The 72,089-nt window shown below is 40.1% G+C and overlaps 1 protein-coding gene and 3 long non-coding RNA genes across 12 annotated transcripts in view; 3 read left to right on the forward strand and 1 right to left on the reverse strand.

The window, feature by feature from the left end:
• Nucleotides 1-16,494: 16,494 nt before the first annotated feature.
• LOC109195113 (N-lysine methyltransferase KMT5A-A) lies at nucleotides 16,495-18,285 on the forward strand. Its single transcript, XM_019346598.2, has 5 exons — nucleotides 16,495-16,557; nucleotides 17,076-17,193; nucleotides 17,290-17,452; nucleotides 17,628-17,820; nucleotides 17,932-18,285. Exons 2-5 carry the CDS (start codon nucleotides 17,085-17,087, stop codon nucleotides 18,139-18,141), a joined length of 675 nt encoding a protein of 224 aa, XP_019202143.1. The 5' UTR covers nucleotides 16,495-16,557; nucleotides 17,076-17,084; the 3' UTR covers nucleotides 18,142-18,285.
• A 17,935-nt stretch (nucleotides 18,286-36,220) lies between these two features.
• Nucleotides 36,221-40,757, forward strand: LOC109195081 (uncharacterized). Of its 2 annotated transcripts, none has more exons than XR_002056757.2 (6): nucleotides 36,221-36,275; nucleotides 37,711-37,776; nucleotides 38,067-38,152; nucleotides 38,234-38,361; nucleotides 38,860-38,927; nucleotides 39,683-40,757. It is a non-coding gene; the product is annotated as an uncharacterized LOC109195081 (long non-coding RNA). The 2 variants fall into 2 exon arrangements; XR_002056758.2 differs by lacking the exon at nucleotides 36,221-36,275 and adding an exon at nucleotides 37,324-37,405.
• On the reverse strand, nucleotides 39,617-41,797 carry LOC109195082 (uncharacterized). 2 transcript variants are annotated; one of them, XR_002056759.2, is made up of 5 exons: nucleotides 41,688-41,797; nucleotides 40,833-40,857; nucleotides 40,416-40,484; nucleotides 40,139-40,208; nucleotides 39,617-39,760 (listed from the first exon to the last, which is right to left on the reverse strand). It is a non-coding gene; the product is annotated as an uncharacterized LOC109195082 (long non-coding RNA). The 2 variants fall into 2 exon arrangements; XR_003214664.1 differs by having other exon boundaries at nucleotides 40,139-40,484.
• Nucleotides 41,798-54,791: 12,994 nt separating this feature from the next.
• Nucleotides 54,792-72,089, forward strand: part of LOC106096844 (retrovirus-related Pol polyprotein from transposon 17.6) — a 19,052-nt gene continuing 1,754 nt past the window's right edge. For 2 of the 7 annotated variants that reach the window (XR_002056932.2, XR_002056933.2), the window contains exons 1-2: nucleotides 68,813-70,162; nucleotides 70,389-71,397. This is a non-coding gene — a long non-coding RNA (retrovirus-related Pol polyprotein from transposon 17.6). Of the gene's footprint in view, nucleotides 55,599-68,812; nucleotides 70,163-70,388; nucleotides 71,398-72,089 lie in introns of those variants that run through there. The other 5 variants (XR_003214597.1, XR_003214598.1, XR_002056935.2 and 2 more) reach the window with 5 other exon arrangements.

Below are 72,089 nucleotides of genomic sequence, written 5' to 3' on the forward strand. Positions count from 1 at the left end.
CTAACCCTACATGCATATACACAATAAATGATACTCATGAAGACCAGACAGCATCTTAAGCATGAGATTCTGTTTGTCATCTTGTCCAAGTCACTAGTACGATGAAAGTGATACATAGACTAGTGGACTGAATATTATAGGAGGAGAGATGACTGCATCATAGAGGAAAACAGAATGCTGATGAGGGGTTTTAACTGAGTGAGCTGATTGTGAGTTTCTGGTGTATGAAGAAGTTTTACCACGGCAAACATTTTTTTGGTTACATGAGAAGAAACTTATTATGTGATGAGACAACAGGGTTATGCTGTATGTTGTGTGTGTGACTGATTGGATGAATGTTTGAGATTGATCTAGCTGTTGATTTGTCTTTTGTTACTAAGTTGAGCCTGCCAAATGGGTTGTTACGATTTATCCCCCTGGCATGAAGAACACGTGTCATGACTTAACAAGGTCTTTCTTTCCTTTGCTTTCCTTTATTTTCTTTCTTTCTTTCTTTTTATTTTGTTACTTTCATGGTGCACTGAAAGTTTCGGTTGATGATCTCTGTTTGAGCAGGCATGCACGATTAGAACAGAAGCGCTATACGACTCGTCGTCGAGAAAACTGTTGCAAAAGTGAGTTTCTCCAAAAGATTAAAATGGGCTCGGGAGAAAGCCACTTATTTGGGACAATCAGAAAACAAGTCCCTGCCAAAAAGGATTCAGAGAGGGAATCCAATTTGGAGTTTTTCTTTTTCCTTTTGAAATGACGTTATTTTGCTGTGGGTGAAAATGAAAATGCGACGATAAAATTCCACAATCAGCAAAAAGAAAGAATGGATGACTGTGTGAATGAGTGAGAATTTTAAAATAAATGGGGAACTAACTAACTGACTGACAAAAGCTGACAAGACTGACTGACAACACCATTGTGTGAAGTTAACCCCCACCTGACAAAGGTGTGGATGTATCTCTGTGTGTGTCTCTGTTGCAGGAACAGAAGGAGACCACAGGAGGAAACTTGGGTCACATGACTATGTGAACTCTGCAAATTTAACCTTTTGGTTTAAAATTTTCTGTGTCTGTGAATTCACCATGGGTGTGTTATTAACTACTTTGTGTTGCTCACAGAGATCACTGTGAGAAAGAGTGTATACACCTGCGCAGCGCTAACATTAACATTTCTTTTTACAGCAGATGGTTAATCATGTGATTTGATCATGTGATTTATAGCAGGACACAACTTAATGTGTTTTTTCTACCACAGGATTACTGAGATTTTGTGTGAAGAAAACTGTGGTTACAGGCTGTGTGTTGATGATGAAATTACACTGTGTTGTGGAGAAAATATGAATGTTACAGGGGAGAAGTGAATACAGTTTGAGACATACTGTGATGAAACCATTGTTACTTTTTCCACAGCGAGTGTTAACTTTATGACTTTTCACAGCTTCTCTGGAATCTGAATGGCCGACACCTGATAACCAGGATGAACTGTTTTTGGCTAATGTTTGTTTTTCTTTAAGAGTGCTTGTAAAGGATTCAGCACAGACAGACAAGTGACAATTGAACAAATGTGCAGTGGTTACAGAATAGTTGAATATGGGCTCATTAGCTGGCCACTACTGAGCTCACAGTGATAAAATGAGTGGAGTGACGTTGCTTAAGGAAAGTCACCGATTAAATTGTGGAATAAATTGGGATGATTCATGATTTGGGACAAATTATGATAATAATAGTGATTTAATGACTGGAGAAAACCTGCAAATGATATTTGTCTTTTATGCTGAATACTTTATTACTCTTATGATCTATAGTCGGTTGAAAATGTGAAGTTTGATTTAACAGATTTGTCTTCCAGGATATAGGCTCCAGGTGGAGCTGAGAGTTAGACAAGCTAAACATTTAATTGCTGACTGATGTTTTTACACAGGGTTACAGGTTGGAGTGAAGCTGCTCCAAGGGACAAACCCTGGAGATTGTTTTAGGGAGACTGTGCAACATTCTTGTACATGTCTCATTGGGGAGTTGACACATGGCGGAAGCCATGTGCCGAGAGGAGTGTCATTTTAATTTGTAGATGTCGTGAGATGCCATGACAAGAGAAGTGACTGAGAGGATCGTCCACAAGACGGAAGCTGAGGCCAGGAGAGAGGCTTCAGAAAGATCGGAGATCACCTTCAGCACAGAGAACTGTGCTACTGGGCTTCCAGGAGATCGTCATGAGGAGACTTTTGCACAGAAAAGTCTTAAATAAGATGAAAGAGTTTCGACGTTGACGTTGAGGAAGACAACTAAGGTGTACGACGTGCTCTGCCTTTAAAATCTTCAGCAACGTTGAATCATGAGGATTTGAGGGAGCGTGCCAGGCTCCATAAGTGACAGCGCAGAGGAGGTCCAGCGATGGACTTGTGGTTCTGTGAACAGCATAAATGCCAGGTGACTGTGATATAACTAACAGCACTTTTTTTTCCACAAGTGAAGCCAGTAACTTACTATCCTAAAAGATTAGCTCTAGTTGCTTGTGCTTTGCCTCCATGCGTGAGATCAGTATGTGCAGCAGCCTAAGCTGTACAATGTTTCAGGAAATAGTTTATTTCACCTTTTGACATTGTTAGTTTCACACGAGGTAGATGTCTACTACTGCAGACTAAAATTACATTTCCGTCACCTACAAGACACTTGTCTTTAATGTTACTGTTACTCTCACAACCACATATAACCATAAAGTGATGCACAATTCTGAATCCGTCAAACCTTTTGCCAACGAAGGAAGAGGGCACTTCTCATGAGTGTAGACAGCGCGTAGAGAGGAGTATAAGCCGAGGGATGACTTAATAGATGTGCCACTTGGTGAGGGAAAGGTTTGGTTTGTTGATGGTTGAGTTTTACAACAGTAGAGGGACAGACTAAAACAGGTTTTACTGTAGTAGATAATGGGAAAGTTATCTGTGTAGGACAACTAGCATGTTTCATATTTGCTTGAGCAGCAGAGATGCTAGCTTTAACGGAAGCGTGTAAAGCTGCAGAGAAACAGGATGTGACAATATACACTGATAGCCAGTATGCATTTGCTACATTACATTTCTTTATGATGCAGTGGGCAAGACGAGGTGTGACAGCCTCTACAGGGAAACCTGTAGAAGACGCCAAACTCTTGCAAAATCTGCTGGAGGCAGTGTTATTACCCAGTAGAATTGGTGTTTGCAAATGTGTAGCACACATGTGAGGGAAAGATCCAGTTGCATTAGAGAATGCTTTTGCAGATAAGATCGCGAAAGAAGCAACTTTAGGAGAACATGTTGTTAACGTTTTAGCAGTGCAATGCCAGCAGACATTGGCTATTATGCGGGATGCACTGGTAGACATGCAGGGCCACTCACCTACTGCAGGAAAACAGTTGTGACTTACAGTAGGAGCGAGCTTGCAGGATGGTGTTTGTTATCTGTGTGATAAACCAATACTGCCTTAGAATTTGTATAAGACTGCTGCTATTTTGCGCCATGGGCTTTGCCATGTCGCAACAGGAGGGAGATAATGTAGTTTATACTTTAAGATTAAATACCCTTTAAAAAAAAAAAAAAAAATTTTGCAGGTCATGTATGATATGTTGCAAGCACAATTCTCGGGGTAATTTCAGACCTAAGAGAGGGAAATTCCCCAGACCCAGTCACCCATTTCAAGTTACTCACATGGACTATAGAGCTGTCCAACTGTAATAACTATGAGTACTGTTTAGTGATAGTGTGTCCTTTTTCAAAGTGGGTAGAAATTGTACAAACTAGAAAAGCAGATGCCATTTCGGTTGCCAAAGCAATATGTAAGAATATCATTTGGGACATGGGATTCCTGAGACCATTTATAGTGATAATGGTCCACATTTTGAAAATGAAGTGATTAGATTAATGGCACAACATTTAGGGATAACACTAAAACATCATTGTTTATATCACCCACAAAGTGCAGGGTTGGTAGAGAGAACTAATGGAACAGTAAAGTTAAGACTTAGGAAGAGACACGCAGGACATGGTTAAACTGTATAGAATTAGTTAAGATGTATATGAATGTACATGAGGATTACTCCAACAGAGAATGGTCTGACTCTTTGAGATTATATATGTTAGAGCATTTGGAGTTCTAGTCTTCTGTAGTGATGATAGAAAAGCAGAAGAGAGAGCATATTAGCAGATTAGATGCTTAAAATGTTTAAAAACGAAGAAGTCTTGAGAACAAATGATCTGCCAGATGATTCTGTTCTCTGCAGGAGCAGAGTCTGAAGTCTGGAGATTGGACGTTGACAAGGCCATGGAGAGGAAGTATGGAGGACCAGAAGAGCCACGCGCATCGAAATAAAAATTTCTGTGCTTTAATAATGAATTTTAGAATAAATTCTGCAATTGTAAATTCATTTTTGAATTCCAATTTAATAAACTGCATTTCAAAATCCTTTTTCCAATTGCATTTCAAAATCCTTTTTCCAATTGCACTTTAATAAACTGCATTTCAAAATCCTTTTTCCAGTTGCACTTTAATAAACTGCAGTTCAAAATCCTTTTTCCACTTGCAATTTAATAAACTGCAGTTCAAAATCCTTTTTCCACCTGCAATTTAATAAACTGCAGTTCAAAATCCTTTTTCCACCTGCAATTTAATAAACTGCAGTTCAAAATCCTTTTTCCACTTGCAATTTAATAAACTGCAGTTCAAAATCCTTTTCCACTTGCAATTTAATAAACTGCAGTTCAAAATCCTTTTTCCACTTGCAATTTAATAAACTGCAGTTCAAAATCCTTTTTTCCACTTGCAATTTAATAAACTGCAGTTCAAAATCCTTTTTTCCACTTGCAATTTAATAAACTGCAGTTCAAAATCCATTTCCCTTTCCTGTTCGCTCTGGGATTAGCTGCTGGATTAGCTGCTGGATTAGCTGCTGGATTAGCTCTTCGATTAACAACTTGCTGGAGGCTATTCAAATTAGCCACACCGTGGGATGTAAGGAGCTCTCTGATTGGTTGGTCGGACACAGGCTGTCTGCCAGCCTGGATTTTTCTAGCTCAAAGCTTCTCCCTGCTACGAAGCGTGTGTGCTTGTACAAAGGCCGTTCAGCGTCGGGATTTACACTCGGCTCGACACGGATATGTGAAGAATGAAGGGACCCTGCAGCGAAACGGAGAGCCAACCTCTGACTGAGTGCCTGTCTACACAGTCTGACCACCTGTTGAAGGTAAGGTGCTAACATGGCTAACGCTAGCGTCACCGCACGTAGCCCCGTTATTTTAAGATCATCTTAGCTAATGAAAGTTTTACGTCGCAGCTGTACGAGCTCACTACGTGTTTTATAAGCTGCTGTGCTCTTCACAAATAAAGCTGGAAGCAGCTCAGACTGTTAGAACCAGCACTGAGCCCTGTTACATTTATACGGTGTTAGAGCAATGGCTGCAACCTACAGCCTTTAAACTAGCGATTACAAATGCTGACAGTAAACTCGTCAGTCCAGATGTTACCACATTACTCTGTGGTACTTAGAGTTAAAACAACTGAGACAGGCTGATTAAAATAACAGCTGTCAGTCTCTCATTCAACATATAAAGACTGGAGATCACACTACTGATTTCAGTTCATTTAATATGTGAGTGCACAGATTCATTCTCAACTGGACATAAATGATGATCAAAGGTTGTATATATGATGAATTCATCAAATCCCAGCCTCTAACACAGTGCGCTGAATCTTAGCTTTGAATGTCCAGTATATTCTAATCAGTGCAATGTAAGCATTCACCGAACCTATAGTATCTACACCTGTGTGGCAAATGTGTGGTAAAGATACAGATAATGAAATTTAATTATTAATACAATATACATCATGAAAAATGAAAGCTGAAATTGATTCAGTTTAGTACTTTTCTCTGTATGCTCTGTGATTATAAAGGCCTTAAATTCTGTGATATATACTGTAAATGATTTTCACAGAGGTCTTAAAGTACTTAAATCACTGCTGATAGTCTGGTTGTTTATATTTTCACATGTTTTTGTGTCTGTAGGGCTGTTTGATGACGATTTGGACTCCTATGGGAGATGAGGACACACCCACATCTGTTCCATACTGCAGCCATTGATGGTGTTACAGCTCTGAGTCAGATTTGGGCCATCAGACGCACACACTGGAAAACCAGCACCTGGACTTCATGCAGGAGAGACGGCCTCAGTGATGGACTCTGCATCCTCTACTTTACCTCTAATCTCTTTCTTCTTTAACACACAATTAAAATCACTCCAAAAGAGTGTAAACTTACTGAGGAAGTCTCTAACTTGTACACATTTGTACTTTTACTTGTTTTATGAGTTATTTTTAAGAAGAGTAAAGTTATTCACATAAAGTTGTTATTCTTCTGTATTTATTCTTTTGTATCATGTACCACAGTCATACTGAACTTTACAGACCTGGTGAATTGGAGAAAACAAAGATCACACACACATACATACACACACATATCATTCAGCTTCAGCAGTATTTCTATTCATCTTATGAATTTCCAGTCTAATGTCAATTCACGGAGTTCAGTTTTGGTCTTAAACTCCAGAGAATACCACCTGGTTCAACAATCTTTTTATCTGATTATTGGCAAAATGTTTTCTTCTGAAAGAAGAAAACATTCTTCTGAAAGAAGAAAACATTTTGGGCTCAATTTCAGCCTCAGGCAAAATTGAGCCCAAAGAAACAACAACAAAGTTTAGTTCCTCTGGATTTTCCATGGAAAATTGTTTTATCACTCATCCAGGTGACTTCTCCAGTGTCACGGATGAGTGATGAATGTATCTCCCACTGGAAACCATTGTGTCCAGTTAAAGTCAATCGACTTTTTTTAAGGAGAGTTGTTAGATGCTGTGTTCATGAGGACAATGGGTTTTAACTTGCAGCACAACACAAAGCTGCCATACTGGATCAACGATCAAAACACTTAATTGAGCAGAATTAAGGCAAAATGTAATATCCTCATATGATGACACATCACACATGATCCAGCATTGTTCTAAGAATGCAAACTTTCTTAATGGAAGTTTCCACAGCTGCCAGAAAGGGACAGATTTCTGGCTGGTCTTAATGAGTGGTCGTTGCTCTCTCGTTTTCTCTGGAATTGCTGCACAGAGGATGTAACACCCATGATAAGCACTGAGGTTTGTGTCCTTGTCAGAAATCAGCAATACTCAGCTTCCAGGTAAGGAAAAGTGGAACCAGAAGATATTCAAATGCATCTCTCCACAGCTGCTGATGAATTCTACAAAAAACAAAGTTTGTTAAAAACATTTGCAGGTGAATCACCACTGATTTATCAGTGACATCCATTTACTCAAAAATACTGACAAGTGGATAACTAGGATATATAATATCTATATAGATATAATTTCAAAAATGTCCTGTACAAAATGGAACTGTATATGACAAATGTGGTGTGGTGCTTGTGGAATTTTTAACAAGGACCCTACAAAACTTTACAGTACTCATGCTGCCAAACTTTTGACAGCTAGGTGTGCAGTAGGGCTGGGTATCGTCACTGATTTCTAGAATCGATTCATTTCCGATTCACAAGGTCCCAAATCGATTCGATCCACGATTCGATTCAATTCGATTTGAATCTGGGAAATTTTGACAGTCAGAAATATTATAATTCAGATTTCATTGACATATTTTTGTATCTATAAAAAGGAAGCTGACACACGCAAGACTTTATCAAAGGTGTGAGCGTCACAGCAGATGCCTTTGTGTCAAAGTAGCTGAAGATAATACAGAAAAACATGAAGGTGGTTTTCCTGTCCTGGGATTTTATAAAAATATGTATCTGCAGTACATCAAAAACGAAAGAAAACCATTAATCAACATATGAACGTTACCTCTGACGTTACAGCGGTTTTATTAGAGACACGGCTAAGCGTTTTGCATAATTTTAAAAAGTTTAAATTTGTTCAGTATTGAACGGCAGAAATTAGGTTTTCTTTTCAGAAGTATGTAAAACAAAAAAACAAAACAAAAAAACAGCGGCCGACAGCTCTGTAAACAACAGTAGAGTTGCGCGTAACAAGCAAGCGAATAATGCAGAAAACAGTACAGAGAGAGAGAGAGCTGTGCATGAAGTGTGATTTTATCGTGGGTGAAGCAAAACAGTAAAAGTCAGAGGGAATTCATGACGATGTTTACGTGAAGCGTAGTTTGGATCTTCTTTTGCTGTTGGTTCAGTCAATAGTGTTTGGAGAGAGATAAAACTAACAGCTTTAGAATCAGCGCAAAAAGGGCGTGAACACAAAGCGCGGACCCGCCGAAACAGAATCAGCGAGCTGTCGGCTTTCAGCACCGACCGTGTCCGTGCAGTTGTTGTGCCAGAAAGTGATTGCCGTCTGCGGGAACGCGCGCAGACGCTTAAAGCTGCAGCGCCCGTCGGGTGAGAAAGGCGACATCTCACTGATTCTGATCCACGGGTCCGCGCTGTGTGTTTACGTCCTTGTGCAGAATCCGTGTACCTGCTCTCATTTACTGTCTTAGCTGTTTGGTGGTTGTTGAAATTTTGTGAGGTTTCACCTGAGATTCTGGCGTTTCGGGCAAAATAAATTTATATTAAAAAATCGATTCAGGATTTTAATGAATCGATTTCACGTTATCCAAGCCAGGCAATTTTAATCGATGAATCGATTATTAAAACCCACCCCTAGTGTGCAGTTCCTGCTTTAAATGCATTCAAAATCTAAGTGATAAGAGGCCAGAAATGTTTGAACTCGCTTATGAACCTACATCACTGAGGCCGTCTCTCCTGCATGAAGTCCAGGTGCTGGTTTTCCAGTGTGTGCGTCTGATGGCCCAAATCTGACTCAGAGCTGTAACACCATCAATGGCTGCAGTATGGAACAGATGTGGGTGTGTCCTCATCTCCCATAGGAGTCCAAATCGTCATCAAACAGCCCTACAGACACAAAAACATGTGAAAATATAAACAACCAGACTATCAGCAGTGATTTAAGTACTTTAAGACCTCTGTGAAAATCATTTACAGTATATATCACAGAATTTAAGGCCTTTATAATCACAGAGCATACAGAGAAAAGTACTAAACTGAATCAATTTCAGCTTTCATTTTTCATGATGTATATTGTATTAATAATTAAATTTCATTATCTGTATCTTTACCACACATTTGCCACACAGGTGTAGATACTATAGGTTCGGTGAATGCTTACATTGCACTGATTAGAATATACTGGACATTCAAAGCTAAGATTCAGCGCACTGTGTTAGAGGCTGGGATTTGATGAATTCATCATATATACAACCTTTGATCATCATTTATGTCCAGTTGAGAATGAATCTGTGCACTCACATATTAAATGAACTGAAATCAGTAGTGTGATCTCCAGTCTTTATATGTTGAATGAGAGACTGACAGCTGTTATTTTAATCAGCCTGTCTCAGTTGTTTTAACTCTAAGTACCACAGAGTAATGTGGTAACATCTGGACTGACGAGTTTACTGTCAGCATTTGTAATCGCTAGTTTAAAGGCTGTAGGTTGCAGCCATTGCTCTAACACCGTATAAATGTAACAGGGCTCAGTGCTGGTTCTAACAGTCTGAGCTGCTTCCAGCTTTATTTGTGAAGAGCACAGCAGCTTATAAAACACGTAGTGAGCTCGTACAGCTGCGACGTAAAACTTTCATTAGCTAAGATGATCTTAAAATAACGGGGCTACGTGCGGTGACGCTAGCGTTAGCCATGTTAGCACCTTACCTTCAACAGGTGGTCAGACTGTGTAGACAGGCACTCAGTCAGAGGTTGGCTCTCCGTTTCGCTGCAGGGTCCCTTCATTCTTCACATATCCGTGTCGAGCCGAGTGTAAATCCCGACGCTGAACGGCCTTTGTACAAGCACACACGCTTCGTAGCAGGGAGAAGCTTTGAGCTAGAAAAATCCAGGCTGGCAGACAGCCTGTGTCCGACCAACCAATCAGAGAGCTCCTTACATCCCACGGTGTGGCTAATTTGAATAGCCTCCAGCAAGTTGTTAATCGAAGAGCTAATCCAGCAGCTAATCCAGCAGCTAATCCAGCAGCTAATCCCAGAGCGAACAGGAAAGGGAAATGGATTTTGAACTGCAGTTTATTAAATTGCAAGTGGAAAAAAGGATTTTGAACTGCAGTTTATTAAATTGCAAGTGGAAAAAAGGATTTTGAACTGCAGTTTATTAAATTGCAAGTGGAAAAAGGATTTTGAACTGCAGTTTATTAAATTGCAAGTGGAAAAGGATTTTGAACTGCAGTTTATTAAATTGCAAGTGGAAAAAGGATTTTGAACTGCAGTTTATTAAATTGCAGGTGGAAAAAGGATTTTGAACTGCAGTTTATTAAATTGCAGGTGGAAAAAGGATTTTGAACTGCAGTTTATTAAATTGCAAGTGGAAAAAGGATTTTGAACTGCAGTTTATTAAAGTGCAACTGGAAAAAGGATTTTGAAATGCAGTTTATTAAAGTGCAATTGGAAAAAGGATTTTGAAATGCAATTGGAAAAAGGATTTTGAAATGCAGTTTATTAAATTGGAATTCAAAAATGAATTTACAATTGCAGAATTTATTCTAAAATTCATTATTAAAGCACAGAAATTTTTATTTCGATGCGCGTGGCTCTTCTGGTCCTCCATAAGGAAGTGCTGGTCCAGTCCACGGTGGGAAGGTCCCTATCGGGTGCTGCTGACGACAACCACAGCGGTGAAGATTGCTGAAAGGAGTACTTGGATACATCAAGCGCACTGCAAGAAGGTGACACACATTCAGGCCAGCTCGGGGTAAGTGGCAGGAAGACCGGGTACAAAGGGGGGGGAAAGCCTCCAGGGCCCCTCGTCTCAATCCGGTGAAGAAACCAACTGAGCCACAGGTACTCATCAGAATGGCTGGGAATGTGCTGTGCGCCTTCTTGTGCCTGTGGACCCAGAGTGGGATGACAGGAGCACACTGGGACAGAGCAAACCACACCCAGTACCCGCATGGGGTTTTCAACCAACTATTGGTGGCAGTTTGTGAACACAACTGCTCACATAAAGAATGAGACCAATTGTTATGCCTGTGAAGCCACTGTCTACACATTCTTCTGGACTGTGGCCATATAGCATCACTGAGAGCGAGACAGTTTGTTGGTTGCCGTAGCAACACATCCAGGAGTAAACATACTTGGAACACTGCCAACTTTTCAACTTCTGAACCTGACGGTTGATTCACCAGTAGCCGGGAAGGTGAACTGCTCTGGTACGACAGACCTGCTAGTCCGACTCCAAGTATCTGACTTGCTGCAGGACATTGAACAGCTAAATAAACTGGAAACAGGCCAGTTGCCTATGTGTATGAAGAGCAATGGATTAGTCCAAGTTGGAGATTTACCATGAAATCTGAGCAACGTCACCTATTCTTTGTGTCCTCTGCAAGAAGGATGCAAACAGAGAAGCCTTTTGTCTACATTTACATCATGAACACTTCTAAGCTGGTTGAGGTTTTGAGCCAAGAAGATCAAAACACCTTGATCCAATTTCCTTTACAAAGGTTTTCCTGTGGTGACAACAGGACAGGAGAAGTTGTAAATGCGGATAATTTACCAGTTGACTCTAACCCCCACAGGATGCCTACAGTGAGAAGATTTGGGGGTTGATAGGAGTCATAAAGAAGGGTGTTGACCAGGCTACAGCTTTGAAGTTAGCTGAGAGCCACATGGACAAACAATAAAGTCAACTGATGTGTTTGAATGTCTATGTCTGTATACAGTTGTATTGTAGTGACATATGATTTTTGAGAATGTTGATTCTTCTTGTTTGACTGTTACATTCAGTTGTTTACTTGCAGGAATACATAATGAATTGCACGACAGGAGTAGATGCACCACAAGGCTGGATAACTTGGTGAATGTCTGGTCCTTGGTGGCATCTTCTTTTGAAAATATTAATTCCTGTTTTTGGACTGTTGACACTGATTTGCTTACGTATAGGATGTAGTTTACTGTGTATGAGATCAATGAGAAGCAGGTTAACTGCTTACATGTATTAACTGTGAACTTTTGCATCGATAGAAGGTGAATGAAGAGGAGTTGTGTATGAATGAAATCTACACTGACACTGTCCAAACAAAGGGTGCATAAGTTGAAATTTAAGTATATACAATGACAAAAAGGGGGGAAATGTTAGGTCTAATTGTTGAATGTTGCCATTGTGTTTCTTAAATTTGTACAGTCTTAGTTCAAGCAGTATTATCAAAGCTATTCCTTTGATCCTGAGCACCTCTAACCACTTTGTGTTGGGGGAGGTTTTATTGCAGATACATCCTATCTGGAAGATCTACTTCCTTTGATGTAAGCTTCCTGCGTTTACGACCCTTTGGTCAGCAGGAGGTCTCACACACACACACACACACACACACACACACACACACACACACACACACACGTACCTGCATATACATACATACAGTGCCTTGTCTTTGTAACCAAAGGGGGTTGCGAGGGGAGGTGTTTTGTAAACTATTGTTTGAAGTTTGTCAATAAAAGCCAGCGAGAGGAGGCCCTCATCGGGGTCATTTCGTAATGAGCTAAGATACCAACGAGGCCTCCCTTGCGCAAGTAATCGATCGAACGCTGTTGCCTTGTTTTTTCTTTCATGGGAATAAGTCCTGGATACAGCGGGGTCTGAGTTTAGACCCAACATTTCACACATTGTCTCATTCTGCACTACTTCATTAATTGAATTCACAAACTCAAAGGCATAATTTTTGCTTCGCCAGCTTTCTGGTATACTCACATACTTTGCCATGTGATCGTGAATTTGTTGAACCGACAGCACACAAGAATTAATTTTGATGGCTAGTAGAATATTGTCGATGAGAACTTTAATTTCTTCGGGGTTGGATTTCTTTATGAGTGACAGCTCGTTCCTCTTCTCTCGGTCTTTGGTGCTCTCTCCCAATAACATACCGATCCCCATTCCCATCGTACATCTTCTCACAATTCCAACTGCTTTCAAATGACTTTTCTGTTGAATGTGGTGCTTGAGGTACTCCAGCTTCCATTCTGTCCACACTTTTCCCTCTGAAAACTCGGTTGCAATTTTAGCTTCGCAACATGTTTTGCAGACCAGACCTTTCTCGCTCGAAAAAGAAAAAATCTCTCCCAGTTTCACTGTTTTTTTCTTCCGTTTGCACATGTTCTGACAGCCATGCCATCTTAAAAGAGTCACATTTCTTTTTTACTTTGGCTTGGTGAGAGGATGTGCCATTGCCCGTTCGTTTTGCCATTACAAAGGTTCAACATAAGCAGCACTCCACATCGGCTACACCCCTTTGTTAGCTAAAACATTAGCGGCACTTAAGGACGCTGTCATAGCCTGTCAACGACGTTGATTAGCTGCGTATATACGAATGTGAATCGCATCATTGGCTGGACTATGTGATAAGGTGGCATCGTTGTAATCCCATACGGGAGCAGGCAGTCACTTACTGACTAACACTGCAAAACAGAATTGTTAAAATATTCATTTTAATTTCAATTCAGGTTAGATTTTTTTTTTCTGTGCACAATGCAGATTTTCTGTGTGACCATGCCAGCAGTGCGCAATTGCGCACGTGCGCAGCTTAGAGAGAACATTGGACGTGACGCTGGCGGGGCTCTCCAGAACCCCCAGCCCTGCTACTGGCTGAGCTAGCGGCAACACAGGAGACTGAATGGCAGACTGAACTGAGGGCAGCTGGGTGGCAGACTGAACTGAGGGCGACTGAAGTAATGGTTGAGATGATAATGGTGGTGGAGTTGGCAACTGAGCTACAGGCAGCGGGGCTAAGGGCTGACCTACGGTGAGCGGAGATGATTGTGGTGGAGGTGTAACAGGTGATGGAGTGGCTGACTGAACAGAGGGCAGCTGGGCTGCTGACTGAACTGAAGGTTGTGACGGAAAAATAAGTTCAGAAACAACAATTCACAGACCTAGTTAGTAATTCCAGGCTCAGAGGCAACAGAGTGAACACAATTGCTAACACTTAGTGTGGGCTCAGAAGAGACAGTCTTTGAGGTGATGGTCATGGGTGAGGCAGACAAACCATCATTATTCTTAGTGGAAACACAAAAATATAGCCCCAGAAAAAACAGTCACAGAGCCAGAAGAAACAGAAAAAGTGTCCTTTTCACTCACCACAGCCGGCTGCTTTAACATCCTGAAATCCGGCTGTGGGGTGCCGCGCCGTTGACACAAACGTCGCTTCCTCCTTTTGAGACGGCTCCGATGGGCTGGGTAACTCCACGTCCGGCAGTTCGGACCGCACATCCTCCTTTGAGGCAAGCAGGCGAGCGGTAGCGGTGGTTGGGGGGTGAAGATGAAGTTCGTGGAGAATGAAATCCTGAATGAGCGGGTGCAGTGAGTCCAATAGCCAGGGGTGACCGGAAATGAGCTGCTGTAGCCTGACTTCCACAGCGCCGAGAAATCACTGTCCCTCATGCTCTAGCCATAGGTTGACCAACCTGGAAGCAGAGTCGATTATGACCTCCTGAAGCTCCTTGGGTGGGACAAATGCCGATGGATCCAAATTGTGGCTGGTCTGTAATGTCACGGCGAACGGGATGAGACGTGGAGGAATTAAATAAGGATCCAAGCGCAGGCACTTGTAGATGCGAAGGAGGTTTATTGAAAAAATAAAGCACAAGGTGGAAATGGCAAAACAGAAACAAAACTAATCTATACTGGGACAAACTAAACTACTGAACAGCAAACATGAACACGAACATGAAGGAAGGTGAGCAGATGAACCTGAAGGTGGACAGCAGGATGAACACACGGTTGAAACACAGACAGACCAGTGATCAGCACACGAGAAAACACGACTTAAATACACACAGAAGAACACCGGGCGATTACACACAGGTGGGGAACACAACTGGAAGTAATTGACGAGACGAGACAAGGGAAGCTAAACTGAATACACTCACATAAGACACAGACCTTCACAATAAAACAGGAAACAAGAAACAACTACACAAAGACGCAGACTAGACACTAAACTAAACCTACAGGAGGGCACCAGAACAAATCTACACTAAACATGAGACACAAAACCTAAGAACTAATCCCTTAACAAGAATAAACAGAAACATAGAATTCTACTAATAATCAACAAAGCACAAGAATCAGAATACAATCCAAAATTACACCAAAACATAAGAACTCAAAATGCTGGGTCAAAATGACCCCGAACCGTGACACCTTACTTTTTTCATGTTTGTCAAATAAAGGATGGTTAAAATTCTTTGAGCCTTTAAAAAACACACCTGATTTGTCTGCGAGATGTGGATGCGAGTGGCAAATCTTGCACCACATTTCAGTGCGCTCATTGTTAGCTTCAAGCCACGGCACATCTTGGGGCCACTTTTCTGAAAAAAGTCTTTTCTCCAGCTCTGGTTGGTGTTTCTTAGCTAGTGGCATCACACCAAAGAAGTTGTTGTTTTTTGGACATTTAGCTGGTGACAAGCAACACATGTAAGATTAAATGAGACAGTCAAGTACGCAAAGTGTCACTACGCATTCCTAATTTTTGTCACGCATGCGTACCTGCGTACCAGCGTACCAGTTATGTGCACCCCTGTCTATAACACACAGCCAAACAACTACTCACTCAATAACTACTGTCAAGTTATCGTATCTATTCAACCTAACATACATGTTACTCTGTCAAGTTTGTCGTTATAACTAATAACTAATGCAGGAAAATGGCATGTTTCTTTAAGGTTTTGTTCTGTATGTTCACAATGCTTATAACCCTGGACTATGCTTCTGAAGATGAGAGTAAGATGGGAGTCTCTGGGAGTAACGAGGTGAGGAGCTGTTAATGCCTTCATACAGCAGCTGCCATAAGTTTGTACAGTTCTATATTGTAAACAGAGCCAATTTTACACTGTATAATTTCCATAGGATTTATTAGTTTCAGATTTTTTTAGTCATATCATATGATCTGATTTATTCTTTACTGCTAAACAAAACAATGTTTGGTTTCTCAAACTATCCATAATTGCTAGTGATAAATTCATTGGTTTCAGGATGCACCTTCTGTATCTTCAAACAAAAAATCCGAACAAAAATATAATAATTAAATACATTTTTCAGAAGAAAGCCACATCTTGATACATGCTGGTTTAACATAAGGATCTAAAATATGTCACACTATGTTGATGGTTGAATCTCAGATTTGTTTAACATATGCAGATGCAAGTATAAAACCATTGCTTCAGTGGTGGACCTTGGCTGGTGGTGTGTGAAGAAACATGTATTCCCTTGTAGTGTACCTTAGCTTCAAATAAATAACGAAATACTTTTTAAAAGAGGAATTTCCTATAAACAAACAAATGCAATAAAACTCAGTCCTTTGTCACTGTAAATGTTTCACTGAAATTCCATAAAAAAAAGTCAGAACTCTCATCACCTGACCACTTTTTAGCCAATGAGTTGTTTTTCACCCCTCCCCCCTCACTTCGTGACTTCGAGTTGAGGAGTAGCGACACTTTGCTGCTGTGGAGAAGCCAACAGGTAACTTTAAACTTTAAACTTTCGAATTTTGCCAGCTTTGTAGCCCAGCAACCGGTCAGATTTAGTTTTGTTGAGGTTTTTCAGATAACCGAGGTAGCTAACATTTAATTCTCTGGAGTGCAGATTATATGACCAATTTACGGTGTATCAGCAACATGCGTATATAACAGTTTTTAAAAATATGTTGATAGGCCAAGTAAAACCAGAGTTATGATACATAATTTACGTTTTTTCCTGAAAACTGTTGTCACGTTTAGTGCAGGAAAATATAAAAACGGTATTTTCTTTAAAAAAACAAACAAACATAGATACATTATTGCCTCTCCTTTCCTATTGTGGTGGATAAATGAACATGAGCCGATCAAACAATTAAATCAAAAGTAGCCAAAAAACAGCCAATTATACCCTTGACTCCAGAGGGTTAAAGACACCTCCTGTAAAAGATCAGTTTTCATTGTAAACTATTTTCCTGAATATTAAATAAATTGTACTATTTTTTTTTTCTTTTTCTGAGACAGTGTATTGCAATGAGGCCCCCGAGAGCAAAAATTAAACTGAAAGATGAAGCAGTAAAATTTTCATCTTTGGGGCAGGACAATGATGGATTTGAAGTGAAATTCATAAATTCAGTAAAAGGTGAGGTACTAGGATATTTGATGAGGATTTTTGGCACAGTCATAAGTTTAACCATTGCAGTAGACCAATGTTGACATTTTCTATTTTCTTTATAAGGTCGAGGAGTGTTTAGTAGGTGCAACTATAACAAAGGAGACTTCCTTCTGGAATATCGCGGAGACGTTGTAACCAAGAAGGAATATGAAAACAGAACAAGATTGTACCATGACGCCTTAAAGGTTTTTCTTTTTGAATTCCGGTACAATGGACAACAATTATGGTATGTAAATTAGAATAATTCATTTTTCAGCCTACTTTTTGCAAAAATTGTGACGACCACATTAAGACAAACTGCTAGCTTGTTACAAATCCATATAATTAAAAATGTAATCAAATTGTTCAGCCTTTTTATAAACCTTGTGTAATTTTGTGTCTTACATTTTTTGTTATTTCAGCATTGATGCAGCCAGAGAGGATGGCTCCTTGGGCAGACTGGTGAATGACGATCACGTGAGCCCAAACAGCAAAATGAGGACAATTGCAGTAAATGGAAAGCCTCATCTCTGTTTATTTGCCATAAAAGACATCAAGCCGGGGGAAGAAATAACATACAATTACGGTGACTCTGACTGGCCATGGAGAGTAAAGGTACATATTATATTTACATTTACCATAGTGTAGCTACGTAACTGTATTGTATAGTCTCAACGTATCTGTGTTGAATGGATGTTAATGTACTTTTGTGTTTGCTTGCACAAGGTTTCAGAGCACCCTGACCGTTCTCAAGCTGCTGTGCCCATGGTATCGTCGTCTCTTAAAGATGATGAGCAGGTGACTAATTTTCTGGTGTTGTTATTATTGCAACAAGAACACAGCAGAGTTGTTTGGATGTTGATAGTGAGGGTGTTAGACACAAGTCCTATAGTGTTGGTTAATGTAAGGTACCTACATTATGAGCACTGTGTGTGAGTTGGATGCTTAAGTCTTTTGAAAGATGGGCTCTCAAGTCTGTGAAACAGAGACCCTGCAGTGTATGAAGCTTTCAGGTACATTATTATGAGGACTGTGTGTGGATACTGCCAAGAGTCATGTTGGTTTACGCTGGAGAATTAATTTTCACTCAGTATTACTGCATTACATTTACCTCATTTATGTCAATAACCAGTGTACCTTCATAACTGTATTGTATAGTCTCAACGTATCTGTGTTGAATGGATGTTAATGTACTTTTGTGTTTGCTTGGATAGTCTCTGGATAGTCATATTTTGGGGGTTTTAATAAATTTGTCCATATTTCTAGAAATGAGAGCTGCTCCATCCAAAGTGGGATGGATGCCGTCTCTCCTAACAAGACCAGGTTTCCTCCAGAAGGTTCGCCAATTATCTATGAAGCCCACATCGTTTTTTGGACACCACTCAGACAGCCAGCAATTTAAGGAGAACATGCGGCTAAACATGTCACTCCTGGTCTGATTGGGGAGGGGACCAGAGAAAACTACAGAGACCGACATTGTTTTGGCAAAGTTACACACCGATTCAATATTGATTTTAGTGACCTCCGATTGGCGTAACCGGGTGTCATTACTGCCGACGTGAATTATGATTTTACTCAATTTACGTTTACCCTTAGTCAGCAGTTTTAAATTTCCTTCAATGTCGCCTGCTCTGGCCCCTGGAAAACAATTGACTATGGTTGCCGGTGTCTCTAGCTTCATATGTCTGAGAACAGAATCACCAATTACCAGAGTTTGACCCCCAGCGGGTGTGTTGCAGAGTGGGGAAAAACGGTTAGACTCATGAACAGGTTGGTGGTGTACCTGGGGCTTCCCATGATGTCACAATCAGCTTGATAGTGGTGGGAAAGTGGAAGTGATGTAGAGCTTAGACTACCCGCCCACACCTGGCAAGCAGACGAATGATTATAGATCTTACTTTTTGAAATTATGCATAAGATTTAGAGGTGCTAGTTTTGCTCATTCTGAAAATAAATTTTTTATGAAGCTGGGGAAACCTGTAGTCAGCTGACACTTAGGAAATAACTTGGATGAGTGACAAAATGTTGCTCCCCAGAAAATGCTACATTCAGATGAACAGAGTCAACCATCTGGGAACTCTTAATGCTTCAGCATATAAAGACATTTTGGACAATTTCATGCTCCCAACTTTGTGGGAACAGTTTGGACATGCTCCCTTCCTGTTCCAACATGTCTGCGCACCAGTGCACAAAACAAGGTCCATAATAACATGGACGAGCAAGTTTGGTGTGGATGAAATTGACTGGCTTGCACAGACTCCTGAAATCAACTAAAAACCTCTTTGGGATGAAATAAAGCAGAAACAGCAAGCCAGACTTTCTCATCCAACATCAGTATCTGATTTAGGAGCTTGGAAAGAAAGCAACTGTACCTCTTTAAGGGAGACGAGTAATCTCCCTTTCCCGTGAGTCTCTGGTTGAAGAGGTGTCCATAGTGGGATCGGCGTCGAGATAACTAATTTATGTGACAGGATACATGATAAACTGTGACAATGTGTGCAGAGCAAAAAACTATGCTGGCATTCCTGCCGGCGGGTCACGTGATCCCCCAGTTACTCATATTTTGTATTTTAAATATGTGACGCCGGTACATGTATTCCGCTACTCCCCAACACTGATAATACAGATCTAAAAACAAGTATCTAATATTTAGGACCATTTCCACTGTGACAGTTTGAACTGTGAATCCTAAGTGTATTAACTTCGGCGTATAGCAAGTATACATACATACATACAGGTAGCATATACCCCACCACATACCTAGTAACAAGCTTCAAAGTAAAAGCTAGTCATTGCAATGTTGGAGCAATAGAGTGGGATGCAAAAGTTTGGGCAACCTTGTTAATAGTCATTATTTTCCTGTATAAATCATTGGATGTTACAAGAAAAAATGTCAGTTAAATATATCATATAGGAGACGCACACAGTGATATTTGAGAAGTGAAATGAAGTTTATTGGATTTACAGAAAGTGTGCAATAATTGCTTAAACAAAATCAGGCACTGTTGTCATTTTATTGATTCCAAAACCTTTAGAACTAATTATTGGAACTCAAATTGGCTTGGTAAGCTCAGTGACCCCTGACCTACATGCACAGGTGAATCCAATAATTCCACAGGTGAATCCTCTTTTAATTTTCTCTGAAGAGTAGTAACATGGGGGTCTCAAAACAACTCTCAAATGACCTGAAGACAAAGATTGTTCACCGTCATGGTTTAGGGCACAGGTGTCGAACTCCAGGCCTTGAGGGCCGGTGTTCTGCAGGTTTTACATGTGTCCTTGATCCAACACAGCTGATACAAATTGCTAAATGACTTCTTCAACATGTCTTGAAGTTCTCCTAATGATGTGATTCAGGTGTGTTGACCCAGGGTGAGATCTAAAACCTGCAGGACACCGGCCCTCAAGGCCTGGAGGTCGACACCTGTGGTTTAGGGGAAGGATACAGAAAGCTTTCTCAGAGATTTAAGCTGTCTGTTTCCACAGTTAGAAACATATTGAGAAAATGGAAGACCACAGGCTCAGTTCAAGTTAAGGCTTGAAGTGGGAGACCAAGAAAAATCTCGGATAGACAGAAGCGACGAATGGTGAGAACAGTCAGAGTCAACCCACAGACCAGCACCAAAGACCTACAACCTCATCTTGCAGCAGATGGAGTCACTGTGCATCGTTCAACTATTCGGCGCACTTTACACAAGGAGATGCTGTATGCAAGAGTGATGCAGAGGAAGCCTTTTCTCCACCCACAGCACAAACAGAGCCGCTTGAGGTATGCTAAAGCACATTTAGACAAGCCAGCTTCATTCTGGAATAAGGTGCTGTGGACTGATGAAACTAAAATTGAGTTATTTGGGCATAACAAGGGGCGTTATGCATGGAGGAAAAAGAACACAGCATTCCAAGAAAAACACCTGCTAGCTACAGTAAAATATGGTGGTGGATCCATCATGCTGTGGGGCTGTGTGGCCAGTGCAGGGACTGGGAATCTTGTGAAAGTTGAGGGATTCCACTCAGTATAGATTCTGGAGACCAATGTCCAGGAATCAGTGACAAAGCTGAAGTCAACCACCCGAAATACTGCTCAAAATCCACTAAGGCATTCATGCAGAGGAACAAGTACAACGTTCTGGAATGGCCATCTCAGTCCCCAGACCTGAATATTATTGAAAATCTGTGGTGTGAGTTAAAGAGAGCTGTCCATGCTCAGAAGCCATCAAACTTGAATGAACTAGAGATGTTTTGTAAAGAGGAATGGTCCAAAATACCTTCAACCACAATCCAGACTCTCATTGGAACCTACAGGAAGCTTTTAGAGGCTGTAATTTCTGCAAAAGGCGGATCTACTAAATATTGATTCATTTCTTTTTTTTGTGGTGCCCAACATTATGCACCTGCCTGATTTTGTTTAAACAATTATTGCACACTTTCTGTAAATCCAATAAACTTCATTTCACTTCTCAAATATCACTGTGTGTGTCTCCTATATGGTATATTTAACTGACATTTTTTATTGTAACAACCAACGATTTATACAGGAAAATAATGACTATTAACAACGTTGCCCAAAATTTTGCATCCCACTGTATTAATTCCCTGGACACATTCAAAAAGGAAAAGGTAGTTTTCTAAACAAAAGAAAAAAACCCTCTTAGCTTAAAAATATGATTTCTGGAAAAATCTGTTTTTGTTTTTTTCCCCATTGCTGTTGAGGATCTAAGAGAATTTGGGGTATTTCTGTTTTTCTTCTTAGATATTTTTGAGCCTTCAACCTGAGAGATTTAGCTTCTCTTAGGTTTTTGTAAGAATGTGCACATTTTTGATGACTTGATTACCTTTGGACTCTGTTATTTTGCCTTATCAGCATTAAAGCCTCCCTTTATGTTCCACTCCTAAAAGCATGCTGAGTTTTTTTTTTATCAGTAACTGATACAAAAAAATATATATAGGGTACAATCTTCAGACAACCACTGATTTTTTTCTTTAGTTTCAACAAGCTTGTTGTCATATTTTCACTCCAGTGTGACTTGTTGTACTAGACAGACACACAGTGTTGAACGTACATTTTTTGACTACAACAGAGTGAAATACCAACCATACCAACCAGCAGCTGTTTTGCTTCCATGTGTCTAACCTCCTGAAGCGCATTTTTATCTTTCTTTGTAAAATCAGCTGTCTTGCTGCTAGTGCACTTTTCCATAATTGGGATTGGTCAGACAATGCTAATGGAATCCATTAGAGAATCCTCTCAGAGAGTTGATGAGTTGATGAGCCTCAAGATGGCACTAATGGTGTATAATCCTGCAGCAGATGAGCATGTGGGTTGTGTATAATGTGAAATGAAATTCTCCAGTCCGTTTGTTTCTTCTGATCTTGAGTCATTAAAAACATCAAACAAAAAGAGAGATCAACACATTAGAGCAAAACTGCCATTTGGACTCATGCCAGAAATTCATGGGAGAAATGACGGGTGGCGAGCTGATTACAGGAAAACAAAATGTTTTGACCTTATCTACTGTGATGTTGGTGACAACATGAAAGTAAACAATGTTCCCACACCCAAAATCAGCTACAGAAGCAGTTCAGAAGCAGTTTCATGCTTTGCAGTGTTCTTATGTTGTTATGAATCTCAGGAGTTTTGATCAGTTTCTGTGGTCCAAAAAAAGAAAAATATCACAAAGTCTATCTAAAGTACAAGTAGATACACAGGAGGGTGAAAGACTGCTCAGGGACATGAATGATCCCCGCAATATCTGTAGTAAAAACCACAAAGTTGACTCATCAGGAAGCATTTTATTGTTAGGCAATGGTGGCAGTTTTGGTCGATATGCAACTGTACTGCAGTCAGCTGAGACTCAGGAAGTCACTTGGATGATGAGTGATGCAATGATTTTCCAACTGTGTCCAAATGAACTAGTGATGGTAAATTCGATTCTTTTTACTGAATCGAGTTTTAATGAGTCACTCACCAAAGTGAATCGGGTTTCTTGAGTCATTTGAGTCACTGAGTCAGTTGACCAGAGAGTGCAAAAATGTATATTTTCACTCAAACTTAATTTGTTTCTCTTTTAATGTAAATCCTACTGCTAAGATGAATGATTGTAAAAGAAAACAACTATTTTCTTTAGAGCAAAAAAGAGCAAAAAAATTCTAAAGGGAACATTTATTTATTTTTATTTTATTTTATTGGTATTTTCCTTAAATGTGTCAAATATATATATTTTCTCATCTAAATGTCCACTTAGCTGTGAGCCAGGGGCGGTAAAGTGCCTTAACATGGTTGCCAACCAAGAAGAAGAAGAAGAAGCTGTGAGCCAGGAGGGAGGGGGTGAGTGATTCAGTGATTCGTTCAACTCGTTTGAGCTGTGAGCCAGGAGGAAGGGGGTTAGTGAGTCCTGAGTGATTCGCTTATGCTATGATTCAGCACAGCAAGGGAGGGGGTGAGTACCTCAAATGTGCTGTTAGCATGCTAGCTGAGCGATGCTACTGTGAACCGAGGAGCTATTGTCTTGATATGAGCTTCTACTCAGGGTTTTTTCTTCCAGTTCAGAGCAGGAATGTTTTTGTTAATAAACTGGGTGTTGTTTTTCTCCACAATTTTAATTATAAGCTAGATATATTTCTACTAATGGAATTAGTTTGCTAACAGCAACAGGGATGAGTCAGTGAGTCAGTTGCGCTTGTGAATCATGATTCACGAGTCAGTAAAGTGATTCTCGAGTATTGATAACAGTAAATACTTATCCCCATGTATTTGCAATGTTAGACTAAAGTATTTCAGTCCAGTTGTTGTGGTCACTTTCTCTCCCTGGGCCTCACATATCAGCTCATCCCCACCCCCACCCGCTTCCTTCTGTTTCTCTTTCCTCCGGAGCCTCAGATTCATTCACAACATTTACCACTTCACTGCAGCCAAAACCCTTAAATTCAGTAACACAGACATGGTGATAAAACAAAGTTAGTTGGTGTAATTTCATTTTGCATGGTCACAAATTAGTGAATGAATTCCAGCATTCTCAGGAAGCCCCAATTGGAAACCAGCTGGAGCCATGAGACAAAGAATACTTGCTAAATATTTATGCAAAATACATTCAATTCAATTCAGTTTTATTTATATAGTGCCAGTCTTAACAACAGTCGCCTCATGGCACTTTATATTGTACAGTAGATCCTACAATAACAGATACAGAGAAAAACCCAACAATGAGCAAGCACTTTGGCGACAGTGGGAAGGAAAAACTCCCTTTTAAAAGGAAGAAACCTCCGGCAGAACCAGGCTCAGGGAGGGGCGGCCATCTGCTGCGACCGGTTGGGGTGAGAGAAGGAAAAAAGGATAAAGACATGCTGTGGAAGAGAGACAGAGATTAATAACAGATATGATTCGATGGAGAGAGGTCTATTAACACATAGTGAGTGAGAAAGGTGACTGGAAAGGAAAAACTCCAAGCATCATGGGATTCCCCCAGCAGCCTACACCTATTGCATCATTACTAAGGGAGGATTCAGGGTCACCTGATCCAGCCCTAACTATATGCTTTAGCAAAAAGGAAAGTTTTAAGCCTAATCTTAAAAGTAGAGATAGTGTCTGTCTCCCGGATCCAAACAGAAGCTGATTCCACAGAAGAGGCGCCTGAAAACTGAAGGCTCTCCCTCCCATTCTACTTTTAAATACTCTAGGGACAGCAAGTAGGCCTGCAGTGCGAGAGCGAAGTGCTCTAATAGGGTGATATGATACTATGAACTTGTCAATGGAAAATTGTACTTAGTAGTCAGTATAAGCTTTTAATGATATAAGTTTGCATATGATAGAATACTGCATGATGACCTTTTGATGACTTAGACTGTTGTTCACTACAAGACTTGTTCTGTTCTTTTTGTAAGTTTCTTCCCACAGCGATAATAAGAGCTGAACAAGCAGTTTCACTCCCTACCAGGAAGAGGAGAGCTGAAGACTCTTATCTTCACTCCCTAACAAGAAGAGGGGCCGCGTCCTTCAGAATCACACACACACATACATACACATACATACGCACCAACATTCCTCTGTCTATGAACAGAGGTATTCGCTATTGTATTACCCTTGTATATAAATAAAGACCAGGGCAGTGGCAGAGCGCGAGTCCTTGAGCCACACTCTCGGGTGCGAGCGGATTTGGATTAACTGAAGGCTTTTCGGGGAGTTTTTAGGACATCCTGATAGTAATGATTTACAGTAGTCCAGCCTGGAAGTAATAAATGTATCAACTAGTCTTTCAGCTTCACTCTGAGACAGGAAACCATATCTGTGAAAAATTTAACCCAATCTCGATTTCTTCTGTTTTCCTGAATATATAAGCAGTTCATCTCTCTGCCAAGACATCCCTGCTTTTATTTTGGTAACACCTTTCTTTGTGCAATGTGAACAGATTAGTTTCACCTCTTTCTTGCCTGCTTATTACAGTTTTTCTAAATTGCTAAAACACTAAACTCCATTCTCTAAACTAATTTGTTAGTGGCTTAAACTTAGTTGTCAAATTTAACACTCTTTTGGCTTAAACCTTAAACAATTTTCAGGTACTTAGACATAAAGTTCAAAACTCATCCATTCTTTTTTCAAAACCTTAAACACATTCTCAGTCACTAAACACACTAAACACACTTCAAACATGTATTTCAAAACTGCAAACACTGGCGGCAAAATGTGAACACAACTCCAGAACAGCTCTCATCTTTTACACACAGCAACTCACAACTGAACACAGGTTCACAGGTGATCAAACCCTTTGAGTGAAACTCTTCAAGAGTTAAAGATCTACGATATCAGTATGTGCAAGTGTAACCTACACACACTTTCAGCAGCGACTCTTCGAGTACAATGTCCCATAGGCCCATATGACTCCTGTTAATGTAGGCTAGGTTGTTGCAGATGGTACTCTTGCAGTACCGTAGACTGTATTGTAATGTACATAAATCTGGAGTGTATATACTATAAATACACTATTTCATAAGTCCTTCTTTCTTTGTCACTTACAATACACTACTTATCTATTTTTATAGAATGTTTGAACTGGATTTCATGAAAAGGCCCCATGAAAATATTTTTTTCAAAGATGAAGCAGGCTTCAATCTGGCAAAAAGGAGGTGGACAGGCAGAAACATAATTGGTCAATGTGCCGTTGTTGAAGTTCCTGGCCAGCGTGGTGGGAACATCTCAACTTGTGCAGCAATTACCAACCATGGTGTCATCCATCACCATATTACCCTTGGCCCCTACAGCACTGCCCATCTGATCACATACCTGGAAATCCTACACAACAGACTCATTTCACCAGATCAGATGAGATAAATGGCCCAGAGCAGCTCAGGTATGTTGTCATTTGGGACAACGTAAGTTTCCCCTGGGCTGCTCTGGTTCATAACTGGTTCGCAGCCTAACCACACTTTTTAGTTGTTTATCTCCCTCCATATTCTCCATTCCTCAATCCTATTGAGCAATTTTTTTCTGCCTGGAGATGGAAAGTGTATGACCAAAATCGACGCACACATATACCGCGTCTCCAAGCTATGGAAGATGCATGTGGAGATGTAGCAGTTTATGCTTTTCATGGCTGGATTCGCCATTCTAGGTGATATTTCCCCCAATGCTTGGCCAGGGAAAACATAGCTTGTGATGTGGATGAGGTGCTGTGGCCAGACCGAAACAGAAGAGAGGATGCAGCATAGTTGTTGTTGTTGTTGTTTTAAACTGTAACTGTATTCAGTAAATTCTTCTGTTGTTTCTATGTGTTTATGGGAAAATTTCAGTAAAATATATTTGCCACCATGTGTTTGTTTTTTTTATTGTGTTGTATACAAACAATATTCTAAAATCTTTTACAATGCACTTATGTAGGCCTGTACTGTCTGTAGTAAGTGTAACACTGAACAAAAAAGGCTTACAGTCATTATGATTACTGGAGAAGAAGTGGTCATAGTGTTTTACATTAAGCACATCAGTGTTCAACTGGTTCTTATAAATGTCTATTCATGTGATGGTTTGTGTGTCATTTGAAAACAAAATGCCATTTTGACAAGAAATTACATGAATGTAAGGTTTGAATGTAGAATTTCATTTTCAGGAGAATTGAAGGGTTTTGCCTGTTGTGTGTGTGTTTTTTGATTTGTATGTAGAGTTCTGACAATATGAGGCATGCTTTCAGGAAATGTGTGTAAACAATAGGGAAAAACTGTAGTTCTTCTAGTAGTTATAGTCCTGCCTGTTGCCTTGTCAGTTGTAAGTCTGTGTTCCCTGCCTTAACTTTACTCCAGTGATCTCTTTAGTTTTTGCTTAGGAGCCCACCCCACATCCCACATATCAGTTAAATCTTCATTGTTTCAGCTGGTATTTCCACTGATCTGCATTTCTTTGCATCTGGATCTTCTCAGACAGTGGTCCATCAAAGCATCTCTTAAAGTTTTTCTGAATTGCTAAAACACATTTCCTAAAATCTCATCTCTTTGTCTCAAAAACACTAAACACAAACTGTAAAATTCAAGCTACACTCACAAAACCATTGACTTGTCTTGCAAAACCAAACATGTGACCCCAAACTATTTTAACTTTACTCAAAAATAAAGCACTACTATCAAAAACCACACAAAACCAGCTAATGTGCAAACACAATTTAGCAACGATTGCACACTACAGAAATAAATACAATATAACTACTTTTTATACCATCTAAAATTATTAGATATTTCTATATAACATATATTTTACAGCATATTCAGATAATTTATTCTGCCTCAGCATCACGGCTCTGTGTTGCATCAGGCCACAGGACTTCATCCACATCACATGCTATGGTCTCCCATGCAAGGCAACGAGGAAAGAATCCTTTAGCATGTGGCAAGATTCCACTCCTATCTCACCACATGCTCCATTCATTGCTTGAAGCAGATTTTCCTGTGTGTAAGGGTTTGGTCGTATACTTTCCATGTTCATGCCAAAAAAACCTCCTCAATAGGGTTTAAAAAGGGAGAGTATGGTGGAAGAAATACATTCATAAAATGCTGCTCATTGTGAAACCAATCTCATGTTCTTGGACCTCGGTGAAAGCTCAAATTGTCCCAAATGACAACATACATGGGATGTTCTGCCTGCTTGTGATCTCCCTGCTCAAGCAAAGCATCCCATAGACGATCCAGGAATGTTACTAGAAATTGAGTGTTGTTTGGCCCGACTGTGGAGACTGTGGACTGTGGAACACCATTGCTGCTGATGGCAGCACAGATAGTTACATTTCCACCACACTGGTCAGGTAGTTCAATTATGTATCTGTATATATGTGCAAGTAAGTAAACTTTTACAGTAAACTCAGTACTAGAACGTATACTGTATTGATGCGGCAAATGTATACATCATATTGTGTCATTTACAGAACTAAATGTAGTTTGTTGTCACTGTGTACAGAGAATCTTTGAGCTTGACTCAATGGTTAGGGCTCATGAATACATCTTCGTGGATGAAGCTGGATTCAATCTAGTAAAAAGGAGAAACAGAGGTTGAAACATGGTTTTTCAATTTTGTGTGGTAGTGTGTAAATGGTGAAAACAGTGTGTTAGTTGTGTTTGACTTCTGTAGCCTGTGTGCACCATTCTGGGTACAAATGCACCACACTGCTAAATGTGTTTTGTGTTTGAGAATGTGTTTAGAGTTTTGGTAAATGGGCAATTCAGATTTGCAAATTGTGTTCTAAAAAGATGAATAGTGTTTATCAAATCAAATCACTTTTATTGTCACGTCACATGTGCAGGTACACTGGTACAGTACATGTGAGTGAAATTCTTGTGTGCGAGCTTCACAAGCAACAGAGGTGTGCAAAGTACAATACTATGAGAACAAGCAAAATATAAGAATGGCTAAATCTGAGACTTATATGAATAAATATATGTACAGTATAAGAGTGTATGCATATTACTGAATGTGTATACTAAATATGTATATCTACGTGTGTGTGTATATATATGTGTGTGTGTATACATATTTTACAAATTAAATAGAGTAAACAATAAAATAGATATATAAAATATACAGAGGTTGGTAGTTGGATATTGTACAAAACAAGTGGCATTTATATACAGTGTGGAGTGCATAATGTTGTTGAATGTGGGTGAGGTGTCTATGAAGTGTTCAGCAGTCTGATGGCCTGATGGAAAAAGCTGTCTCTCAGTCTGCTGGTTCGGGACCGGATGCTGCAGAACCTCCTTCCTGATGGAAGTAGTCTGAACAGTTTATGGCTGGGGTGACTGGGGTCCTTGATGGGGTCCCCCCCGCTTTCCTCAGGCACCGCTTCCTGTAGATGTCCTGGAGGGAGGGAAGCTCACCTCCAATTACCCGTTCAGAACACCGCACTACTCTCTGGAGAGCTTTGCAGTTGTAGGCGGTGCTGATTTTGACAACTATGCGATTGATTTGATGAAAGAGTTTTGGTAGTTGACAGTTTAGTTTTTTCAATGGGATTTAGAGTTTTAGCAATTCAGAAAAACTGTAATTTTTCCAGGCACATGTAGTTGGTTAAAACCCAGCCCTTTCTAATGCTCAGGGATTACACAAAGGTATGTGTAGGATAGTAGAAACTTGCCCGAAGCATTCCTCGAAGGGCGCTTCAGTGACTCAGCCAGGATATTTTGAAAGACACAAGTAAACTATGCACGCCACTCTCACGTCAGTGCCACAGTGCTTATGATGAGGATGTCAGATATTTTCATTGTTTAAAGTCTGACCTGATTGGAGACCTGTGGAATGTGTGGTACTAACCTCCACACACTCCCACCCTGCCACTAAGGCTACAGCTCCCATTTCAAGCCTAAACTTGATAAATAGTCAAGAAAATGAATGGAGGAATCTGATGAATTTACCAAAGAGAAAATACTTTTCTTGCTTATATTTTCTGTATACCTGGTTACGAGTTCACGACATTACTGATTTATATATTGATATTACCCCTTTTAAAATTTAAGTGTTTGAAAATTGAGTGTTTATTGTACCTTTAAAAGCCATAAAAAGCACATTTGCATATGTAAGTTTTCATTTGTTTAACCATAACAACTGAGTCTCACATTCCCAAAAACCCTGAAACCGAGACTTAACCCTCAAATAGACCTTTAAGGGAATGGAAAATCACTCGAATGATGTCAAGTTAGTTCTCACAGGGATAGGGATTTTTTTCATAGGTTCTTTCTGAATTTCTATTTATTTTCTTCATTTCCAGTAAAATCCTTGTAATCACTTCCTTGTGTTGTTTGACTGCACTTTTCTGGAAAAAGCAACCGTCAACACACACACACACACACACACACCATCTGTTTATCACTGTCCTGATGTCTTCAGGGGAAACCTGTAAATTGCAAAAATAAAACCTTACCAGAATGATTGATGATTTAGATGGAAAGTGAGGAGTAGAACTCTTTGTATTCATTCTGTTTTCTCTGGGATTCACTCGGCTCTTTCATAGGTTTCCCTCAGAAGTCAAGACTGAAGGACAGGTGCACGAACCTCTTTACAGGACAAACTCATCTGTACGCCTGTGCTTAATACTAGTAAAACAGAACAAAACAGAATTCATAAGACTGTTACTAATCATGAATGTAGTTGTATATCATTGTTTCTCAGATGGTGTAGTGTTCAATGCCAATTACAATTTTTCCCAATTGTCTATACACATTTCCTGAAAGCATGCCTCATTTTGTCAGAACTACATTCAAACCAATGCAGTTTCTTGTCACAATGGTATTTCGTTTTCAAATGATACACACAAACCATCACATGAATAGACATTCATAAGAACCACTTGAACACTGATGTGCTTAATGTAAAACACTATGACCACTTCTTCTCCAGTAATCATAATGACTGTAAGCCTTTTTTTCTTTAGTGTTACACTTACTAAAGACAGTACATAGGCCCACAGGGCCCTTTTCTGGGCCCTGTCTTATTCTCCCTATACATGCTCCCATTAGGCTCTATTTTTCAGAAACACTGGATTTCCTATTACTCTTATGCAGATGATACACAGTTCTATCTCTCTCTAAAACCAGGTGCTGATAGTACGCTGCAGAAAGTTTCAGATTGTCTTAGTGACATACATTGCTGGATATCTCTGAACTTTCTCAAATTAAATCATGACAAAACCGACATTGTAATTTTCGATAAGCAAGACTCTGTTAGACTTGGGCTCACTATCAGCTAATTTACACCCCTGTGTAAAAAGCCTTGGTTTCATTTATTTATTCTACCCTCAAGCTGGACAAACAAATAAATTCAGTAGTTTGTGGCAGTTTTTTCCAACTCAGGAGCATTTCTAAACTCAAAAATATCCTGTCATCTAAAGATTTGCAAATCATTATCCATGCCTTCATATCCTCATGACTTGACTACTGTAACTATCTCTATTTAGGCGTCTGTCATTCAAGGCTGTCCTGCCTGCAACTTGTTCAAAATGCAGCCTCAAGGCTCCTGATGGGTACCAGAAAGAGAGAGATTATTACTCCGATGCTTGTATCTTTACATTGGCTGCCAGTTAAATATAGAATTGATTTCAAGGTTTTATTATTTGTTTTTAAAGCTCTCCATGGCTTGGCTCCAGGTTATATTTCAGATCTTAGCCTGCACCTACCCACTCGAACGCTGCGCTCCTCCAGTCAGATGCTCTTGACTGGTTCCATGCTCGCAGTTAAAATCTAGAGGTGACAGGGCTTTCTCCATTGCCGCCCCAAGACTCTGGAAGTCTTCCCTCTTTTATAAAATCCTTTTCCTCCTTGGAAATCTTCAAATCAAATTTGAAAACCTACCTATTTTCCAATGCTTTCGGATCTCTTTGACACCGCTTTTATTCTGTTTTAGCTATTTGGTCTTTTAACTCATTGGTTGATGTATGCATGTGTATACATATACACGTATTTTATGTGTGGATGTTGGTCATACACTTAACATCTCCAGGCAGAAAAAAATCCCTTATAATGGGATTGAGGAATGGAGAATATGGTGGGAGATAAACAACTAAAAAGCGTGGGTGGACAGTGAACCAGTTACAGACTCTGAAACACACATGATACACAATACGGACTTGGAGAGGTCACTATTGTGAAGCATAATCAGAGTATGATTACTGCACAGTGCTGTAATTTATACAGTGTTGAGAGTATGCATCAATTGTGGGATTGTATGGGACTTACTTGCACATAGTTGTATTCCAATTCTTTGACTCTTTCTGAATTGCATTGAAATGGCAATAGAGCTGGTTATGTCAGGGGTCCTTACGGGCTAGTAAAGCGCTATATAAATACAGGCCATTTACCATTTTACCATTTATTTATATATATTATATAACCATATTATGACTATCTTCTTCTGGGAAACGACACGGTTGGTCCTGCCGTCTCCCGACTGGATCTTCTCCTTCACTCCATCCACGTCTGACCTAGTCTCGCTTGTGCTCCTTTTCCTAGAAAAAAACAGAAAGAAAAAAACCTCCCTAGTCTAACCTTGTTGTATTAGTATTAGCTAGCAGTTTTTAGCCTATTGATTCTATTTAATTTCCAAGTCTGGGACATTCTCTTCGGACTCTCTGGACCCAGAGAAATGTCCCCCTTACTTTAATTAGTTATGTGTTAGCATGTTTGATCCTCTGCAGCTCAACATGTCAGTCTCAATAATTCAATTCAGTCATAGTGCTGTACTGATGCTTTTTTATTATTTTGATTTTTTTTTTCTGAATTTTGATTTTTTTGAATACTAAAATCCACCAAATCGTCCACACGTCATCGCAGCACCACTCTGAAAAAAAAAAAAAAAAAAAACCTCATCCGGCCCCACTCCTCGCAGCAGGAATGGCAACTGAACAATATAATATATATTATGTAGAAAAAATCTGGTTCATCCCCAGATTATTTGTTTGCAAGGCACAGTCCAGTGTTCATAAACTGACCCTATTTCGAAATATGTTGTTGTCTTCTATTATTTTTCTTTGTATTTCCCGTACTGTGACGGCATTATTTTCTAGACCCATCTTTATCAGTTCATTCTCCTTTTCAGGAGACAAAAGACATCCTTCCTCATTGTTAGACCATGGTTGACCACATGGTCAGCCAAAGTGGCTCTGATCTCATCAGAGATTACGTTCCTTCGCCTTCGTCCTCTGTGTCCTCCTCCTCTTACTCTCACTCCTCTGCCCCGGTTTACAATGTTGGCATCCATTGCTCCAAAACAGAAGAACTCACCTGTTGCCCTTTTATAAAGCTTTGATTTCTTAATTGCAGTTATGCGTGATAGGTGTTTGCCCACGTGATGAGTTAGTATGCAAAGTAGGACAACTGAGTTTACAATTTTGAAAGGCAGTGTGTTTCTTGTGCAAACAAGAGATTTTCTTCATGAAGATCGTGCCAAATGCAGAGAATTGTGTTTTGAAAAAAAGTGTGTTTTAAAACTGAAATTTGAGTGTAAAGCAGGAATTGTGCTTGTAGTTTTACAGAATTGGTTCAGGGGTGTGGTGCATCAGTAACATGTTGTAGTCATTGTGTCTGAAGTACAACTAATTGTGTGTAAACAGTTGGGAAAAACTGTTAAATGTTTAACTGATTATATAAATATGTATTTACAGTAAATTATATTAAACCCACAGATTAACTACTTAACGTTATGTGGAAGATGTTTACTATACAGAATAAACGCTAATATTAATGTGAGATGAAAAAACAAACAAACTAGGAGACAGTGTAGCTACTCCAGTTTAATGGTTTACTATCGCATTTACTACTACTATAGTTTCAGATGGGTAAGGGCTAATCCTAACATAAACATTACTGTACAAACATTAACATAAACATAGTATCCATGGGACACACTAACTGAACTCCCTAAAATTGACCCATTCAGAGCTGACATCACAGCACCAGGGTGTAGGTATTTTAAATGCTCGTGCACTACGGTCATACTTTCGTAGAAGGAAAGCAAGTCTGCATTAAAGTTCATTTTCTGTGGAGTGCCTTACATTTTTTAAAATCTCCACTTGCATTTTCTTCCACCCTCCAACAAATCGTTACAGCCCTGGTAGGCAGCTGTGAACCATCCTCATCTCTTTCAAGAGCACGTATTCTTTTTCTTCATTGCACTTTCTGCTGCCACAAGTCAATGTTGCTGACTTGTTTCTGGCCACCTGACTGAGAGGACCGGGAACACTTTGCCCATTGCTGCTTTGGTAGTTAGATTAGATTAGATTAGATAAAACTTTATTAATCCCTCGGGTGGGTTCCTCCGGGAAATTCGGTTTCCAATAGCACAGCACCGACAGAAGTTACAGAATGTGAGCAGAAATATACCATATATACACATATATAGTTCTCACATATAAATATATATATATATGTAGTTCTATACACATATATATAGTTCTCCATGTATGTAGCAACACTGAGTTCTGAGGTCATCCTGCTGAAAGATCAAGAGAGTGTAAGATGGGGTATAAGCTGAGGTCTCTTTGTTTGGCAGCTTTTTCAGGTGGCATTCTTTCCAGTCTGCTGGGATCTTTTCTTCTTCCCTTCTTCTGAGCCGTCCGTGTTCCCAGGTGACTTTAAAGGGGGCAGTGTAGCTCCCATTTTGTGCTGGATTTGCTCCTTTATGTCAGCACAACATGAGCTTGCTGTAATGTCACCACAGTTCACCCAGTTCACCCCTAGAAAAACATGCTGCCCACGCCACCCCTCAGCACTGAAACACTGTAGTTTTACTGTGATTAGCTTTCAATCGCTTGAAAACCATACTGCTTCTCTCCCCACTCACTCTAGGGAACAGTCACACAGGACTGTGAAGTGGTTCTGGTCACTAGGTGAAATCAGTCACAGAGAAAAACCTTGCATCATCAGCACAAGCCGCTGCCTGCTCTTGGAGAGTGTAATTCATAATTTTTTATAGCTACAATTTGCAGGTGTCTTCTAAATGCAGGCAATCAGTTCCTGAACATGGCAGCTACGAGAATACACTTACTGAGTGTGTGTGTGATTCCGCCCCTTTAAATTGTTTCTTTGCATAACAAGGAAATTGTGTTTTAGCTTTCATGCAAACTGCTCATTTAAGTATGAGTGAGTCATTTGTCAGGAAACACAAAAAGTAAACAAAATTAACTTCTTGACATCCTCTTGGTCATCAGCTACCCATCTGCTATTAGGTTTTTAGTAAAAGCTAAAATCTCCTAGAATAGATGCGGGGTTTACAACAGTAAATGTGATGTCTAATTCGAACCAGTGCCAGTAATCTGGTGGATGTCGGGAGTTAAATAAGCATTCATGTCTGTTGCCGTGAGAACCAGTTTCCCTTTTACACCATCATAATGATGACAATTTGTAAAAGGGACAAAACTATGTCCAGCCCAAATGTTTTACATTTTACATAATTCAAAAGCCTGCTCAAGATTAAAAGTGGCGTTTAGGTTTGTGATAGCTAAATTTAAAGACTTAGGAAATTACAGGAAAATGATTATGACGTAAATTAAGCACCACTCTCTAACATTAAAGCTATATAATACTCTTTTTGTTAAGCTGAAAGAATGCACCTCTTCCTCTCTGTCCTTCTAATCTGTTTTTTTCTCAGGCCTTGTTGTGGCTCCTCTGCTGTCTGTTATCCAAAATCATAGTTAGAATCATGCACTTGTATATCATGGAGCTAGCATACATATCTGTTCCCCGGATAATGTTGAAAGAAGTGTATAAATGAAACTTGCAGGATTGTCCCGGTGAGCACTTGCATAAACTTTCACTGTATATGCTTTTGCTTCCTTGCAAGTAAAATAAATGTTTTGGAACTCGCAACTCTGTGTCTCACTACATTAGGGAATTATTTTAACAGCTTTGTCTTCTGAGGTGGAGTTACACATCTCTTCATCTGTTCATTTCTCTCAACAATGACCGATAACATGTAAGGGGGAGTCTGGAACTCCTGATAAGGCCTGTGCCCGAAACACGAGGCTGGCAGCTGGAGAGGAAGTCCATAGTTTGTTCATGGGGACACAGGAAAGCGAGAGAAACAGTCTGGGACTGACGCAAAATCCTATGCTATACAGGTAGGTTAAAATCTCAGTTTACGGGTCAAGGACCCATAGGAGTAATGGGCAGAAGCCATTAAAAAACTGCGATCTGGGATTGCTGAGATGTGCATATTAAAATAGCATAATAAAAATATTCGAATAAAAGCTAGAGCAGGTTGCAGAGTGATTGTCATTGTCTGCAGTGTCGCTGTTCTGTCAAACCTGGCGGTGCTAACTGAGTTGACATTTTGTCATATCAACTGGTTGGCTGACTGAATTCTAAAAACTTGAATAAATAATACATAAATAAATAAATAAAATAAGTAAATGAGTAAAATAAATATAATACACAGAAGCCGAAATAGAGAGTCGATTCTAAAATTTAAACAGTATATATATATATATATACAGCATATATGTAATTGGTAGGCTTGTGATGACCATTGCCAATGACCTTGATTAGGTGGTAAGAGATTCCTAGGACTTCTAAGGAATCTGAAGAAAGCAGAAGAGTAACATCGACTCAAGTGAGTGTGCTATGAAGTAGTGACTGTATTCCTGCGTAAAAATGTAGTGGGATGAAAGATATGAAGGTTGCCAGGTCCTCAGCCACTCATCCCTCCTTTGCTAAAGTCCTCAGCTAACAACCTCGACAGCAGGTTGCCGATTCTAGTCAGCTCCTTTCTACAACACTTCAGCCAACATTCCTGCAACCAGGGATCCAACTATACATCCCTCTAACCCAGCAGTTTCTCCTCCTCCCATCAGTGAAGCTTTAAGCAGCAAATGACCAAGCTTTGTAGCCCAGGCCCCTTTACTTCAAACTGACACTGCTCAGTGTTCGCTGGCCTCAGCAATTCCTCCTCCCAACCCACTGGCCCCAAAACCTCCTCCTGTATTCGTTAACATTCGCCAACAAATCATTGCTGGCAAATACACAGCAAATCTCTGGAGTTGAATGTTCTGGAGTTAGGCATAAAAGTATGCAACAGTTACATTATTTTTCACCTTATACTACAGTCAGTGTTGGGGAGTACTCTAAAGCAGTGTAATATTTAAGTGTTCATTTACTGGGTGCTGAGGAGTCTAATTCAACACGTTGCTGGTGTTGGTAGCCGTTAACGCGCCTACCTGTGTTTCTCTCTTGGACTCCGACGTGTAGGAGGGTAAAACACTTTATTTACTTTGGGATTTTCTGTGAGTGTAGTAGGTTATTTGTATATATTTGGTTACACGGATGCGTGAGTAAAATATAAAGTTAACTGACTAGTGCTACATGTGTTTCTGCATGTTACGCTGATTCTGTGATAACAGCTAGGCTAACATTAGTCAAAACATAGCTAACTTACTTATCTTACTATATTTTAAAAAACACATTTCACATTGTCAATGGAAATGTTTATTTTTATTTCTTTTTTTTAACAGTAACGTTTCATTACATGTTAGCTAACTACTGTAATATTCTGTTTAGACTCATGGTAATGGCTATATTTGACCAAAGAGAGGCGTAGCCTGCATTGAAAGAGGCGTTGACAAGGTACCATTAACATCACATTAGTTAGTCCTGCTTCACACTGAGATATGCATGAAACCCTGTCTCCAGAACTGAAAAGACAATTTTACAAGAACACGACAAACACATGGTCACATTGTCTGCTAAATCTAGCCTAGCTAAATGGATTTTAAGCAATGTCTAGTGTGGACAGGCTAACTCAATATATGAAAGTGTTTATGGATTAAGTTATAAACAGTTTACATAAAGTTACCATAAACAGCTTCTTCTCCCACATGTTGTTTCATATTAGTAAACATGTTTTTTTTCTGTAGGTGGCCAAGATGTTGATAAAAGTAAAACACAGAGAGACAAAGAAATATGTAAAATTGGAAGAGGTCTGTTTCACAGACGAGTGCAGGTAAGTTATGCATGGTTTGTACTATGTCATTAAAGAGGAAATGATAATGTTGTTATTAACTGAGTCATGATTTTTCTTCAGTGCAGCAGAAGTTTCTCATACCAGAAAATGCAGCACTGAAAGTGAGCAGGATATAGAGGTGGATGAGGATGTCTTTCCTGAACTTGCAACAGTCAAATAAGTTTGTTTTGTCATCTATACAGCTGAAGGTAAGTAAATATATGCTCTGATAGATTTTGTAGGATTTGATTTGTACAGTTACTCTTAAATAAAATTTTTTAATTTGTCTAATATCCTGTGGTAGCAATCACAAAATGCTGTATTCATGGTTCAACAGTAAGTTGGATATATCACATGCATTTCAGACATCCTGGAAATGGTAAATGGCCTGTATTTGTATAGCGCTTTACTAATCCCTAAGGACCCCAAAGCGCTTCACACATTCAGTCATCCACCCATTCACACACACATTCACACACTGGAAGCTACGTAACTGGTCAGATCTAACAGACTATGTGACACTCACACCTTGTAGTATGTAAATTGTATATTTCCAAAATGAAATACAAAATAACCATCTCTTCTCCTGGGAGAAAGTATAATCTAATCAAAGCATGCAGTTTACTGGCCCTATGTGCGTAAATGGTAGTGTTGTTGTGGTTGATTTATGATTGTATATGCCTTATATTTTTATTTGTCACCCTCAGATTTTACTGTCCTGAAGCAACATGTGGAAGAGCCCTCATCTCCAAGTCTAACAGATACATCCCATGCGGTAAAAAAATACATTTTAAAATATATTTTGAAATATATTTCAAAATACAATTTAAACTTATTTAAAATCATCCAAAAATATATCAATTTAACCCTTCATATATTTCTAAGAAAACACATTCACATGTAACAGCTGAAAGAAATCTTTATTTGATGTCTAAAACATACATATAGCATATCAATCAAGCAAGGAATATTCATTTTACAATTTTATTGTCATTACATACTTAAACACTCTAAAAGAAACACACACACACACACATATACATACATATATATACATATATATGTATATATATACAGTGGAACCCCGACTTACGAAATTAATTCGTTCCCGAGGGTCTTTCGTAAGTCGAAAATTTTCGTAGGTCGAAGCACCCATCGCGCCTGTTGAGTGAGGCGATGCTGAACGATAGGCTATAGGCTAATTGCTAACTAGAACAACAATACGTCGTTCAAGTGGAACAGCGAAGCGCAATTACGAAAGCCAAGGGGTTGTCACATGATTCGGAAGGCATTGTGGGCATTGTAGGCTCAGGCAATCAGAGCCAGCGGATTTCGTTACACGGGCACTTTGCCATAACAAGGGCAGAAATATTGCCGTTCAGTGCCTTTGTAACTTGAATTTTTCGTTAAACGGGGTATTCGTAAGTCGGGGTTCCACTGTATATATATATATATGTATGTGTATATGTGTGTGTGATTGTATGAACATAAGTCAACATACTTAAAATGTAATTTCTTTTCCTTTTCCAGCAGTCTCAGTTCCCCCAGCTTTCACTGCAATCTTCAAAGCCCTTCTGGACACATTGGGAAACCTCTTCCTTACTGCCACTGTAACAAACAACAGTCACAGTTCTATTACTTTTATCAGATTTAAAATAAAAATATGTTTTATGTTAGCTGGCTTCATTTAGCAAACAGATAATTCTGTTTATATAGATACAGATTTTAATACAGATATATTTTACGCATAATTTTACCTCTTTTTTTTCCTAGATGGAAAGTCTATCCAGTTCACATTACAGTAATGCTAACACCCCTTTTGGTCATCTCTCCTTACCCTCCAGCATTCATAAATCTGTTGACCTTCTTTGTCTGAGACCACCCACTACAATGCATCACCACCTACTTGTGCAATTTTTTTAGTGGTTGCAAAGTAAGTTACTTGTGCTGTATGCAATTTTAGATACACAGAAAGTCTTCACTTACTATATATGGCTGTCATAGTGTCCTAGGGCAGTTCTTCACTCTGCGCCAATGTCCGTTTTGTTCTGTCCTCCTATAAAAAGCATGAACATTTGAGTGTCTGACTAGTTTTAGATTTCCCAAAATCTGATATTTGTACAACTAAACATTTAAACTACAATGATATGCTATTGAGAGATACTTTTATGGGTACTTTTTGGTAAAGAAACTGGTGACAGAGAAGTAAGCTTTTTAAAATACTATTAGCTAACCATTTGAACTGACTTTCAAAGCTGTTTACCTTTTAAATTGCTGTGGATCAAAACCTCCAGTGGGAAGGCGGCCATTAGAAGAACACACACCACTGAACCTGAAAACAACAAAAACAAACAAAAAACAGAACAATATATAAGAATCCGGTAGGGTAATAAATCTCTTCTGAAGCAATATAGTTCATTTTGGGTGAAAAACAAAACATTCCTCTAAAATATATATACTGACATCAGCAATCAACATCATGATTGCAATTATTTCCCTTCTAGTCCATCTACTGCTCTGTGCATGTGTCAAGCACTACGACTGTATCTATGCATATAAATTCACCATAAATATCCTGCAAAAATGTCTTGTTATGGTCAAAAAAGGCCAACAAAAAAGGCATTCAAAATAAATAAATAATAATAAAAATAACATGATGTAATTAAAATGCACAACTTACATTAAGGACATCTGTATTCCACAGGCTAAAAGTAAAACAGTAAATGTGTTAGTAATAGTCCAGGTATTTGTAAAAAACAAACAAACAAAAAAAAAAAGAGGCAGTAACTGTGACTCTTCTAGTGGGATGCTAAATGCAGAGATTTATATTTACAGTATAATACTGCATGTACAGGTAACTGTGTTGTGAACTGTAACTGAATATCAGAGAATCTCAAAGAAATTAAATGTATTTATTTTTTTAATTTATCAATCATAAAACCGTCTGTTTTGTAGGCCTGTTACGATAACAACTTTTTGTTGGTCTGTATATTGCCCCATAAACAATTGCGACAAATTATGTCATTGTCATTTTAAGACCATTTTGTCTTTGAATGTATAATCATAATATAACACCATAATAATGCAAGATCTACACACTTTCAATTGACAAACCAACATCTAATTCTTAAAGTATTTAGATCATTGAAATTAGGTATCAAAATATTAGATACCTTAAAAACTTGTATAAATAGTAAATTTCCTAACAAATAGAAAACAATGTTAATTAATGTTATTGTTTTGTTATTGTTTTGGCAGATATATTGCATCATCAACAATTATTGAGGTCATGTACATATATTGTGCATTAAGTCGATATATCGATTATTGTGACGGGCCTACTGTTTTGGTATCATAACAAGCTTGCCAAATATGCATGACCACTAAGCAATGTCTAAGCAGTAGTACTGGTCTGAATGACAACAAACATAGGTAGTGTTTGGGAAAATCTGTTAGAAAACAGTTATTATTTCAATAATTATGCTTAGTATGTGACACAGACACTGCATAAAAAACTACAACAACAAATACTTACTTTAGGAGAATGGGAGAGGGCAGCATGAGGTTGAGACTGTTCCCTGCTCAGATGCAGTGTACAAGGACAATCAGGGCTGTCACAACAATGGGGTGGGGCCAAGTGGCTGCAACCCTAGGTACAATGTACAAGTATATATAATTACATATAATATGTGATAATATAATATAATATGTGAATAAAGCAAGAATCTGTTTAGGTTAGTTACTGTGCTGACTGATGCTTGCTAGGTTTATATGATTGTAAACTGCACAAAAACAACAACAGCAACAACATTAATGATAACGACAAACAAAATTACTTAGATTTATGTAAATCTCACATCAGGAAGATCTGCATTCGATTTCATGGGCTGAAATAAATAGGCAGAAATATTACTGCTAAACAACCAAATAAAACCCTAAAAAGCCTGAAAATGACTAAAAAAGCAAGGAAATGTGGAACATTGTAATTAGTGAATACTAATAAAGCATAACTGTGCTTTGTTTCTCACCTTGGTAAGTAAGTGCTCTGTAGCCAGAAGGAGAGGTGGGATTTCTGTAAAAGTCAAATTAAATGTCAATATTGTATATAACAAGTGTAAAAAGTTGTATTTGTAAATGGCCTGTATTTGTATAGCGCTTTACTAGTCCCAAAGCGCTTTACACATCCAGTCATCCACCCAGTCACACACACATTCACACACTGGTGATGGCAAGCTACATTGTAGCCACAGCCACCCTGGGCGCACTGACAGAGGCGAGGCTGCCGGACACTGGCGCCACCGGGCCCTCTGACCACCACCAGTAGGCAACGGGTGAAGTGTCTTGCCCAAGGACACAACGACCGAGACTGTCCAAGCCAGGGCTCGAACCGGCAATCTTCCGATTGCAAGGCGAGCTCCCAACTCTTGAGCCACGATCGCCCCATTTGTAATTTCTTTTTCCTTTCTGAGAAGGCAGAATAATAAGAAAAGGCAAAAGTACGTCACAATATAATGAATTAAGTTACATATTTTGATTACCAAATTATGGAAGCGTGGAGCTGCCACCCAGGCAAAAGAAAAATAGAGCTATATCACGTTATAACGTGAAAAGTTTATTGTTCTAACGTTATGCTTTTCATGTTTGTATAATATAATATCACGTTATTATAATACACATAATTATCACGTTCGCACAATATTGTACGAACGTGAAAATTATGTATATTGTAATAACGTGATATTACATTGTTCAAACGTGAAAAGTATATTGTATAAACATGATAGTATATTGTTAGCACGATATACTTTTTACGTTATAACGTGATATACTTGTATTTCTCTTTTGCCTGGGTGGCAGCTCTACGCTTCCGTGCCAAATAAGCGCGAATAAAGTAATATTATATTTGAGAATTGTATGTTGTGTAAAGCGCTTTGGGGTCCTTAGGGACTAGTAAAGGCCCTTTATAAATACAGGCCATTTACCATTTACCATGCCGGCTAATTATTCATCCTCATTAAAATCTCGTATATGTTCAGCTGGCAGAATTGAGAGTTTTACATATTCCAACCACTTAATTAACGTGAACATAATCGGCTTGTTTCTTCCCGTCTCCTGTATCCAGCCGTTCCACTCACTGTTGGAATTGGTGCCTCAGAGACGTCGTTATTTTTCCCAAAAAAAAAGAAAGAAAGAAAGAAACAGCAACAACTACTAAACAGAACTTTTGCACCTTCATTGCATATTTGTGGGAATGTTAAAATAATTACTTTTCATTTTATCTTTATTTTTAAAATCACCATGGCAATGCACATGCGCATACTCTCCTGCACGCATCGGGCTTTGGAGTTGACGTAACGCCGCAATGCATTGTGGGAGCACAGCACCATATTGGCAGGCCACGAATAAAAACAAACACACTCTTTGTGTTGGAAGGAGCAATTCTGAAAAGTAGCTCAAAAGAAAAATGACGGTATAGAGACAGATTGTGTCCAGATGCAAAGAGACGGTACTTGATTGTTGAAATGTGGACCCTTATGAAATACGGCCATGGAGTAGAAACCCTGAAGACCAAACCGCTATTGACTTAGCATGATATATTCTCGTACCTTGTCTGTGAAGTCAGCACATACACGGCGCACCAATTTTGCCATTATAAATCTCTGGAGGCGCACATCCAATTCACCAAGGACTGGGTACAATTGTGAGTACGCCGTCATTCAAACAAAGGTAAGTAAGCTTGAGTACTGCGAGTAAAATGCGTTTGACTTTCCTCCGAACATTCAGATTAGTGCAGCATAAATTAATTCATGAGGGGGAAATTACAGTGAGAACATGTGGAGGCTCTGTTAGAGGGATAACATAGTGAGTTCAGTGCACTGATGTGACATTGTCCTGAAGGATTTAGTTATTCTCTATGGTTAAAGAAATTGCACTAATTAATTCATATTTATTATAAATAATCCTAATTACACTTAAAGTCTAACTTTATGCTTTCTCACTCTTGAAAGTGATTACATCCTTGCATTACATACTTAAGTTTTTTGCTGATAGGTTTTGTGGAATTACAGGGATTATTTTACATAACCATCATCTTTATCATTGCATTAATTATCATTTCATCCAAGCATTTATTGAAGTTGCTGGCATTATGTTATAATTTGTATTACAGGGGTTATCATAATCAAATATTAACATGTTTATTACAGGTGCAGTTACAACTACTTTAAATCGTTGAGTTAAATCTATAATCTTAAAAGCTTATATGCTGAGTATATTGTTACAGTAAAATAGTAGCTGAGCAAAGGCCTGAATGTATTCAGCTTCTTGGTGCATTTGAGTTTGTCTAGCAACAGGTGACAGAAGGAGGACAAGTCCATGGGGACCTCAAAGGCCTGAGATCATCACCATATTTGGATGGATGCCAGAAAGGGGAATTTCTGTGTCTGCATTTATCTTTTAGAATAGATCATTATCTGTAGAAGAGGCAAATAATGTTCTTAAGATGCAAATTATGTGCTTGTAAACGCAAGAGGGGGCGTTATAATACCCTGATGTTATAAAAGTAATCTGAAGTGTATTTTTGGATGGGGATTTACAACTGATGTTTGGCAGTTTACATCTCCCCACGCAGCGTGTATTCATTAAAATCAATTGTTTGACCGACCTCTTCTGGACCATCATTGTTTTACTCTCGTCCTCAATTTCGGACCCATAACAGTTTCTAAAAAGAAACATGCAGATTTAAAATATAACATGCAGCCTTCTATAGATGGATACATAAAAACACTTTATTTGTTACATTTATGATTAATGTATTTGAACGTAGATACAACACATTTGTGTCAGCCTTGGCTTATTAAAGTTCTTGTCTTGAACTTTGTCTGTGTGTGTTTCAGGTGCTGCACTCTCAAAGACTGAATCAACCAGCATTGCAGCCATGGGTCATTGTGAGCATCACAGGGAAGGTTGAAGCCGCCCACTGCAGCTGTATGGCCAGAGTCACGGAGACCTGCACCCATGTCGCTGCTCTTCTATTTAATGTAGAAGCAACAGTGCGGATCTGTGGCACAAGGTCTGTTACAGATGAACCTGCATACTGGGTTTTGCTGGGTAATATGACCAAGATACAGCCAGAGGTTGGCCTTAAGATAGACTTCTCCTCTTCAGCTGCCCAAAAAAAGGCTCTCAATCAAAACATAAACAGACCATCCGTAGTGACAGGCAGTGTTGGGACTAACGCGTTATTAAGTAACGTGTTACAGTAACTACGTTATTATTGTGGTAATGAGCACGGTAACTAGTTATTATGCCAAAACCAGGAACGCGTTACTCGTTACTGGGATTTAGATAGGCTCGTTATTCGTTACTTCATGTGGTGCTATCGCGGAGCTTCCACAGATTCAGTAACATTAGCAAGTGGTGGAGGCCAGCAGGTGGATGAGGGAAAGGGGAGGCAAGAGGAGAGACCCGAAGCGGCCGCCGGTCCGAGTGTCAGGTGAACTGAACTTCAGGTAAGAAGTTATGACCTACAGTCTGTCTGGGTCAGATATAAACCAAGTTTAGGTGGAGTTTATTTTCGTTATGCTGACTTTTTCGTACTGCGTGCTAGCTAGCATGATGGAGTTTCTATACAGCTGGGTGGGTGCTATGTTACTGATGTTGAACTTTATTTTATTCATACGGTTAATTATTAGAGTTTCCAACTGTCCTGTAAAAAACAGAATCGTCTCCAGAGAAAATATTACGCGTTTCGTATTGAGGTGAAAAGGAACACAGTTTGTCCTGGACTTCAGCTACAATGAAAAAGACACAAAGCTGGAGTTATTCTGTGTTTACGCTGCACAGCTGCCTCTTCTTCTCTCATTCTCTCCTGTTTCTACTTCAATCATGAAACTGATCAATGATCAGCTGATCGGCTTTTCTCTCTTGTTTGTTTATCGCCCGCCAGAAAGAGGAAACCAGCGGCTGTCGCGCTAAACAACAGCAGCATGTTTAAGCTTGATCAGCTGTTGTTAGAATTTATTTAATATTAATTTCTAGTATCAGCTGATGTTTGCTGGAGCCACAGCTGTAAACCTGCTGGTCATGATATCGGTTTGGATATGTGGTGAGAGGGAAACATGAAGATGAAACCAGGAGATGTCCTTACTGAGTCATCAGAGCTGAACAGGTGATGGAGAAACAGGTTTACCTTTTAGGTGACATGAATGAGTTGAAGGGAAGTTATGAACTGTTTCTGAGAGACAAATAACACCAGCATCCTTTTCTAAGTAGCGGGTAGCTGGTAACTGTGCAGGGGCGGGTCTAGCAAAGTGCTGCCAGGTGTCCAGGTAGGGCATTAACAGAGAAAGGGGGGGACAAGGAAATACTTTTCTTTCTTATTCTCATTTAAAATGTCTCGCTTTTAAAAAAAATAATTATCTGAGTCTTACAACAAACAATTGATAGATTGATACATATATACCATCAGAACAGTGTACATCACTGTCACAACAGTGTTTATTTTCATTCAAAGGCTTTATGATTTTTCCTATAATGGTGGGCCGGTCTCTAGTCAAAATGCCCGGGACAATTGTTTTGTCCCAGTCCAGCTCTGTATGCAGCTCATCTGCAGTCTGGTGTTACCTACATCTTCCTATTCAGAAGGAAGAATTTCCGAGTTCTGAGTACAATCGAAAGCACCACGACTGCAGTTTTTGTGTTGGATGTAAAAAGCAGGCTAGAATCATGCGGCGGTCAACGACGGTCCAGGCGTGGGATTTCTCTCGTGGAAATGTGCACATTATTTTTTCCTTTCTATTGGTAGGTGGCACAGTGCACTTGTGGCAAGTAAGCAAGCTAGAAGACTGGCAATCTTGCTGGGTATCCAGTTACGGAAGCAACACATTAACAAGAGAATTCTGAGTAAAACCAAAGTTACTTTGCCTAGTAACTAGTTACTCTGAAAGTAACGAGTAAATTGAAGTAACTGAGTTACTTTTGATAGAAGTAACTAGTAATGTAACTAAGTTACTAATTTAAAGTAACTTACCCAACACTGGTGACAGGTAAAAGAAGCCGTCCTCAAAACAGAAAAATTCCACCTGCTACTGTGGAGGAGTTGGATCAACTGATGGGAAAATATTTTTCCAAGCATAGTTCTGTTGTGAATAACTCATAATGTTTTAATTTAGGGGGGCATGTAAATAATTTGCATTTACTGAATATGTACTTACTAAGTACCACTGTTCAAAAGTTGAATAAAGAAACAAACAAATGTTTGCCTATTTTTAATTAAAAACACTTTGTAGAATATCACATCAGTTACAATGTAGAATCAATGTCATGTATAGTTTACAAATGACAAAATGTTTACATAAAATCATGACAGCATTTATATAATATCACCCACTACTAGCATTCTGTAATTTACTGTCTCTTTTGAAAATGTATCACTACATATACAGCACAAGACTTTTAAGAGTATTTGACAAGAGCATTTTCCCCTGGTTTTACTACCACACTGGGGCACATGTTCACCAAAATGCAGCAAACCTTTGCCATCTTATCCAGGAGGGTCAGCTTTTTACCCACACATGGAAGAAGTAATCTGATTGGCATGGTGGTGTGTAGCATGTAGTTTGAAACCAGGATTTCGTAGTGCCCCATGTGTAGTGTTGGAACCCAGTCAGGATTTGTTTCATTCATTTCATAGGCTGGTTTGCCTGCAGTAATGCCAAATAACTAGCAAGTCTATAAATAAAGGTAGTTCTGCATGTTTGTTCTAATTTGCTATGACCTCAGAGCGCATTGAAAATAAAAAAGAGTAATACGAACTTATTTAGAACTTACCAGAATGAAAATACTGGAGCACACCAACAGATATTTAGGGATGGTAGATAACTGAATATCAGCTCGTCTCACAACTGCTATCCAGACTAGACACCTTCTTTTGGTAACATCCAACACATAAGCTCCCTGATGATGCTTCCAGGTGAGGAAACAATGAAAAGAGAGCCTGTTTTCAAGCTTATTCCTTTGCCAGTAGTGCAATCTAACATTATAACTGACCACACACACGCCTGCTAATATGGCGTCTCAACCAAAAATCCTGGCTACGCCCCATCCCGTAAGATCACGCTCCAGAGTCCTATTAACGTACGGATCTAGAAAGAAGACGCTGCATTTTTAACTCTGAGGGAGATAGAGAATGAGCCTATTTCCAAAAAAAGTGGTATGTGTTCCTTTAAGTACTATATTGTATATATTGTAAAAAACTAAAGTGTACATAGCAGTTGTTGTATCTTGTTTACTGTATCACTGACAGATAATTTCAAAGTCAATGAATGCTACATTATAGTGAGATATTGTGTAATGTGAAATACTGTAAGCAAATGAATAAACAACCTAATTCTTGCTAAACCTTTGACTCTGTTTTGTTTGAATCCAACTATTTTTTGCAAATGTAAATAAAACATGTTGTTACTTTTAGTATTATTATTATCATCATCATTATTGCACTAAATACATTTTAAATAAAGGATACTTTGATATACATTCTACTGTAAGGTTGGAAATGTATTTTCTTCACCCTGAAATATCTTTTGAAATGTGTTTTGGTTTGAAAAAAATATATTTTCAATTTTAAAAATATATTTTTTGAGCATCTCAAATACAACATATATTTACCATATATTTGAAATATATTTTGGCCAGGAAAAATATATTTTTTACTGTATGGGATTGTCCGTCTCAACCACCAGCAGTCAGAGCAGTGACACAAGTGAGGCTGAATGTCAAATGGTTCAGCCTCTATTGGACAGCATACATGCATGAAATGTAGATACATTACTTAACAGACTTGTACTTGGCTCTTTAATTGCCATTACTTAAAAAAAGCTTGAACATCAAGATAAAAGAGATTAGAGAAAAAATAATTAGATAGTAGTATTTCATGTAGTTCATATGTATAATCCACAGATTATAGTTGTTTGGTTCAAAATTGTCTAATTTTTCTGTCAATTTTTTTGTGCTTTGTATCAAATGTAGACAGTGGAGCAGATTCTGACTCATAACTCATGAACGAATAAAGTTACGTTGAAACCAAGCACACCATTGTTTTTCTTGTGACATTACCAATAAGTCTGATGTGTCACATGGCCCTCTTCCTATTGGAAAAACAAAAGTTGTATCCAAGATGGCCGACTTCTAAATGGCCACCATGGTCACCACCCATCTTGAGGAGTTTGCCCCCTCACATATACTAATGTGCCACAAACAGGACTTTAATATCACCAACCATTCCCATGTTATTACGGTGTATCCATATAAATGGCCCACCCTGTAGAGTGGAAGAGGTAGAGCCCCTGTAACAGAAAAACTGTTACACAAAACATGAGAAATGCTCACTCAAATTGAGCTCTGCACTTACTCACATCCCCAGCACCACAATTACCAGTGACGGAGATCAGATAAATGTTTGCTGCAATAAGAAAGGAAGAGATGCACATAGCTGTTGTCTTGGTTCTCGGATAACAAACCAAATGTACAAGGTTACAAAATAGTTATTAGTTTAAATCAGCATATTTTTGGATCTGTGTAGTGTGAGTCCAGCTGTTTGCTCCCAGAAGAGTTATGATGTTCTCCAGTGTGTGCCTCCCTCGTATTTTTGCTTATTTTTCTTTCGTTTTGTTTATATCCCTCTTGATTGTATCCCTCAGTTTGCTATTTACAGTGGGATGCAAAAGTTTGGGCAGCCCTGTTAATAGTCATTATTTTCCTAAATCTTTGGTTGTTAAAATAAACAATGTCAATTAAATAAATCATATAGGAGACACACAGTGATATTTGAGAAGTGAAATGAAGTTTATTGGATTTACAGAAAGTGTGCAATAATTGTTTAAACAAAATCAGGCAGGTGCATAAATTTGGGCACCACAAAAAAAGAAATGAAATCAATATTTAGTAGATCTGCCTTTTGCAGAAATTACAGCCTCTAAACGCTTCCTGTAGGTTCCAATGAGAGTCTGGATTGTGGTTGAAGGTATTTTGGACCATTCCTCTTTACAAAACATCTCTAGTTCATTCAGGTTTGATGGCTTTTGAGCATGGACAGCTCTCTTTACCTCACACCACAGATTTTCAATAATATTCAGGTCTGGGGATTGAGATGGCCATTCCAGAACGTTGTACTTGTTCCTCTGCATGAATGCCTTAGTGGATTTTGAGCAGTGTTTCGGGTGGTTGACTCGTTGAAAGATCCAGCCCCGGCGCAGCTTCAGGGTTAGGGCCTAACACCACGAGGTGTTAGGGTCGGGGGAATTTACGCAAATTCTGCGCAGGGCTAGTAAATCTAGTAGTAGGGACTTGCACCAGGGAAAAAAAGGCTCAGTAATTCTAGTGTTAAATACTCTTTCTCATTATTGAATTCACCTGTGTATGTAGGTCAGGGGTCACTGAGCTTACCAAGCCAATTTGAGTTCCAATAATTAGTTCTAAAGGTTTTGGAATCAATAAAATGACAACAGTGCCCAAATTTATGCACCTGCCTGATTTTGTTTAAACAATTATTGCACACTTTCTGCAAATCCAATAAACTTCATTTCACTTCTCAAATATCACTGTGTGTGTCTCCTATATGATATATTTAACTGACATTTTTTATTGTAACAACCAACGATTTATACAGGAAAATAATGACTATTAACAAAATAATGACTATTAACAAAATAATGACTATTAACAAGGTTGCCCAAACTTTTGCATCCCACTGTATTCTGACTGTCTGCTGCTTATTTTTTATTCCAGCACAGTTGGTGTGGAGGACCTGCAATTTTGTTGTACATGCATAATGAATGTAAGGCGCTATTCTCTTCTATGAAAAAACGTTCAAGTCCTTTTACCAATTTTCCACAGTGAAAGAAAGCATGCAGTACTGTTTCCACTTAAGAGAGGGGGAGTGGCTAACTCTTAACGCTTCATTTTTCTCACTTGTACACGAAGCTTTTGCTCAGTGCAGTCCCGAGGACAATTTTCAGGGTTTTACAGTATGGTGGAGTTTCCTCCTTAGTCTTGATACAACAATTAATACCAGCATCCTGCCTACATCTCTGTTTCATGTTCCTAATGAACTAGAACAACAGCAATTGGAAATTTCACTACATAGGATCTATTTCTAGTTCCTCAACATACAGTATGAGCTGTCTGAGCACACTCAAAAAAAGCCTGCAAAGAAACTCAAGTAGGGGTCGACAAGAGGCGCTATGCTTCCTCTTTGTTAAATGAGTTGTACAGAAGCTACTTCACAAACGCACAATAAATACATATGAATTTGACAAATAAATCCAAATAAGAAAAGCTGTTGTACCTGAGTGCATATAAAACGAATCACTGTGCAAGGGAGAGCTGAAAAATGTGCACCAGACAGTGAATTTTAATCTTTTCTGCTTGAATTTATCAAGTTAAAAAACCACAACATTGAACAAATGTGAATTTTAGCAAATAGGAAAGAGAAACTTTTTGGGGCAGACAAAACCAAAGCTGCATCAGGTGAGCTACAGGTGCAGAAGTTTGCGTGATTAGAATATGTAGTGGGAATTGGTTTTTAGAGCCAGTAAATTTCATACATCATTTCATCATAAAATTCAGTTTGGTATTTGTTATATGATTCATACTAATGCTGTACTGATGTTCTCTCTCAGTTTCTTCCCACTCACATTTTTATGTGGTGGCTTGCAGGGAGGAAAACCACAGTGCTTATCATTTAGTAAAATCATTTGTTAAAAAGATCCACACACACATCAAACGCACACTTTACTGGTGAAAGTAACATTTTAAAAAACACCTTATAAGTTTAATAATTATGTTTAATATCTCTCATGCATCTTATGAGTCTGTAGCTTCCTCCCTCTTTTAAGCTGTCACCTTTTCTACATGTTTTTTGCAACTTTGTTGTCTTTACCACATCACAGCACTGTTTTTGTAATAGTTTGGTGCGTTGCTGCTTCCTCCCGCTATACACAAATAAAGCTAAAGTGGTGCAGCTGTCTTGCACTGTTTAGAGTAAGTTACTGAAAGAGAGTGTGAAGAGGAAGATTTTGTAGACTTCTTCAGCATTTTGAGTCCACTTGAAAAAAACCTTAGACACCTGACAGTTTTACTTTGATTCTCTCAGCTGCTGCTATTTAAGGGTCTGAGAATCTAATCTAACTCATCTAAATGTGTTTTAGGTTCACAGCACAAGTTACCGTGGTGATTTACCCTGATAAAAAAATAAAAAATCGACAAACACCTTAGCATAGAAAACCCAGGGTTAACCCTAAAGTTGCTTGGAAAAGCCAAAATCCTGCTTTACAGCTCTGGTACAGCTCTGTGGTGTTGCTGAATTTTCTGAAAAATCCAAATGTTTCCTTCACACACCTGCAGGGAAAAAAGAAAGGCAAACTTAACCAAGCTCTTAAACAGCACACATCTTTTCAACACACTTTTATTCAGTGTGTGTGTGTGTGTGTGTGTGTGTGTGTGTGTGTGAATTCTACACTCCGGCCTTGATGAAAAATTCAAAGCAACAGCTACAGCGGCCTGTCTCTACAAGCTCAAAAAATTAAACAATCTTCTTTCAATAAATCTTTAATTTAGCGACTACAGGAAAATTTTTCACTATACAGGCCGCTTCAGTTATCACAGGGAAAATGTGAAATGTGTTTTTATAACCTATTCCTGCTTCAAACTTCTCCACAACCTTATTCCTGACCTTTTTGGTGTTTTCTTAAGCTTCATGATGCTGTTTCTTCACTAACATTTGCCAACAAACCTCTGAGACCTTTAAAGAGATTATACTGAGATTATAGTACACAGTACACACAGGGCGTTGTTCCAGAGGTCTTGTGTTTTCTAACGACTGCATTTTTGGGAACATAACCTGTTCTAACATGTTCTTTATAGGGAGATGACCTTTTCTACGGCAACAATTCTGAACAAGCCATACTAATCCAGTATTTTCTGAAAAAAAAAAGCTGCACCCTTTTTGGAAACAAAGGTGAGAAAGTAGTCTGGCTGTATCCACTGGATGGGTTTTAATAGTTTTTTGTCTAGTTGTTCTAACTTGTCTGATGTATTTTCCTGGAAGGCTTAAATCCCTGGCATTTATAGGAATTCTTTACAAATTTGCACTTAGTTTCAACTGCCTGAGGGAAAGGCGTCGTACAAAATTTGACTACACACCAAATGTTTCATTTCACAGAAAGTAGGAAGCAGATGATGTTGTGGTTTTGTTGGCTTAGACAAATGTTTATCATCGTAACTGCCATGCAGCGAGAGCTGTGGTTGGATGAGCATAAAGAGAAGTGAAGAAAGACACACATCACCGCTTTATGACTCAGTTTTATTTTAGGTTCTCTGCTGAAACTGTTTAATAAAAATCCAATTGATCAGCATGGGCCTCTGAAAGCATACATTTACAAGCACCCACAGAAGTACAGATGTATGGAGTCCACAACACTCACAACTTCTTATTTACCTGTGTTAAAAATCTTTTAGACCAGTCTTTCATTACATTCAAGTCACATACCTACTTTATGCTTTATTACTTTAAAGCAGGGGTCGGCAACCTGCATGCGGCTCTTTAGTCCTTATAGTGCGGCTCCGGGTGGTTTGGGAAAATAAATTAGAAGTATTTAGCTGAAGTGTATTTTATTTATGTTAGTTCTTTTTTAACTTGTAGTTCTAAATTGGAAGATTATTTTGATATTGAAATATAAAAATAAAATTATATTCTATTATTTTTTCATCGCTCAAAATAAGCGTCACACTCGCGGAAGCTGGTATACCCGCCGAAACGCCATGCATTTATCGAGACTTTCAACCCCAGGTAGGCCAATTATGGATCTTTGGATCCACATTATGTCAGCAGCTATTCTCCACCGTGAATTATGTTAAAAACAAACACCGTCGCGCCTCACAGATGACAGCTGTAAAGCTGCCTGCGTAAAGATGAAAGTGACTTCGTACAGCCCCAATTTGCAGGTGCTGTGCAAGAGGTTAAATAATACATATTCTAAATACATATTTAGGCAGAATTTTGCAAATATCTATTTTTCATTTTTCAGCAGCATAGTGCTTTTTTTTTCCAATTATTCTTTAAAAGTGAGGTCAAGGCTCCAAAAGCCCAAAGGCGATATAAGGGTGGCGGCTCACAACAGTTTTTATTTGCTACATGGATCATTTTAGTTCAGCTGGGTGTCTTTCCTTTTGTTATATTTCTTTAAGAGTTCAAAATGTGTTAATTACATGAATAAAATGTAATTTTCTTTATAGCACTTCATGGATTTCATAAACAACACACTTTAGTTGTCCACACAAAGCATAAATGTAAAAAAAAAAAAACAGTATATACAGTGTTATCTTCATTTTAGATGTCAAAAAGTATTTGCGGCTCCAAGTGTTTTCTTTTGCGTGGAAACCAGGCTCCAAATGGCTCTTTGGGTCTTCAAGGTCGCAGACCCCTGCTTTAAAGTATTAAAAGCATAAATTTTAAAAATTCTACAAATATGATCATTTCTACTAGACAACCCAGATCATTCATATTACCACTAATTAGTTTCACGAAGTGAACTTCACTAGCTGGCACCACATTTTCATTTTAGGTTTGACAGCATTCCTAGTAGTTAATGGCTTGAACATGAATTGAGGCTGCGGTTTGTGGAAGGCCTCCGATATATATAGACAGAGAACCAGAAAGGGCGTCTATGCAGTTTTGGTCCAGCTACTGTTAAAAATCACTGGTAACATCAAAATACCACTAACCTCACCCACTTTTAATCCCTCCCCCCTCTTTGTCTACACCTGTCATATCTGTGCTTTCACGCTCTGACATTTCTTACAATCTGCCTGACAATCTGAGTTTTGACTCTGCTTTGGTTTCTTTTTCTTATTTCTGGAAGGTTTCTGGATGGTTTGAGTCCCGTTACATCTGACATAAAACGAACATAGTATTACATAAAAAGAAGAGCATGGGGTGCTGGGCCCCAGGTCGACATGAATCATAATACACTGGAGAGCAGTGCAAAATCTTGTAAATTATAATGCAGCAGGAAAACAATGGGAATCCAAATCCTCTTAAATTTATAATCTAATATGGCAAAAATGAGCAGAGAAAAAGCAAAATATATATGAAGTTCATGTATGAATATGTTACGTGTCTGCAGGCTGCATGTTTTCTTTCCCTCTCCTTTTGTTTGCTAATCCCTTAGGTCGCAGACTGCAGGCTGATGTCAATCTGGGGATGTCCAACTAATTAGAGGAGGGAGACCCTGATTGGACAAACCAGGAGTGCACACCTTGATAAGGAGACTCACCTGTGGCTGGGCGCGGCCTCTCTTCCCTCCTTTGAAATGTTTGTCTCATGTGTAAAGCTCCTCTGCTGTGTTTCTTTTGTTTGATGGTTGTGGTGGGAGTAAAAGTGGACTAGGTAAGTTTGGGGACCCCATACACTTACTCACGTAGAGACTCTTTGTTAGAAACACTAGGTAAGTAGGTTGGTGCCACCCTTGTAATTTTGAGCTTGTTTTGAGTTGTGGTTTAGGGACTTTCTGTTTTTGTTTTTTCTAGGATAGTAGCTCAGCTATGTTTTGGTTTTGTCTTTTTGGTGGTTTTTTTTTTGGCACAACCTAACTGTCCCTTTCTCCCCTACATTTGTTGTTTGAATTTGGGTTATTTATTTTGTGAGAGCGCTGCCATTAAACCTGTTTCTTAATGTAGCACTTACCTGGAGTTGTATACAGAACCAATGGATAACTACCAAGGTAATGAGTAATTTGGGCTAGTATCAGAAGATAAAGAACGACTCTTAGAGCTCTGGTACATGAATGGCAGAGAAACCAGACAAACACAGTTGTGTGGCTTAAAAGTGCTTTAGTGATTTTAAGCCTTTTAAAAGGATTTTGTAAACAACACAGTATTACAACAGGTTTAACAAAACTTCAAGTATAAAATTCTCCCCCAAAGTAGCAAAAACAATAGAATAAAATAAAATTGTGCACAAGTAAAAGTATTAGTCCTTTTAAGTCCAAATGGTACCGGTGGGGCCCATGACAAACGGGTGTATTGCAATAGAGTCTGTTCAATGGTAAGAGTGTGTGTGATTGTCTATCCTACCGTACTACTTGTACAGTAGAGGATTGTAGTCCATCAATGTGCAAATGAGTGTGCGTGTGTATGTATATCGTCTCCTAGGATCTTGGGTTGGCTCGCCATCCAGTGAACACTGGAACACTCTGGGTTCTGGAATCGCTGACCTGGTCTTTGGATTCGTCCCATATAAAAAACCTGACCTATAAACAATGGTCAAATATATGTCACGAACAATTTAGGAATAACTTTCACAAATTAAACTAAAGTAGTGTCACAGTGCAGTAACTACTATTCAGATCAGCTATCATCAATTCAATCATCATCAGTTCAATCATCATCAGTTCAATCATGTTGTACAACATTAAAATATCAAGTTTCAAAGTATCAATATCCAAAATTTCACAGTATCAAGGTTCAATACTTGCTTGTAACCTGCAGTAACATTAAAGATTATCTACAAGGCTTCAAACATTCAGGAATTATAGTCACCATATAATTCACTTTCATTGTAAACATTAATTACATTCATCAGAATAACTCACTGTACATATATATCTAATCACAAATAAATAAGTATATTACCCCTTCTAAGAAATGGAATAATATGCAAATGCTTATCAGAAATTGAACAAAGTGCAAACAATCAGGTTCAATAACATGTAAACACAAGGACTCAGTCCACAAATAGGAGTATTAAAATAGGCGTGCTTAATCCCGCTTGTACCATAGGCCTACTAGTACAAGTGGAAATACACTAAAAATTACCTCCAAGTATTCAGTACTGAGTATTGTAAAACAACAGATTGACATCAAAATTAAACAGGAAGCAGGATAAAGTCTGCTTACAATTATCTCTCATAAAGTTATTTTTTAGCTGCTTTAACCATTTACAGCGTTTCACATGTTAATGACTTGGTCAATGATCTAACTAACATAACAGCAGTGCGTTTCAGAGACATCCAACAACTGTACCCACACTCCACACATCACGTGTCTGATTAGCCACATTTAGCTTACCGCCGTCGAGTGTATGCTCAGAATTTACGTGAAGCCACAGCTCAGTAAACCTTCCGGTTTCGCTCTGCCCTCTACGACAACAAATGCAAAACCATATTTTGTGAAAAATATCAGTTTAGATGGTATTTTTTAACTTGTTAGATGTTAATTTCTCCAGCTTACCGATAACAAAGTTTTAGTCCGCCTGCTCTGTTCGGCTGTAGAAGCAAGAGACTGCAAACTTGGGAGCTGGCACTAAGGAGGGACAAGAGCTGCCTAGAGCTTCACCGATTGGCTGACATGTGAGGAGTGGAGTAAAACAATAGGCTCTCATCAGAGCTCATCAACCTTCTGAGAAAACTTAACCCTTGTTTGACCAGAGCATATCATATATAAATCTGTGTCCCTTTTATGTTTAAATAAATGTATTGATCTCGTTTCACTTTTATTAAACAAGGACAGTAAGAACAGGAACAATGAACATAAAATGTTTTACTTTTCCTTCTCTTTTGTTTGAGATGATTTTAGGAACTGGGTTACACCCTCCCCTCTTGAATTCATGCAAGTCCCTTTGCATGTCTACTGTGAACTGCATCATCTAAGAACAATAATTCAGCTTTAGCATTTAAAGATTCAATGAAAGCTGTGGTTAAACCCTGGAATAATGACTTGACCACAGTGACAAGGGGATTTCCCAATTCAGGATAGTCTAGCCTTTTTGGTGGCTGACGACTTCTTTCTGATCTTCGGACAGGAATTTCTTTGCTTGTTTGTTCATCTCTCTCTTTGTTTACTGTTTCTCTGTCAAATATCAAGTCCTCTCCTTCCTCATCACTCCCTAACATGTCTGAGAGAAGTAGGATTTGTTCATCCCTCATGTCAGGGCGATCCGTAGAAGGTAAGTCTCTTTCCTTTTCAGATTCGTCATTTCCAGGTAAGTCTCCCTCATATGAGGCTTCTCCATAACTTGCGATCTGATTGTCATAAGGTTGGTTATCATCAGCATGACTGGCTGGAACAACATCGGATATGGTGTCTGCACAAGCTGGAGTACCATCAGCCAACTTGTCATGATCTGCAGTCACATCATCTTGACCAAGACTTGATTTATGAGTCAGCAGAACATCTCGCTTGACGATGTACGTTGAGTCATTTGGCACTGATCTATCTGCAAACCAGTGGACTGAAACAATATCATCCTCATCCGAGGAGTGATCTGCCCTTTCATTGTCTTTGTGAGTGGTCTGTCGCGTTCTGGGCCTTTTCTTTGGTTTTGGTTGTTCAGGTTTCACTTCCTTGGCTGCAGAGAGGAACCCACAAGGGAGTAAGAGGTCTCTGTGTAGGGTGCGTATGGGGCCATCCCCGCCCTCCGGTTTAACGGTGTAGACGGGGAGGTCTCCAGCTCGTTTCACCACCACATAGACGGTCTGCTCCCATTTATCGGCGAGTTTGTGCTTCCCTCGAATGCGTATGTTCCTGACCAGCACTCGGTCCCCGATTTCCAAGGTAGATGTGGTCACATGTTTGTCAAATCTGGTTTTGTTCCTTTTGGCTACCTTTGTAGCACTCCGTGTAGCTATTTTATAGCTCTCCTCAAGATGGGATTTGAGGTCCTTAACATATTGGGAGTGTGACTTGTTTTGTTGTTCTCTCACAGGTAACCCGAAAGCTAAGTCGACAGGCAACCGTGGCTGCCGCCCAAACATCAGCTCATACGGTGTGAATCCAGTTACCTCGTTCTTGGTACAGTTGTACGCATGAACTAAAGGCTTTACAAAATCCTTCCAATGTGACTTGTCTTTGTTCTCCAGAGTCCCAAGCATACTTAAGAGAGTTCGGTTAAAACGCTCCACCGGGTTGCCCCTGGGGTGGTACGGGGTAGTCCGAATCTTCTGTATGCCTGCTACTTCACACAGCCCTTTGATCAGCTGAGATTCAAAATCCGGCCCTTGATCGCTGTGTAATTTTTCAGGAATGCCATAGTGTACTATGAAATGGTCCCACAGACACTTTGCGACAGTCCGAGCTTTTTGGTTCGATGTTGGGATAGCGACTGCATATTTAGTAAAATGATCTGTGATGACAAGAACATCTTTCACATTACTGCTGTCTGGTTCAATGGATAGGAAATCCATGCAGACTAACTCAAGGGGTCTTGTCGTCATGATATTCACCAAAGGTGCAGCTTTCTCAGGTAACGTTTTCCTGCGTACACACCTGTGGCAGGTCTTTATCTTTTTCTCCACATCTGAGGACATTCTCGGCCAGTAGAACCTGGCTCTGACCAGATCGAGTGTGCGCTCTATTCCCATATGACCCATGTTGTCATGTAGGCTTGTCAACACAGACTCTCGCAGGTCTTCAGGTAAGACCAACTGGTAATGTTTATTACCGCCTTCTCTTCGTGTTCTGTAGAGAATGTCACTGCACAGCTCGAACCTGTTCAACTCTCTCAGCAACAGGACTACGTCTGGAAGTTCTTTCCTCAATGTGGGAGGGGGTTTCTCCCCACTCTCCATCTGGGTGATAATATGTCTGACGCACCGATCAGATCTCTGGCTGTCCCTGATATCTGCCTGTGAGAGGTGGGGAATGATGTGTAGGCCTCCCAATGTTTCTTCCTGCTCAAAGCTGTCAGGTACAGCATCTCCAGAAATGGCAAGACTTTCGACAAGGGACATACCTGCATCATCACCCAAAGCTTCAGAGGTGGTTGAATGATAAACAAACTGTCTCTCACAGATAGCATGAACAACGTCCTGATCGACTGAGTCAATATTGTCTGGATCTGACAGATGTTGTTTTGCAAATTGGCATATCCGGTCTCTCTCTTTTTGAGATGTAAGGTCATCAGGTAGCTTGCCATGAGGACGACGCGAGAGTCCATCGGCATCTCCATTTTGTTTTCCAGAACGATACTGGAGTCTGAAATTGAAGGTAGAGAGGGCCGCCAACCACCTGTAGCTGGTTGCATCGAGTTTCGCTGAGGTGAGGATGTAGGTCAGAGGGTTTGAGTCTGTGACAACAGTAAACTGATTGCCATAGAGGTAGTCACTCAGCTTCTCTGTTACAGCCCACTTTAGAGCCAAAAACTCGAGCTTGTGTGCTGGATAGCGGGACTCACTACACGACAAACCTCTGCTCGCGTAGGCAATAACCCGCAGCTGTCCCTCCTGCTCCTGGTATAAGGCTGCCCCAAGGCCCGTGGTGCTCGCATCTGTATGAAGGATGTAAGGCAGCTCTGGGTCAGCAAAGGCCAGGACTGGAGGTGACGTTAGCTTGTCAATGATAGCCTCAAACGCTTCCTGGCAAGCAGGGGTCCATCGCCCGTAAAACGGCTCCTTTGGATCATGATACTGATTACTCCTCCCTTTTGATTTGCAATGCTTCCTCAGTGGTGGATAACCGGACGTTAGATCGTTCAGCGGTTTCACAATACTTGAGTAGCCTTTAACAAACCGTCTGTAATACCCACAGAACCCGAGGAAGGATCTCAGCTCCTTGAGGTTCTGAGGGACTGGCCAAGTTTTAAGTGTGGCCGTCTTTTCTGGGTCAGTTTCCACTCCGTGCTGAGAAACAACATGCCCCAAGTACCGAACTGAGGACTGGAAGAACTTGCACTTCTCAGGAGACAGCTTTAACCCATACTCCTTTAAGCGTTCCAGGACCTTCATGAGTCTGGCTTCATGCTCCACAAGGGTTTTGGAGAAAACTATCAGATCATCCAGGAAAACAACAACTTCCTTCAGATTTATGTCTCCCATGCATTTCTCCATAAGCCTCTGAAAAGTACTTGGCGCGTTTGTCACTCCCTGTGGCATACGGTTGAACTCCCAGAAACCTAGTGGACAGACAAAGGCAGTCTTGGGCTTATCACTCTCTGCAACTTCGATCTGATAATAGCCGGACTTAAGATCAAGTGTACTGAACCACTTGGAACCTGAGAGTGCGGTGAAGGTGTCATCCAGTCTTGGGAGGGCGTATGCATCTTTCACTGTTTGTAAGTTTAACTTACGGTAGTCAACACACAGGCGTACCTGACCGTTCTTCTTCCTGACCACAACAATTGGCGAGGAGAATGGGGACTCGCTCTCGCGGATTACTCCAGTTGCGAGAAGCTCTTGCAGATGCTTTCGAACAGCCTCTATGTCGTGCGGGTGAATCGGTCGGGCTCTGTGTTTAAATGGTGTCTCATCTGCTAGCTTAATGTGGTGTTTGACCTTGTCCGTCCTTCCAAAATCCAGATCAGTCTGGGCGAAGACCTCTGGCATACTGCTCAGCTTTTGAGTAATGCGGTCTTTCCAGTCAGAAGGGATAGGAGAGTCTGCAAAGTCAAATGCCACACTAGAGGTCTTAGATGGTTCACACTCTGATGGCTCACTCACAATTTGTTTGTGAGATAGGACAGTCTGTATTGCACTGAGTTCTGCAATCACGCTCTTAGCCGGGATGGTAATGTCATGCTCTGACTCATTGGAAACTACTACAGGTAGTTTGCACGACTGGTTACTTGGCAAGTCAAGGAGACAGGTCTGCACTAAAAGCCCCCCAGGCAGGGAAGATGCTGAAGGATATTCCAACAGGGCAGATCTCTCAGTGTAAAATTCCTTGATTGATACTGTCCCCTCAAGAACGACTGTTTTCCCAGCTGGGACGATCACTTCACCCTTGCCACGCATCCTCACTAATCCAACGTTTTCATCCGAACATTGCTTTTGCCGCAACTCCAGTACTTTGAGTACGGTTCTGTACCCATGAGGAATGGGTTGATAGCCCTCTGGGTTCGCGTCTGTGTACATTTCATACACTACATCAAGAGTGTTTGTTCCAATCAATACACAAGACTTCATTAATGTCCCGGTGTCTGGGACTACTAGAGCTAGCGTTTTGACTTCTAGTTCAGCACCAAGAAAGTCTTTAGGAAAGGTGATTCCAATCTCAACATAACCCAGGTAAGGTACAAGCTGCCCATTGGCTCCTTCAACTTCCAGAAGGTCATGGAGTGGCTCTATCGGTTGCTCAGACAAATACTGGTCATAGTAGGACTTGGTGACAGTGGTCACTTGAGAACCCGTATCAAGGAGACATCTGCACACCTTACCTTTGATCGTGACTTGACCTGTACTCTTCGTGCCTATGAGCCCCTTCGGTAGTCTGAAAGGTTGCTCTCTAACATGGGATTGCCTCAAAGTGGCCTGTGCTCTTGTCTTAGCTTGACTTCCAGATTTAGCGGGACGACGTTGACCTGCTTCAGTCCCAGTTTGCCCCACAACTGAGACTGCGTCTAAAAATCCTGGTGAGCAGATGGAGTGTTTTGCATGTCCCAAATGCGACGCTTCTCTCTCAATTGCTTCCTCTTATCAGCGACAAGAGTGGGGTCTGGGTCATTACTGCAACTTGCTGAGATGTGGCCATCCTGACCACACTTGAAGCAGTACCAAGGTTTTGGCTGGGTGCCCTGCCGCAAGTTGGCAGGCTTCGCACTTGTGACCTTGATGTTAGGTGTTGCCATAGCCATCTCACGTAAATCACACTCAGCTTTGCCCTTGGGCTGCGAGCTTTTCTTCTGTTTCTTTGCCATCAAATTAGTAAGCTGACTCTGTAGAGATGCAACTTGCTTCCTCAGATCTGTCAATGGGTCAGAATCAGAGTGAGTCACTGTCTGTAGCTCACTACAGGTGCAAGTCTTTTGACAGTGTGCCACAACCCGCTGCCGGGTTGAGCCAAGGTGTTTCTTCATCCGTGTGGCTTTAGCTGCCAGTCTATCTTCTTCTGTTCGGAGCATTAATAGAAGTTCTGAGAATGTTGGAGGTTGGCTTTTCTTATTTTCAAGATTAAGATCTGAGAGCAAGGTGTGGTCCCAACATCCACGACAAAACTGCTTGAGAATGTGTTTATCGGCATCCTCAGCAGAGACTCCTCCCCTCTTCAGAGTGAGGTTCAATGCGCCCTGAAGACGGCAGAGGTATGCAGAGGCCTTTTCACCAGGATCCTGAAGAGTGTTCATGAATTGGGCCAAAAGCTCCTCTCCGTCCTCCACTGTTCCAAAAGCTGCATCTAACAACTGAAGGTAAGTTTCAGGTGAAGCTTCTGGGCTCAGTCTGTTGACAATGTCAGCTGCAGGGGACAACAAGCTCTCAAAGATCTTTCTAGATTTTTGAAGTTCAGACATGGCGGGGTCTTTCCTGAGAAGTTCGACATGTGAACGCCATGTGTCATAATCTGTCTCACCGTTGGGTCTGGGAATCCTACCAGAGAATGAGCGGAGTCTCATTGGAGAATATGAATGTGCAATCAAGTCATCTTTCTTCACGATGTGTTCCACAATGACTTTCTGAATTTCAGGTGGGTTGAAACTGTTTGCCGCACTAAGTGGGCTCTTTTTGAAATCAACAGGTAGGTGTGGCTCCGCACCACCTTGAATCAATCCTACCTGTGGTGGATCTTCAGACAACTGCTGGCGTGCAATCTCAGAAGTTTCAAGAGAGGGGTGAAGCTGGTTCTCCCTGTTTGGATCATCAACTTGCATGGAGGAGAGCATACATTCATCATCGGTCTCTGAACTCCCAATGATTTCACTGATCTCTGTCATCATCGACTTCAGTACCTCTTCAAAACTTTTGCCACTCAGTTTTGCCACCTGCTTTATTTCATCCAAGTAGGATTTGGTAGCACTGCCACCCACCTTGGCAGTGTAAACGCTAGAGAGAGCTCTTACATGGTATTTTACACCGGGCTTCCCTTCAACTTCATATGTGTATGGCAAAAGATCAGTTAAGGCATCAATGGAGTTACCACTTCGGTACTCAACGATCAGGTTTTTGAAAAACTCAGAGTTGGAATCTACAACTGGGATGGCTCTAAAGGTACCATACTGCTTTAAAAAGTCTAGAATCTCTTCATCATCCGATGAATTGAGTATACCACTAACAATTATGGCATTGGGGACTTTGATACCTGAGCTCAATACAAAATCCATCTTGTGGCAATAGCAAAAGATGTTTCAATGACAATACACACTTTAAAGAGGTTTCACTGCTGATATTCATGCACCAAAGAGCTCCTGGCTGGCTCGCCACTTTTGTAGCACTTACCTGGAGTTGTATACAGAACCAATGGATAACTACCAAGGTAATGAGTAATTTGGGCTAGTATCAGAAGATAAAGAACGACTCTTAGAGCTCTGGTACATGAATGGCAGAGAAACCAGACAAACACAGTTGTGTGGCTTAAAAGTGCTTTAGTGATTTTAAGCCTTTTAAAAGGATTTTGTAAACAACACAGTATTACAACAGGTTTAACAAAACTTCAAGTATAAAATTCTCCCCCAAAGTAGCAAAAAAAATAGAATAAAATAAAATTGTGCACAAGTAAAAGTATTAGTCCTTTTAAGTCCAAATGGTACCGGTGGGGCCCATGACAAACGGGTGTATTGCAATAGAGTCTGTCCAATGGTAAGAGTGTGTGTGATTGTCTATCCTACCATACTACTTGTACAGTAGAGGATTGTAGTCCATCAATGTGCAAATGAGTGTGCGTGTGTATGTATATCGTCTCCTAGGATCTTGGGTTGGCTCGCCATCCAGTGAACACTGGAACACTCTGGGTTCTGGAATCGCTGACCTGGTCTTTGGATTCGTCCCATATAAAAAACCTGACCTATAAACAATGGTCAAATATATGTCACGAACAATTTAGGAATAACTTTCACAAATTAAACTAAAGTAGTGTCACAGTGCAGTAACTACTATTCAGATCAGCTATCATCAATTCAATCATCATCAGTTCAATCATCATCAGTTCAATCATGTTGTACAACATTAAAATATCAAGTTTCAAAGTATCAATATCCAAAATTTCACAGTATCAAGGTTCAATACTTGCTTGTAACCTGCAGTAACATTAAAGATTATCTACAAGGCTTCAAACATTCAGGAATTATAGTCACCATATAATTCACTTTCATTGTAAACATTAATTACATTCATCAGAATAACTCACTGTACATATATATCTAATCACAAATAAATAAGTATATTACCCCTTCTAAGAAATGGAATAATATGCAAATGCTTATCAGAAATTGAACAAAGTGCAAACAATCAGGTTCAATAACATGTAAACACAAGGACTCAGTCCACAAATAGGAGTATTAAAATAGGCGTGCTTAATCCCGCTTGTACCATAGGCCTACTAGTACAAGTGGAAATACACTAAAAATTACCTCCAAGTATTCAATACTGAGTATTGTAAAACAACAGATTGACATCAAAATTAAACAGGAAGCAGGATAAAGTCTGCTTACAATTATCTCTCATAAAGTTATTTTTTAGCTGCTTTAACCATTTACAGCGTTTCACATGTTAATGACTTGGTCAATGATCTAACTAACATAACAGCAGTGCGTTTCAGAGACATCCAACAACTGTACCCACACTCCACACATCACGCGTCTGATTAGCCACATTTAGCTTACCGCCGTCGAGTGTATGCTCAGAATTTACGTGAAGCCACAGCTCAGTAAACCTTCCGGTTTCGCTCTGCCCTCTACGACAACAAATGCAAAACCATATTTTGTGAAAAATATCAGTTTAGATGGTATTTTTTAACTTGTTAGATGTTAATTTCTCCAGCTTACCGATAACAAAGTTTTAGTCCGCCTGCTCTGTTCGGCTGTAGAAGCAAGAGACTGCAAACTTGGGAGCTGGCACTAAGGAGGGACAAGAGCTGCCTAGAGCTTCACCGATTGGCTGACATGTGAGGAGTGGAGTAAAACAATAGGCTCTCATCAGAGCTCATCAACCTTCTGAGAAAACTTAACCCTTGTTTGACCAGAGCATATCATATATAAATCTGTGTCCCTTTTATGTTTAAATAAATGTATTGATCTCGTTTCACTTTTATTAAACAAGGACAGTAAGAACAGGAACAATGAACATAAAATGTTTTACTTTTCCTTCTCTTTTGTTTGAGATGATTTTAGGAACTGGGTTACATTAACACCTGTACCGAGTTTCCGGAGTTGTTGTGTTATTCCCTCCTGCCCTCGAGGAGACGTAACACAAGTGGGGGCTCGTCCGGGATCTATTTTCCAGATCTATAGACGACTCTGGTGCTTGGTATCATGTTACTGCCTTGTATTTAAGTATGGATTTCGATTTAGAAGATTTCATTCGTGCTCCGAGTCCTGAGAAGTTTGAGTTATGTCGTAAAGATGACTTGTTGAGTATTGCGGCACACTTTGATATTCCAGTAAAGAAATATAGTACGAAAAAAGAAATTAAGGGTATTATCTTACAACATTTAGTTGAGTTGAAAATCTTTACTGGTTCTGATGTAGGTGATGGTAACGTTCCTTCTGTCGAGCAAGGAGTCCAACCTCTGAAGGAGGATGTTGGTGCTATGGCTACTCCTCCCAAAATCCAGGTGGAGCCTAAGGTGCCTCCCACTCTACCTCGTTTCGATCCTGTGTCCCCAGACTTCAGTGGGTCAAACGGACATGCTAGACTTAAGGTGCATCTAGCTCGCCTTCAGCTGGAGGCGCAGGAGAGGGAGCAAACACGTAAGGCCAAGTTTGACCTCAAACTTCGGATACGTCAGCTGGAAATTGAAGCTGAGAAGGAGGTAAAGTTAAAACAGCTAGACGTGGAAGCTATGAGACTTACACAAAGCCAGTCTTCTCCCAGCTCACCGGTTACTTCAGATCCATTATATTCATCTGGCAGCACCTGTAGGTTTGATGTGCGCAAAAATATTGCTTTGGTGCTAACATTTAGAGAGACCGAAGTTGATTCCTACTTTAATGCTTTTGAAAGGATTGCAACAGCATTAGAATGGCCAAAAGAAATGTGGGCTGTGCTACTGCAATGCAAACTAATGGGCAAAGCACAGGAGGTTGTGTCATCTCTCTCTATCGAAAACAGCATGAAATACGATGTACTGAAAGAGTCCATCCTTCGTGCTTATGAGCTTGTACCTGAGGCCTACCGACAAAAATTCAGGAATCACAAGAAGTCTTTCTCTCTCGTGAGGTACGTGAATGCTTCTATTGCCACAAAAAGGGTCATGTCATTGCTGATTGCCTTGCACTAAAAAATAAGACCACACCACCACAACCCAAGGGCGTGGGTTTGATTAAAAACATGTCTCCTCCCAGAAACCAAACATCTCAGAGTGGAATAGATCCTTGTTTCAAACCTTTTATCACACAGGGTTGTGTTTCTTTAACAGGTGATACTGTTGATGACCAGTCTGTAACAATACTGAGAGACACGGGTGGTTCGCAGTCTATCATTCGAGAGGGTATTTTGCCTTTGTCTGTTGAGTCATCCTGTCAGTCAAGTGTTGTGGTCCAGGGTATCGGAATGACTTTTGTGTCTGCACCTTTACACAATGTTCATATCACTTCCTCTGTTTTCAGTGGAGTTGGTAAGGTCGCTGTCCTCCCCTCGCTGCCCATAAAAGGGGTTGATTTCATCCTCGGGAATGATTTAGCAGGTGGAAAAGTGATGCCTGTACCTGAGATGCTGGATAAGCCTGAAACAGGCTTAGAAGTTAAACAGCAAGAGCATGCTAACATTTTTCCTGCTTGTGTGGTAACTAGATCTCAATCCAAGAAGACTGACTTTGATTTGTCTGACTCTTTCCTCGTTATGAAAGAAGCACCTGATAGTGTTAGACCAGAAGCTATGCTTAAAGATGAGTCTAGAAAGATGTTTTCTCTTCCTCATGTAGAGATAAAACTGCCCTCTTCTAGAGAGGAATTTATTGTTGCACAGCATGAAGATGACTCTCTTCTGAAATGCCGTTCTTCTGTACTTACCCAGGAGGAAGCTAAGGTAAAGAAGGTGGCGTACATTGTTGATGAAGGCCTCCTTCTACGTCGCTGGGCTGGTGGAAACTTAGATGACTGGCATACAGTTTATCAAGTTGTTGTGCCAAAGGTTTTCCGCTTGCAAGTCCTAGCGTTAGCACATGATCACCCACTTTCACCTTGGCATAAATAAAACGTATCATAAGGTCCTCAAACATTTTTTTTTTTTTTTTTGGCCAGGACTCAAGTCTGATGTTGTACGTTACTGTCGTACCTGCCATGTTTGCCAACTTGTGGGCAAGCCAAATCAAGTTATCCCACCTGCACCCCTGTCACCAATTCCAGTGATGGGTGAACCATTTAGCAGGGTTGTTGTTGACTGTGTAGGACCTTTACCAAAATCGAAGTCAAAGCACCAATACATTCTAACAATGATGTGTGCTTCTACTAGGTTTCCTGAAGCAGTGCCCCTGCGAAGAATCACCGCTCCTGTCATCAGTAAAGCTCTGGTCGGGTTCTTCTGTGTTTGGTCTTCCAAAGGTAGTCCAGACTGATCAGGGAACCAACTTTAAGTCTAGGACCTTTGCTCAGGCCTTGAAGGCCTTAGGAGTGGAACACATTACATCAAGCCCCTACCATCCTGAAAGTCAGGGAGCACTTGAAAGATTTCACCAGACATTAAAGTCCATGCTCCGCAAATACTGTCTGGAGACTGGAAAGAAATAGGATGAGGGTATCCCATTCTTATTGTTCGCTGCTCGTGAAGCAGTGCAAGAGTCCCTAGGCTTTAGTCCTGCAGAGCTTGTATTTGGACATGAAGTTAGAGGACCATTGCATATCCTTAAAGAACAGCTAGTTGTTCCAACTAAAAAAACTGAAGCGCATCCCTGAGTATGTGGCTAAAATTAGAGAGCGCCTTAAATCGGCTTGCGCTATTGCCAGGGACACCTTAACTGCTAGGCAGGTAAGGATGAAAAAGCACTATGATCGGAGAGCTGTTGCTCGCCAGTTCAAACCTGGTGATCAGGTTCTAGTTTTGCTCCCCATTCTGGGCTCTTCTCTGAGAACAAAGTTTTCTGGACCATATGTGGTGGAAAAGAAACTTAGTGAGACCAATTATGTTGTTCAAACACCTGATCGTCGTCGTAAGACCAGAGTATGCCACGTTAACATGATGAAACATTATCTTTCTAGAGAGAATGAAGATGGTCCCCTCACTCCGCACAAGGTTGCGTCTAGCTCTCCTGTAGCATGCGTAACTTCAGAGATAGCCAATGAAAGCAGTGAGGAGGATGTGGTCCTGGGCAAAGATGTGTCACAGGGTACGAGACTCAGTAAAAGTGAGATTTTGTCTGACTTGCCCCACTATTTGTCTCACCTGTCACTTGATCAGGCTGAAGACATTCAGAACCTGATTTTGTCTTTCCGGTGTATGTTTGGGGATATTCCTACCCAGACGAGTTTGATATCCCATGACATTGTTCTTACCAATCCTGCACCAATTAAACAACGTGCATATAGAGTCAATCCTATCAAAAGAGAGGTTATGCAAAAGGAAGTAGAATATCTAATTAGGAATGGACTTGCCATACCCAGTTGTAGCCCCTGGAGTTCCCCATGTTTGTTGGACATTAAAGCTGATGGCAGTCCACGGTTCTGTACGGACTTCCGCAAAGTGAATGCTGTGACAGTTCCTGACGCATACCCCTTGCCCCTCATCGATGATTGCATTGATGACATCGGACCTGCCACATTTATCACTAAACTGGATATGTTAAAAGGTTACTGGCAGATTCCTTTAACCAAAAGGGCATCAGAGATATCTGCTTTTGTAACTCCGGACAGTTTCCTCCAGTACACAGTCATGCCATTTGGGTTATGTAATGCACCAGCTACATTTCAGAGGCTGGTGAACAAAGTACTGGGTGATGTTCCAAACTGTCGGGTGTATCTAGATGACATTGTTGTGTATTCCAGTGAATGGGCAGAGCATCTTGCTACCTTGTCAGCTGTATTTGAACGCCTCTCAGCTGCCTCGCTGACTTTGAATCTTGCCAAGTGTGAGTTTGGTAAAAGCACCATTCTCTATCTAGGCCAGGGGTGGGCAATTCCAGGCCCCGAGGGCCGGTGTCCCTGCAGGTTTTAGATCTCACCTTGGGTCAACACACCTGAATCACATGATTAGTTCGTTACCAGGCCTCTGGAGAACATCAGGACATGTTGAGGAGATAATTTAGCCATTTAAATCAGCTGTGTTGGTTCAAGGACACATGTAAAACCTGCAGGGACACCGGCCCTCGGTGCCCACCCCTGATCTAGGCCAACAAGTTGGCGGAGGAAAGGTATGCCCAGTGGATGCCAAGATCCGTGCCATTTCGACCTTTCCAGTTCCATCTACAAGAAGGGAGCTACGTCGTTTTCTTGGAATGGCCGGATATTATCGCCGGTTCTGTAAGAACTTCTCAACAGTAGCTGCCCCGTTGACTGCCTTGACCAGTCCCTCAGTTCCATTTTTCTGGTCTGATGAATGCCAACATGCCTTTGAGAATCTTAAAGGATTGCTTACATGTTCACCTGTTCTCTCCGCCCCAGACTTCAGCCGACCATTCAAGTTGGAGGTCGATGCTAGCGCCGTTGGGGTAGGTGCTGTCCTTCTACAGGAAGAGCAGGATGGACTCGATCACCCTGTGTGCTACTTCTCAAAGAAGTTCACTCTTCCTCAGAGAAGGTATTCCACAATCGAACAAGAAACTCTTGCCGTTCTGTTGGCTTTGCAACATTTTGAGGTTTATCTTGGATTAAGTGTAGAACCCATAAAAGTCTTTACAGACCACAATCCGCTTGTTTTCCTTTCAAGGATGTACAATAACAACCGTCGGCTTATGAGGTGGTCTTTAATCATCCAAGAGTATAACCTTCAGATCTGCCATAAAAAAAGGGACAGAAAATGTCCTGGCTGATGCACTATCCCGTGCCCTGTAGTCTGTTTAGGGTTTTTGTTTGTGTTTGAAGGATCCAAACTTTTTGTTTGGACTTGTAAGGGTGGGGGTGTTACGTGTCTGCAGGCTGCATGTTTTCTTTCCCTCTCCTTTTGTTTGCTAATCCCTTAGGTCGCAGACTGCAGGCTGATGTCAATCTGGGGATGTCCAACTAATTAGAGGAGGGAGACCCTGATTGGACAAACCAGGAGTGCACACCTTGATAAGGAGACTCACCTGTGGCTGGGCGCGGCCTCTCTTCCCTCCTTTGAAATGTTTGTCTCATGTGTAAAGCTCCTCTGCTGTGTTTCTTTTGTTTGATGGTTGTGGTGGGAGTAAAAGTGGACTAGGTAAGTTTGGGGACCCCATACACTTACTCACGTAGAGACTCTTTGTTAGAAACACTAGGTAAGTAGGTTGGTGCCACCCTTGTAATTTTGAGCTTGTTTTGAGTTGTGGTTTAGGGACTCTGTTTTTTTTCTAGGATAGTAGCTCAGCTATGTTTTGGTTTTGTCTTTTTGGTGTTTTTTTTTTTTGTTTGTTTTTTTTTTGGCACAACCTAACTGTCCCTTTCTCCCCCACATTTGTTGTTTGAATTTGGGTTATTTATTTTGTGAGAGCGCTGCCATTAAACCTGTTTCTTAACACCTGTACCGAGTTTCCGGAGTTGTTGTGTTATTCCCTCCTGCCCTCGAGGAGACGTAACAATGAAGTTCACAGTTTAGGCAGTGGTTGATCCCTTTAGCGTCACTGCTGGAATTTTCAGCTATGAACTTCTTGGATCCGAACTTCTTAACTGCTCAACTCACAGAAAACAAAGGGCAAACAACGCATCTCTTCTGCACAAAAGTTTTATACCTGGTCATCTTGTCTCCCCCCTCTCTTCCTGGATGTCTCATCTTTTGAGATGACATCTGGCCATCTGATGTCCAGCCGCACCTTATCTGTGTGTGTGTGTGTGTGTGTGTGTGTGTGTGTGTGTGTGTGTGTGTGTGTGTGTGTGTGTGTGTGTGTTTGTGACCTTTAACAGGATTTAACAGAA

The sequence above is a fragment of the Oreochromis niloticus genome, linkage group LG17 (genome assembly GCF_001858045.2).
Source record: "Oreochromis niloticus isolate F11D_XX linkage group LG17, O_niloticus_UMD_NMBU, whole genome shotgun sequence".
Classification (NCBI taxonomy): domain Eukaryota; kingdom Metazoa; phylum Chordata; class Actinopteri; order Cichliformes; family Cichlidae; genus Oreochromis; species Oreochromis niloticus.

Excerpts from the sequence above, each read along its gene's own strand:
- LOC109195113 (XM_019346598.2), top strand. The coding sequence starts at position 17,085 with ATGAGGCCCCCGAGAGCAAAAATTAAACTGAAAGATGAAGCAGTAAAA. Across the intron at positions 17,194-17,289 it reads ATTCATAAATTCAGTAAAAG|GTCGAGGAGTGTTTAGTAGG; the intron begins GTGAGGTACTAG and ends TTTCTTTATAAG. Across the intron at positions 17,453-17,627 it reads TACAATGGACAACAATTATG|CATTGATGCAGCCAGAGAGG; the intron begins GTATGTAAATTA and ends TTGTTATTTCAG.